Source organism: Lynx rufus, unplaced genomic scaffold (genome assembly GCF_022079265.1).
Source record: "Lynx rufus isolate CCGP_SWC_20201006 ecotype Redwood Valley unplaced genomic scaffold, mLynRuf1.p SCAF_9, whole genome shotgun sequence".
Classification (NCBI taxonomy): domain Eukaryota; kingdom Metazoa; phylum Chordata; class Mammalia; order Carnivora; family Felidae; genus Lynx; species Lynx rufus.
The window spans coordinates 5,164,515-5,236,603 of NW_025814897.1; positions in this window are offsets into that span (position 1 = coordinate 5,164,515).

Consider the following 72,089-nt stretch of genomic DNA (forward strand, 5'->3'; position numbering starts at 1 on the left):
GGTGAAAAAAGGAAAGTGTATGAAAATTTGATAAATGAATATAATGAAATAGAATAAAATGAAATTATGGAAGGAAAATAGAATTGGAAAAATTTACAAAAAAGTAAAAAATATAGTAGAAAAAATTAAAAAAATTTTTAATAAAAATTTAAAATAAACATAAGTTTTTTCTCTTTCTGTATTCAAGAAAAAGGAAAGGAAAAAGAACAAAAAGAAAAGAAAATTGAATACATGGATCAGTGAACAGACTGCAATACATTTGAAATTACATCACTTTCCCCTAGGAGTCAAACTCTGAAGCACTTTATAGTCTGTAAACTAAGCAGGTGCAGGGACTTGTGGTGTTCCTGAAGGGGGGGTTGGTTTACTTGGTTGGGGCTTAGTGTAACGGCTCCATTCTCCACTAGATGGCGGTGCTTAGCTTACTGGGGTGGATTGTTGTGGCATGTGTGGGCGTGTATGCACATGTGTGGGAAGTGTGAAAATGGCGTCACCCAACTACCCAGTCTCAGTATTGGAACTCTATTCTCCCTGATCCGCAATGGAGCACCAGTCTTTTGTCTCTGGCTTCTGTCCACTCCCTGCTTTTACACTGTCCATGACCAAGCCGTCAGATTGCTAGGCTGTACCTCCCTCCTGCGTTTTATCTCAGATGTGGCTGTTTTCCCCAACCCCTTACTTCTGAGGAACTGTGGCTTGGACCCATTGTGCCCTTCTGCAAGAGTGTCTTACCAAGCAGTGGCCATGTGTCAGCTGCTCTTAGCAGCGTTCTCTGGACCCTGCTGCTGATGCCCAGAGACTGCAGCTGTGTGCCAGCCTGCCCCAGAAGAATTTCGCATGATTGTGTAGCAGCAGTGTTGCAGGGATTATGGAAAAAAAAACAACACACTTCTGGCACCAGGCTTCACCTTAATGACCTTGTTTCCATATCAGCAAATGTGGTTGTTCTCCATGTTCAACTGGGCCTTTGCCTGTGGCAGGGCCGCACAACCTCTACCAAATGTCCTTCCAGCAGCAGGGCAACCACCTCTCCCTATGTGACCCAAGGACCCCCAGACTTCACTCTGCTCCTGGGGATTCACCCTTGCCACCAGAGCACTGCCAGGTATTAAGTTGCAGAGTTTCAGACTCTGTGCTCCCCCTGTTGATAGGGTCTTAATGGAATTTGAACTCTCTCCTTTCTCCTTTCTCCCTTTTTAGTTCAGTCCCTGCGACTGTTTCCACTTTACTGCTTTCTCTCCAGCTACTTTTCTATACTCTCCCCCGTCTCCATCCTCTCTCTGCAAACAAAAACAGCTCCCTGCCCTCCATGGCTTCCCTCTCCCCCAGTTCAATGCTCTGCACAGTGTACCTGCTGAGTTCTGTGGTTTAGGTTGTGCACATTGTTGTGTTAATCCTGAAATCATTTTCTAGGTGTGCAGGTTGGTTTAGTGTAGACCTGCCTGTATTTCATGGACACAAGACACACACACAAAAAAAACTTCCATGCTATTGTGACATCTTGGCTCCTCCAGCAAAGCTAAGATTCTGGTGTGACATCAGTCACTAGGGCAGGTGATTGTGTTGTGAGCTGGCCACATGATTCATGTACAGGGACAATGGGAGAGTGAGGGATGAGACATTGGAACAGAACCATCTTCACAGAGAAAAGATCACATGAAAATGCAAGCCCTTAATGACAGCAGGCCAGAGTTCATTCTCATTGTAGCAGTTTAATTTCCAGGCAGTGTTTTTAAAGCTATTAGTCCTATTATGGCCTTTTAGTGAGGGTCTGGCACTCATGCCTTAAAAAACTGCAGAATAATTTGCCAACTTTCCTTTATTTCTAGATGACTCTCTTCCTTTTTTTCACCTGGTGTTGGTATGTTAATTTCTTTTTCAAATGATTCAGGAAAGATGAAAATATTAAGTTTGTTCAAAAGACTTATTGATGTAGCTGTGAAGAAAAGTACCTGTATTCTGAGTCAGTACAGAAACTTGCAAAAAAGGTCACTGCTTTTATTCACCCTGATGAGGGGAAGCTATAAGGATATTCTAACAATGGAACAGGAAAATACACTGAATATGGTACAGTCATATAGTTATCCATTGCCATATCTACTCAATCATCCCACAGGGTACTCAGAATTGGTTTTTATTCAGGGATGGAGAAACAAGCGGGACCCACAAGGCAGGTTTGCTCCTGACCTATTTTTCTGGTGGGGAGGAAACTGGCACTTATTTGGGCCCCATTTGTCTCTATCTTACCTCCATTATGTTACCTTCTAACAGTTAAAAAAAAGGAAGTATTCCAATACCCTAATTTAGCTGCTGATTATAATTCAGGTTGGATATTGTCATAAAATTACATTTTAAATTTAAACCTCAGGCTAATTTCCAAATAAGTTTGTCCACATATAAACTATTTACTTACAAAATTCACAAAGGATGAAAAGCCTGAAATGAATAAAAATCAGAAAGGGAAAAATCACACAGGGTTAAAAATTAATTAGGTTTTACTAATGGTTGTCTTGTTTCTGTGTCAACCTATTTTCAGGCAATTTTCACAATAAAATTGTCTATCACAATATCAATTTTAGAAGACTTTTTACAATAGAATTCATTAAGTCTACTATTCTGCCTCCAAATAGATTTCCATATTTACTCAGAAGAGTTTTGAAGGCTCTGTCATATAGCTGATTTTTTTCCCTTTACAGTTGTACTTGCTAACATCGAATAAGTAAGGTTTATTTTCTCACCTTCAAATTGATTTTTTCTTCCTTTTAAAGGGTGCTGCATGCAATATGGCAAAATATGTTAAAAGAGTTTCCAGGTTTTGACATAAATTAGAAAAAATAAAATCCAACGCTGCTGTTCAGCTACCCCCATTGTCCTTCTAGCCTCCCATGCTCCTTCTGAGATGGCCTTCTGGCATGTGCATCCTAGGCTTCCAGAATATTCCTACAGTTATTTTCTTTTTTTTAAATTAGTCTGTCTCCTAGAAAATAGTCTGCTCCTTGCCTTTTGAGAAGCTGAAGGTCTCTGTGCTGCTCTGGATTCCCTCCAGAGGGCTCTGCACTGGAACAGTGGCATAGCTTGGGAATAGAATAGGCTGTTATTGAGTTGCACTCTGCCAGAAGTAGAGTGAATGTGACACCATTGTCTTGTGGAAGGGTACGTGTGCATGTTGCCCACACATCATCCCTGCTGGGGCACTGATCTCCCTTCCTTACCTGACAGCCTCTGATAGGATTCCTGCCTCTCCCCATTGGTGAATCCCCAGCACCTGGTATAGGATAAAGACAGTTACTTCCTGTTTGTGTGTGACTGGTTTTTCCATTTGAGAGCTAGACACACTCATTTTGTATTCTGTAACAGAGTAATAAATACTAAATTTCACAGAAGCATTCAGATACAAAGATGCAGAATTACAAGATGACGTATGCCAGGCCAGAATACAGATTTTCAAAGAAATAGTTGACAATTGGCTTTATAACTTTAGATATGATCATCCAGAAGGTGGAGATACAAAGGTTTAGAGAGTGAAGATTAAAAGAGCATGTTGGAAGGTGATTTACTAGGTGAGGGAACCGGGGCATACAAGGGGCTCCACCACTTAGGTCTAGCCTGCTGGGTCAGCAGACATGTCACCAGGGACCTTTGAAAAGCTTGACAAGTGTTCCCTGTGGTTGGCAGGAATAGGGATTGGTGTGTGTCTCATGGCTACTGACAGCAACAGAGAAAAGGATGATGCCAGAGAAGGTCCTGCACCTGTAAAGTAGCAGGATTCTCCTGTGACAGTGGGTCAAAGGCCTATAGATCCAAGACAGCAGATGTGGAACCACCAGTGAGAAGTTAACTTTGAAGTCTGTTGAAAAGGCCTGAAAACTATGGATTTTCAATCACAGATGATGATGAGTGGATGGAGGAGGTACAAGCTGATGGAGAGGCCCTAGGTACAACAAAGATCTGCAGTATGGAGACCCCAGAACTGAAATGAGGATGTACCCATGAGAAAGGGCCAGAAGCAAGACCAAGAGTGCAAGCCACCTTGTTCCTCCCAGAAGGGTTCCTCTCTGAAAGCAGGGCAACTGTCTGAACATCAGACAGTCTGGACAGGTCTTGTCTTTGAATGAAGGTGAAGTGTGGGCTGTATTGAATTGAAGTCTTAATTTCTGAATTGAAAGCCCATTCTGTGATCAAGTGTTGACAGTGACTCAATGACATAAGTTACATAAAAGTGATTACAACAGCCATTGAACAGCCGAGTTTCCATCCATGGTACAGGGGAAGGGCATCACTAAGGAGGTTTAGGGGGAGAATGGGAGAAGGGGGAAGGGGCGTGGGCAAAACAAATTTGCCCTAATAGTTTTATGCCAGGAATCCACTGGGTCATTTCCCCCCTCCCCCACCCCCCCGCTTTGAGATACTAATTTGATTCTCTGCCTTGCGTCTTCCTGTCTCAAGAACACAGAGACATAGATTCTTAGGCTTTTTGAGACTGTGCCTTGAGCAATAGAGTTGCATGTACATAAGTCCAGGATCATAAAACCTCCTGAGTATAAGCCATGATTGATAGCGGTGACTTCTCTTAGGAACACAGGACCAGGAAGGTCTGAAAGGCAGATCCAGAATCAGTCATTGTTGGTCAGCAGGCATCTAGGAAAGAGTAAACTTTATTATTAATTTTTTTGATGTTATTTATTTCTGAGAGAGAGACAGAGAATGAGCAGAGAAGGGGCAGAGAGAGAGAGACACACAGAATCCAAAGCAGGCTCCAGACTCTGAACCTGGCGTGGGCCCTGAACTCATGAGCCATGAGATCATGATCTCAGCCTAAGTCAGATGCTTAACCAACTGAGCCACCAGGTGCCCCCAAACTTTATTATTTTTTAAAAATAAACTGTGAGAATGCATGCCTCTAGATGAAATCTAAGTACACATTGTGAATCACTGAAAAATACCTTCCCCTCTAAGAGAGGATGTTCCTTGGACAAGTTCTATTCTGCTTCCCTCCCCTTCCCTTTCTCCCCTCCACCTGCACCCCAAATTTGGTGTTCAAATGGGCGTAGCTCGGGCTAGAAGTCATCGGTGAGGTAGAAAACAGATGGTGAACCAGTTACCTTAGAAATTATTTTCTTTTCAGCATGTTTAAAGACCTTTGACATTTTGGCTATGCCTAAGACAGGAACATTATTTTCAGCTGTAATAATTAAGGAGGCCGTACCGTTGTGGTTGAAGGTTTGGGTACCAGAGTTTGAGAGCAGATGGCGAATTTTGGCTCCACAACCTGTGCCTGCGATTCACATAAACTCTGCGTGTCTGTTTCCTCATCCCCAAAATGAGTGTGTTCACAGTAACTCATGACTTTTGGGAGGTTTAAATGAAAACTGCTTAGAATGCTGTGGCACATGGCACTCCTAACATGTTCTTTTATCATGATTCTATGGCATCTTTTTTTTTTTTACAGTTTATTTTGAGAGAGAGAAAGAGCATGCATGCACAAGTGGGCGAGGGGCAGAGAGAGAGAGAGAGAGGGAGAGAGAGAATCCCAAGCAGGCTCTGCGCTGTCAGCACAGAGCCTGATGCAGGGCTGCATCTCACAAGCCATGAGATCATGACCTGAGCTGAAACCAAGAGCAGGATGCTTAACCAACTGAGCCACTCTGGCACCCCTGGCATCTTCTCTTTCAACCAAATGAGGTAATGAAAGGAGGAGTGGCTTGCCTGATTTTGACAAGATGGAACCTGGGGAAGAACAAGGTAGGAATTCTAGGATTCTGTATAGTCAAGTGGACTTCTGGGCTTGAAATTTCCCTGTGAAGGGAGATGTGGAGCCACGAATGCCTGCAGTAGGGTTTAGGGATTTCTGAGAAAAAACAGTGTTGTGTCAACCCAGTGAAGATGGAATGCCTGGCCTTGCCTGGGGTCTTCCAAGACACCAACACAGGAGAATTCTAGGACCTGTCTAATCCTTTTAAATCTCCTTACATCTTACACCCTCCACCTTACATCTCCTTTGTATCTTAAACTCAGCTTCAGAGTAATGTGTGTGTTTTCATTTTGCAATAAGTCTCATCTGCTACTCTCATTATTACTTCCATGGGACGGTAAGGAGGCTTTCTCCAAAGTACCATTTAAAGCTCCAGGTGCCTTTAAAAAAATTAAAAAAAAAAAAAGGGGGGGGGGGGCGCCTGGGTGGCTCAGTCGGTTGAGCTTCCGACTTCGGCTCAGGTCACGATCTCACGGGCCGTGAGTTCGAGCCCCGCGTCGGGCTCTGTGCTGACAGCTCAGAGCCTGGAGCCTGCTTCCGATCCTGTGTCTCCCGCTCTCTCTGACCCTCCCCCGTTCATGCTCTGTCTCTCTCTGTCTCAAAAATAAATAAACATTAAAAAAAATAAAAAAAAAAATAAAGCTCCAGGTGCCTTTGGTTTGATTTGTAACTAGTGTGGGGCTCACACTGACTGATGTCCACAAGGTAGCTGGGGTGAAAACAGCTGAATCTCCTGCAAAGTTTTGGCAAGAAGAAAGAAGTGAAATTTGCATCTGGTTACAGCTGTTTGAATTCATTTGGAGAAGCCAGATTGGAGATGCTCAAGGGGAGACATTTATAATTTCATCTTCCTCTTGCAGTGCCTGGCATGTGTCTGCTCAATAAATATTTGTGGTATGTTTGTGGAATTTGAGTAATGGAGAAAAGAATGAAGTGTGGAGGGGTGAGTTCAGGGTGTGGGGATATAAGGAAAGGGAAGCCATACTGCTTGAGAAAGATGTTCACATCAGAGAGTAGGACTTGGAGTATTCCTGCTGAGTGTAATGTGAAGGGCAGAGCCCCTTCTCAGGAGTCTGTCAAGGAAGAGTGCCAAGGGAAGTGAGAAGAAGACAAGGAGGGAAACCACAACTCCATTTTGGAAAGAACTCTGGAAGTTCTGTCTGAATTTGGAATCTGAGAAGAATAGTATAGAAGTTGTAACAAAGGACAGAAATGAGGTGGTCAGTGGAGGTGAGACCAAGAGCCTTTCCTTGGGGTAAGAAGGGTAGTGAGATTCACACAAAGATTGCATGGACCTGTTCTGGAAGGGGGAGCGCATCCCAGGCACACTGCTCCCTCTAGGAGGCTACCCGTGGGAGACATTCAGAGAACCATGAGAAGAAAAGAATTAGAGAAACAAGAAGGGAAGGAAGCAGCATAGTGCTTGATTATGTTTGTTTTGTACTGTTGGCAAGGGTCAGTGGATAACGTATTTCCTTCCCCCCTTCCTCTATCCCTCCCTTTCTTTTAGGAAACATTGGTATGTTTCATTCTAAATATAGCATGGAAATTTAGCTCCTTAGAATAACCTATGTGCTCATGATGCCATGTGTGCAAAATGACTTTATTGGGTATAAATGCAAATGTGCAGGGTGGTTATTAAGCCAGGTCCAAGGTCTACAGACCTTCTCCTCTTTATCTAGCTCCCAGAGAAGGGATTTCTTGGGTTAAGTCCACAATGACCTAAGGAGAATCAAATGTAAAGTACTGTTGTTTTATTATTTTCACTGCAAAAATTACTTCAGACTGAAATTGTAAAACAAAACTCTGAGCTCCAAAAAGGCCTCTGGGTGTAATATTAGCAGTATGATGGTTTATGAAAATACTTGGGGACAGCTGCTTTCTGGCCAGCTGCCTGAATACACATGTCTCCCCCTTGGGTCTTTGACTTGGACCTGACTAAACTAATTTACTCTGAGCATGAGACACACTATTCACATCAGAAGAATAAACTTAAGTAGATATAATGCAGCCTTCCCCTGGGGCTAGTTTTGCTTTGCTCTAGGCAGGAGCTTGGCTGCCATCTGGAAAGATATCCCAACTTTACTGTTGAGCCAATAAAGCCCCAAATAATGTGAAACAGCATAAGCTTTTAAGTCAGTCCACTGGAGAGGAAATTCTGCAGCGGGGGGGGGGGGGGGGGTTGGTTATCAGAAGGTAAGTGGCAGGAGAACACTATGAGTGCTGTTCCCAGCCAGGCCAGAACCTAATTGAATTGCACAAATAGAATCATTCCTGAATAGTAGAATAAATAGTGTATACAGGTTATGGCAACAGACTTTTAAGTCTTTTAAGATGTGTGTTCAAATCCTCAGCTTAGCCCCTTTCTCGCTTGGCCAAGTTACCCTCTCTGACTAGTTTTCTCATAAAGTGAGGGAAATAACAGCAACCTCACTGAGTTTTTTTAAGGTTTAAAGGAAAACTGTAAAATTTTGAGTGCATCATGGTTTTCAACTCTGGCCTTATGCTGCAATCACCTGAGGAAGGTTTAAAGTGATTGCATTGCCCTACCTCAGTGCAGACATACTCAGAATTCCTGGAGCTGGGACCTGGGATTGTTTGTGCTTACGGGTCACAGGTGAGTGTTATGCGCTAAAAGGTGGGTGTGAGAACCATCGCGTCCATCCCATAAACAGGCAAGAAAGGATAGCCACAGGGCAAAGTCTTCAGTGACAAAATGTTGGAAAAGAACTTCACACATTGCTTGGCTGATAGTAAGTGCTCAGAAAATATTAGCTATACTCTACTTGTCCTAATTTTATTAAGCTCTATAAATGAGTCACAGTTGCTTCTTAGAATGGAGTAATTAAGCTTATCTCTGGGCAGTAGAGGATACTGAATGTAAATTTAACTCTGGGGAGTGTCAAAAATGGTGTAAGGAAAAGCACACCAAACCTTTAAGATCTGGGCTACAGGGGTATGCTATTTCTTTTTCTTTCTTTTTAAGTTTTATTTATTTATTTTGAAAGAGAGAGAGAGTGGGTGATCTGGGCAGGGGCAGAGAGGAGGAGGAAGAGAAAGAGGAGGAGGAGAAGTAGGAGGAGGAGGAGGAGGAGGAGGAGAGATAGTAAGAGAGAGAGAGAGAATATGAATCCCAAGCAGGCTTCACACTCACAGCATGGAGCCTGATGCATGGCTTGAATTCACAAACTGTGAGAATATGACCTGAGCCAAAGTTTGGAGTTGGATGCTTAACTTACTGAGCCACCCAGGTACCCCCGGGGGTATGTTATTTCCAACTGGAGAGCGAAATTATTGTCTTAATAAGTCAATATTCATAGTTTCTTATGAAGTTAACTCTTGTTTTTAATTTTCTTTTCTTCCTTCCTTCCTTCCTTCCTTCCTTCCTTCCTTCCTTCCTTGCAATATTTTTATTTATTTTTGAGAGAGAAAGAGAGTGAGTAAGGGAGGGGCATAGAGACAGGGAGAGAGACACAGAATCCAAAACAAGCTCCAGGCTCTGAGCTGTCAGCACAGCGCTGGATATGGGGCCCCAACTCACAAACGGTGAGATCATGAGCTGAGCCAAAGTTGGATGCTTAACCGACTGAGCCACTCAGGCTCCCCTAATTTTCTTTTACTGAGAGTGTGCAAGTGGGGGGGGGCAGGGGATGGGTAGAGGGGGAGAGAAAGAGTCTTCAGTAGGCTCCAAACTCAGTGTGGAGCCCGATGTGGGGCTTGATCCTACAACCCTGTGATCACGACCTGAGCCAAAATCAAGAGTCAACCAAATGAGCTACCCAGGCACCCCTGAAGTCAATTCTTAATGGAGAGGAGAACAGAGTGGCTATAATGGTGTGATCTTCTGAGGCTGGCTGTCCATGTTCCAACCTCAACTAAATCACCTATTAGCTGTGTGAGCCTGGGCATTGTATTTAACTTTCTTGTATTTCAGTCACTGCATTGATAAAATGGAGATGATAATGGTACCGGTATCAGGAATGTTTTGACAAGCAAATAAGTTAATAGCAATAAACCACTCTCAACAGAGTCTGGCATTTAGTGAGTACAAAACATTATCTGGCAGTAGTAGAAAGATGATTTTAAGTATTCTTGAGTTTTCCAAGATCTCTGTGTCAGAAGGTGGTTGAAGTATGAAATGATACACTATTGGTCTCATGCTTCAAAACTGCCTGGGAGTCTTGTTAAAAAAAAAAGCCAACAACAGAATTTTGGGTGAAGATGATTCACAAAAAAATTCTAGAATCTTTGCTACTAATGAAATACTATATATTTTAGTGTGGGTTCCCTAGAGGAACAGAGCCAATAAGAGAAAGCTTTGGTGGGGGCACACATAGATGTCTCACTCAGTTGAGCATCTGACTCGATTTCAGCTCAGGTCATGATCTCACAGTCTGGAGTTTAAGCCCCACATCAGGCTCTGTACTGGCAGTGTGGACCTTGCTTGGGATTCTCTCTCCTCTCTCAATGCATTCTCTCTCTCTCTCTCTCTCAAATTAAAAAAAAAAAACACTTCTAAAAACAATAGGTTGGTTGTTCTGTGTCCATCCACTCTATCTATCTATTTATATATCACTGAAAGAGATATTTACTATAAGAAATAGGCTTGCATGATTATGGGGACTGAGAATTCCAAGATTGCAGCTGGAAACCTGGAGACCCAGGAGAACCGATGGTATAGTTCCAGTCTCATCACAGACTGCACAACCGGGAGAGCTGATGATAAAACTTTAAATTTCAGTTTGAACCCAAAGGCAGGAGAAGACAAATGCCCCAGCTCAAATACAGACAGAAAAAATAATTATTTCTTATTCAGCTGCTTATTCTATTCAGGCATTTGGTGGATTGGATCAGGCCAGCTTACACTGGGGAGGGCAACTTACTTTACTCAGTCTACTGATGAAATATTAATCTTCTCCAGAAACAGCCTTAGAGACACACCCAGAAATAATCCCTAACCAATATCTGGGCACCTTGTGGACCAGTCAAGTTGACACATAAAATTAGTCATCATATTACATTAGGAATCACAGTATGGTTTAGGAGCCCAATGTCGCCAGCTAGTGTCTACTCTTAAGTATTGGAGGAAATTATAATCTCTTGTGCCCCAATTTCTCTTTCATGAAGTAGAGATGACATTCTTCTCTAACTCTGGTTCTTGTGAGGAGTAATGAGATAATCATGACTTATGAAAAAAAATGAATTTGTATTTTCTAAATTACCTATGCAAGTTAATAGGCATGATGTTAGTGTTGGCATATTGATAAATTTCTTTGTTACAATTATTTGTAATCTTCCTTGTTTCAGTAGAGTGTAAAGTGAAGTAACCACATGGGGTCCCAGTAGAATAAGGTTTCCAACAGCACATACACACTTGATTATTTGGGTCTGATAGTCAGAAATAAACACAACTCTGAGGACAGAGAAAGTCAGACAAATATGAAAGTTTGGAAGGTGAAGATTGACTCATACCTTTTATTGAAATGTGAAAACTTGTTGCAACCTCAAGGAAAAATATTTTTAAACTCTTCCTCATGGTTTATACATGGAAGTAGTGACTGCTGTTGAGAATAATAACAATTATGGAATTAAAATATAATTACAAGTACACTGGGAGGATTTTTAACCTTGACTATATCATCTGCCTAATTCACGGCCGGAGATGGATGTCTTAAAGCAGAATAATTTGAATAGTTATGCCATCCTATAGTTAGTTCCCTTTTAGAATATGCCTAGGGATTCACAGCCTCATTTTTTGTTTGTTTGTTTGTTTGTTTGTTTGTTTGTTTTTGTCTGCATGCATTCATGTGTGTATACATGAAATGCATGTGCATGCATGTGTGTGTATACATACGTGTGTGATAGAACCCAGCCTCCTAGATAGGACATATTTAGCTGACTTTCTTCTTCAAAGATCAATGTTAAACTAATCATGCCTGTGGTATAAAAAGAGCCAGGACTCCAGAAACAGGAGCATTAGGTACTTTTTTACCTCCTCCCCTCAAAGAGAGAGAGTTACATAGGGGAAAGTCATGGTAATTTGGGGCTTATAAGTCTTTCAGAAATCTTTCTCTGAGCAAAGTATATGACCCCACAGTATAGAGAAAGTCTTGAGGCACCAAAAGCTCCTGAGAAAGTTTACCAAAAGCTTTTTTTCTTCTTTCTGTATCTTTTCAAATTACTTCTGGGTCCTAGAGCTATTTATCTATAGATGACTAGTCCCTGGCAGGCATAATAAATACTTTATTCTGCTTCAAGGTCTTCCCTCAGAAGGTGACTTGTGAGTCCCCTTTTGCTCAGTAGTAATTAGGATGATAGTCAGATGGCTGGATCCTAACTGCTGTGTCAGATGGTGTGCCTCACTGAGTGGTGCTGAGCAGCACCATGGGACATGATTATTGTATCACAAAAGTGGAATTGAGGGAGGTCATCTTACCCCCACCCTCCAAACTTCACAAAGGTAGAAAACATGATTTAAAAACTAATAAAGAACAATCCAAATTATATAAAACCTCCTATGAAAATTGTGAAGCATAAGCTACCAATACAATCTGGAGAAGTATATGAATCATAAGTGTTTCAAGACAGAAAAAAATTGGTAAGAATAACTTAGTAAAAATTCACTGAAATGATATTTCAATCCTACTGTCTGTAGAGAGGCCCACCTTACCTGGTCCATGTTCTGTGTCTTGTCACAGGCACATCCGTCCTTGCCAAAAAGTAGTCATGCTGCCCCTATAGAATGTAGAAATGACTCTTTCTTCTAGAGATGGTGCCACCAATATTTATTGATCTGAAATTTAATTCATTACAGGAGGTTAATTTAATCAGTTTTATCAAAATTCTTGATAAATTATTTTTATTTCAATGCTATCTCATCTCTGTCAAAACTATAGTTTTAAATTTATAATATTATAGAGGATTGTCAAATATTCATCATTTTACTCATCTTGAATCGTATGTTCTGTTTTATCATTAGATGTGATTCTTTTTTCTTTTTCCCCAAGTCCTGAAGGTCACAGGCTTTTTATTGAACTCATTGGAAAAGTTAAACACCGCTATTTATTCTGCTTATTGCTGAGATTCTTTGTTCTCTTTCTCTCGAACCTTAAAAGATGGTGCCCCCTCTGTTTTCACCTTTGATTTAAAAATTACTAACCTTGTTTTGATAGAATCTTGTGATTCCTGAAAAGGTAGTCAATGAACATTTGAATTTTCCTCGCAGCCAGCTCAGGGAAGGCTATGGAAAGAAGAGAGGTTGATGAATCTCAAAACTTAATGTAAAATCTCTGATACATCTGTAAAATCAGCAAAGAGAAAATGGTTAGGATTCTAAGTAGGGCCAAAATACCAACACAGAAAGAAGGCAGGGCCTGAGCATGGTTAATTGTTTGGGGAAAGCTGTCTTTGTCTCACTTTTTCCTTTCTGACATTGCCCTGGACAGAACAGCACCTGCTCTATGGTACAGAAAACAGTGTCTCCAGCCTACACCTGAAGTCTGGCTGGCCTGGAAGTTGGTTAACAGTGTGTAGTGAAGCCCACTGCTTTGTCTGGGTCACCCCACTAGCCCTGATGTGCTCATCCACAGGTGTTGGGTAAGTTAGGGGTTGACATTTCACATTTCCTTCTGTTAGGACTTCCTTCAGTGGAATGTTGACCTCTGTCTTAGAATCTACTTTCTTGGGAGCCCAGCTTGGATGCTACCTCTTGAACAAACCCCTCCATCATTTCTATTTTCCTGGGCCTAGGAATTACAAATCAAGGAGTTAGTTTATTGGAAAAAAGAAATCCATGGCGTAGGGGGTTCCTCGGACTGGGTTAAGGTTTCCTGATGATTTAGGCACAAAACACAAAGTTAAGCCTACACTAACATGAGAGGCTGAATAGGAGCACATCTTCGACACTCATGCTCCATACTTCCGGGAAACACAGGCCAGGAGCAGGGCCTCCCTCCAGTGAACCAATGATGATCCAATAAACTCACCATGATTATCTCAACTCTCTGAACCTGAGGTTAAAAAAAAATGATGTCTAACTCAATTACTCATGTTGATCTCTTTTTACCTTCAGTTCAGTTGTTTGGTTTGAACTGTGGATCTGAGAGTGGCTCTCAAATACCCAAATTCATAATTAGTCATTTCATTACGTAAAAGTCTTTTTTCCAACTCCCTGCAACTCTGAATAATAGCTATTGTTTTCAGAGAAAAAGTAACATTTTAATCCCAAAAGACAAGTCTGAGTACAGTTTACTAAACATTGTTTTTCACAGAAACAGTTGTAGATTCCAGATGATCCTGTGGTTTCTAAATCTAAAAGCCATCAGAATGGAGGCATTTCCCACATCAAGTAAACATTCATACAAATGAACTTCATCCTTTTAGTTCATGCCCCATCATTTGGAATGTTAGGTCTTATTGCCTCTCACCTGAATTTTTGAAGGTGTTAGTGTCAGAAATGAGATGGAGAATTTCATACCAAAGCCTTTTGCTTGCAGGAGCATAGCTGAAGCAACATGTGTTATATAATTGCCAACTGGAATAACCACACCAAGTCCCTGTATCATGAGTGGTGTGTAGAAAATCTAATAGTTGGTTTTCCATGGCTATGGCTGCAGTATCTATTCTAAACAATACATAAAAATATGCTTATCACAAAACTAGAATATTCAGGAAAGTATACTAGGAGTATGACTAAACTTGTATTGTGCAAATGGTTGTGTGCTAAATGGTAAATTTTTAAAACATACAAATAAATGAATAAAACCATACTATATTTTGGGGGTCAACAGCTGATTGTTTTTGTTTTCCTTTTGATATAATAGGATTAAATTTGTTAGGTATAAGTTTTTATGTGGACATATTTTAAAATTATTTTAAAGATTTATTTTGGAATAGTTTTATATTTAAAGCAAAGTTATGACAGTACAAAGTGTTCCTGTGCAGACTTATCCCACCTTAGATATAAGATGTTAACATCTTAAATAACCATGATGCATTTATGAAAACTAAGAAATTATCTTTGGTGTATACTATGAACTAGTCTGTAGACTTTATTCACATTTCACCAGTTTTTCCAGTGATGTCCTTTTTCTGTTCCAGGCTCCCATCCAGGGTACCACAATGCATGTAGTAATGATGTCTTCCTAGTCTCCTGCAATCTATTATGGTTTCTCCATCTTGCTTTTCTTTTGTAGTCTTGACAGTTTTGGATACTACTGGTCAGATACTTTATAAACTGTCTCTCAGGTAAGGGACATGGTCTGATGTTTACTCCTTATTGGACTGTAGTTACAGGTTTTTGTGAAAAATTCCAGAGAGGCAAAGTGCCCTTTTTACAGCATTATATTGAGGACTATACAATATCAACCCAACTTCTTATTGGTGATGTTAATCTTGATCTCTTAGATCACTAGATCTAGATCACTTGATCACTTAGAAATCACTTCAGATTTCTCCACTGAAAAGTTTTTATTTTCCCCTTTCCATACCTTCAAGTCCAAGCTACACTCAAGGGTCCAGGAGTTAAACTCCAGCTCCCTGAGGGACAAAATATCTGTACAGGTTACTTAGAATTCTTCTGTAAGAAAGATTTTTCCTTTTTCTCTTTTATCCTTTATTTTATAACTTATATCAGTATGGACTCAATATTTTTTCTACAGGTTTGCATTAGTTTCTTTTGCTGCTGTAACAAATTACCACAAGCTTAATAGCTTAAAACAACACAAATTTACTATTTTAGGATTATGGAGTTCAGAAGTCTGAAATGGGTCTCACTGGGTTCAAATCAAAGGGTTTGCAGGGCTGTAGACCTCTCTGGAAGTGCTAGTGAAGAATCCATTTTCTTACATTTGTAACTTCTAGAGGCCACCTGCATTTCTGGGTTCCTGGACCACTTTCATCTTCAAGGCAACAATGTCCAGTTGAGTGTTTATAATACTATAACGTTGAGACACTGAGCATTCCTTTTTCACTCAAAAAACTTTTGTGATTACATTGGGCCTACCCATAAGCTACATGATAAATTCTCCGACAGCTGATCAGCTGATTAGCAACCTTAATTCCCCCTGTCATGTAATGTAACATATTCAAAGGTTCTGAGGGTTAGGAAATGATCGTCTTCAGGATATCATTATTTTGCCTCTCACAGGGTTATCTAATACAACATTTATTTTGTTTCTGAAATTGTTCCAGCGTTGGTCTTCTGGGTTAGTTCCTTTGTTTTAACAACATATCTCCATCACTTTTTAAAAAGTCATTTCTGGGGCGCCTGGGTGGCGCAGTCGGTTAAGCATCCGACTTCAGCCAGGTCACGATCTCGCGGTCCGTGAGTTCGAGCCCCGCGTCGGGCTCTGGGCTGATGGCTCGGAGCCTGGAGCCTGTTTCCGATTCTGTGTCTCCCTCTCTCTCTGCCCCTCGCCCATTCATGCTCTGTCTCTCTCTGTCCCAAAAATAAATAAACGTTGAAAAAAAAAAATTTAGAAAAAAAAAAAAAATAAAAAGTCATTTCTTACTTTCTGACATGACAAGATGCTGCAGGTATATCATGTATTTTCTCTATCCCAGCCTTAGAATCGGCCATTTCTCTAAGATGTCTTGGTTCCTTTTATTGGAGAATGGTATTTAGAAGCCAAGATCTAGAAACTGGACATGCTTGTTGCTCTGGAGTGTCACTGCTTCTAAGCCCTCTATGGACAGATCTGTAATATATATGTATATGTAGTAATACATGTGTGTACCCACATCTATAAATATTTCTGCATCTGGATATCTGTACACAGGTTAAAATAAACATGCATTCATTATTTATTTTTCCAACTCTGATTCAGCACTACAAGGCTTGCTCTAGACTTTTCACCACACTTACTTGGACCTTCTTTCTCTGACAGTGAGAAATCTGGCTCCTATTAACTGCAATTTATTTATTTACTTCTTCAGTTTTAGTATGCATGTAAAGTAATTTCATAATTACAAACCCAGACCTCTGTAAGAAACAAATTTGTCAAATATAGTACAGTGTTTATAGTACAGTTGTTTTGTCTTTCACCTATCCCATTTCTGGCCAAAATACCACTGCCAACCCTTCTTAGGTCAGATCATTTTTTCTTTAATAATTTCAGTGACATGTGTTTGTATTGCCGTTAGATTTATTTCTCATTGTTCGCATTCTACCTTAGGATCCCCTCATTTCCTGGCTAATTTTTTAAAATAAGCTAATAACAATGTTCATTCTTTTTTGATGTATAATTCTGTCAGCTACACAAATTCATAAAGTCCTGTATCTATCACCCCAGAACCACACAGAGCTGTTCCATCATTGTAAAGACTGACCCATAGAAGTTAATTTCTCCTTCCGTACTCCAACCCCTAACAGCCACAAGAGTGATTTTCTATCCCTATAGTTTGCCTTTTTATTAATGTCATAAAAATGGAAGCATACAAGATAGAGCCTTTGAATCTAACTTCTTTCACTCAGCAGAGTACATTTAAGATCTTTCCATCTTTTTGTTTGAATCAATACCTTATTCCTTTTTACTGGTGACTAATACTCCATTGTATAGTTTACCATAGTTTGTCTATCATTTTTACCTAATGGAAGAATTTCTAGATTGTTTCCTGTTTGGAGTTATTCAAAAAGGCTGCTATTAACATGTGAATGCAAGTTGTATTATTATTGTTATTATTGTTATTTGTGTGTGAACATGGGTTTTCAGTTCATTTGGATGAATACCTAGATGCGTGATTGCTAGGTCATATGGCAAGTATATGTTTAACATTATACCTAACCTGTTTTCCTGAGTGGCTGTACCATTTTGCTTTCCCACCATCAATGAATGAGCATATTTGTTGCTTCACATCTTTGGCAGTATTTGGTGGTGTTTTTAAATTTATGTAGGTAGGTAGCAGTATCTCATTTTGATTTTAATCTGCTTTTGCCTAATGATCACTGATCATGACCAGCCCTTCATGAGCTTATTTTCCATTTTCATACAGTTTTTAGTGACACTTCTGTTTACATTTTTTTTTACCACTTTTTCAATTGGGATTTTTGTTTGCTTATTGTTGAGTTCTAAGTGCTCTTCATATATTCTGGATATGACTCCTTACTCAGCTGTGGTTGGCAAATACTCTCTCCTACTCTGTGGCTTGTCTCAATTTATTAACTGTGCATTTTGCAGAACAAAATTTTTTAATTCTAATAAGAGTTAATTGATGATTTTTTTCTTTTGTGTGTATACTTATGTCTAAATTCTTTTGAGTTAATTTTTTGTATGAAATGTGAGATATGTGTCAAGCTTATTTATTTTTGTATGAGGATGACCAGTTATTCCAACACCATTATTTGAAATGACTGTTGTTTTTCCATTATACTGCCTTCGCACCTTTGTCAAAAAAATCACTTGACCTTGTTTATGTAAATCTATTTCTGGGTTGTCTGTTCTGTTTTATTGATCGATATTTGTTAGAATCACATTGTCTTGGTTAAAGTAGCTTTGCATTAAGTCTCGAATTTGGACAGTGAAATTTCTCCAAATGTGTTCTTTTTCAGAATTTTTTGGCTATTAAAGTTCTTTGCCTTGCTGTGTAATTTTTAGAATCAGCTTGTCATGATCTATAAATGCCTGTTGGGAATCTTACTGTAATTGTATTAAATTTCTGATTCAAATTAGGGTCTTAATAATATTCAATCTTCCAATCCAAAACCAAAGTACATCTCTCCATTTAGATCTTTTTTTTAATTTCTTTGATTAGCATTTTATAGTTTTCAGCATACAGATCATCATTATATTTTGCTAATACCCTTGAAATCTTGAATGGCAGAGTTATCCAAGTGAAATTAGGGTACATGACTACAGAAAAATTAACTATAAGGATCTTGGCTACAATACAGTCCCTTGCCTTCAAGTGTTCAATAGTTCTCCATTATACGGTAGGAAGACTTGAAACGCTTCAGCATGAAATTTACATTATGACCTCTAATTAACTTTTCATTCTTAAATTCTATTATGTTTTATTATTAATTATTAATATTATTAATTATTAATAAAAACATGGCCATTTATTTACTGAGAAGCTACAGTGTAAATTCACAACCTAATTCTCAACATAATCCTGCAGAATAATTTTTGGATTTTTTTTTTTTTTTTTGGTGAGAAAACAAGGTTCAGCGAGTTAGGTAACTTGTCTCAGGACACATGCTAAATGATGGATTTAGTATTCCAATTTATATCTAACTGAAGCCTGTATTCTCTGCAGGCCACACTACCACTCAGTACCTGTAAGAATAGAAAAATACACTTGGGTTGACTTGGGAGATTCTAAGATATTATAGAAAGTTAATATTTGAGTCTCTGTTTGAAAGGGATGAAAATTTTGGAAGACAGTCAAAAGCGATGAGGACAAAACCATGTCAGGAAGTGAGCACTGCATGTGTTTACATTCAGAGGCCTTGAATAGCATGAAACAGGGAGAGAAGAACTTATAGCAAGAGTGTCCTACTGTACAATGAGGGGAGTCACTTAACCTGAGTCCAGGAACAGTTATGGATCAAATGGAGAGAGGCATTGTGTGTCACACAGAGCTATTGGAACTTGATCCTGTAGTTACCACACAACCATGGAAGAGTTCCAAGTGGAGGAACTACTTGAACAGATACCTAGTTTGGAAGGATATCCTGGTAGCAATATGGAGGGAAAGAATAAGAAGTGAGGCAGAAGTCAGCAGATGATATAGGAGACGATGAAAATATTGCAGTTGGGACATAATGATCTGTACTTGTAGGGATGGACAAGAGAGGACGGATTAGGGAGGTGAATAAGAATTAGTATTACTAGGAATTAAAAGCAATTTGATGATGAATGCTTGGTTGAGGGAGAAAGCTTGAGTGATCCCAGGGTTTTGGTCTGAGTAACTGAAGTAGGGGACAAGAGGTAGGTTAGAGGAATACAGAGGAATGAGATACCTTATTCCCATTAAGCTAGTGGCCATTCTAGTGTATACAGGGAGAAAGATGTACAGAAGAAAGTGAAATATGTGATAACATTTCATCCAGCCTTCCCTTTTTAACTTAAAATAATCCCCTCTCCACCAATGAAAGGCATATTCATATTCTATTCAGAATAGAAAGCATATTTTGGATTTGGAAATGTAGTCATAGAAGGTATAATAACACAGGGGCTTAAGCATGCATTGCAGTAGGTAATTTCTCTCCCAGAAATTTCCCGATAATACTTTCTTTATCGCCAATGGAGTCTATCTTTTTCCTTCAGTCTGTGCCCAGTTATTTATGCCTCTCTGGAAGTGGTCTTTCTCATTCCTAATACTTCCTTATCAACCATCCCTGTGCCTACACCATGGGAGATCCATAAGTAAGGTCTTGACCTTATCTGAGCCCATATCTCAGACCATCCTTGGGCAGCTTGCCCCTCCATTCTTATCTCACTTACCCTAGTTGAGATACATTTTACTTTATTTACCTACTTTTTCTAGGATGAATTTTTTTAAAAGGCATTTTATCTCCAAAGACTGAGTGTATTGACATCCTATTTAATGGAGCTGGGATGACTTCGTAAAGATGCAAAAGTATTTATGTCACTTTTCTGATTAGAAACCTTTTTTTTTTTGTCTTTTTTTTTTAACTTTATATTTTTTTAAATTTATATACAAATTAGCATATAGTGAAACAATGATTTCAGGAGTAGATTCCTTAATGCCCCTTACCAATTTAGCACATCCCCACTCCCACAAACCCTCCAGCAACCCTCAGTTCTCCATATTTATGAGTCTCTTATGTTTTGTCCCCCTCCCTGTTTTTATGTTATTTTTGTTTCCCTTCTCTTATGTTATTCTGTTTTGTCTCTTAACAGACATGAGTGAAGTCATATGAGTGAAGTCATATGATTTTTGTCTTTCTCTGACTAATTTCACTTAGCATAATACCCTCCAGTTCCATCCACATAGTTGCAAATGGCAAAATTTCATTCTTTTTGATTGCCAAGTAATACTCTATTATATATATATATATATATATATATATATATATATATATATATACTACTATATATACTATATATACTATATTATATAAATATATATATACTACTTCTTCTTTATCCATTCATCTGTCAAGGGACATTTGGGTTCTTTCCATACTTTGGCTACTGTTGATAGTGCTGCTATAAACATGGGGTGCATGTGTCCCTTCGAAACAGCACACCTGTATCCCTTGGATAAACACCTAGTAGTGCAATTGCTGGGTTGTAAGGTAATTCTATTTTTAATTTTTTGAGGAACCTCCATACCGTTTTCCAGAGTGGCTATACCAGCTTGCATTCCCACCAGCAGTGCAAAAGAGATCCTCTTTCTCTGCATCCTCGCCAACATCTCTTCTTGCCTGAGTTGTTAATGTTAGCCATTCTGACAGGTGTGAGGTGGTACCTCATCATGGTTTTGGTTTGTATTTCCCTGATGATGAGTGATGTGGAGCATTTTTTCCTGTGTCGGTTGGCCATCTGGATGTCTGCTTTAGAGAAGTGTCTATTCATGTCTTTTGCCCATTTCTTCACTGGATGATTTGTTTTTGGGTGTTGAGTTTGATAAGTTCTTTATAGATTTTGGATACTAACCCTTTATCTGATATGTCACTTGCAAATATCTTCTCACATTCTGTCGGTTGCCTTTTAGTTTTACTGATTGCTTCCTTCCCTGTGCAGAAGTTTTTATTTTGATGAGGTCCCAGTAGTTCATTTTTGCTTTTGTTTCCCTTGCCTCCAGAGACGTGTTGAGTAAGAAGTTGCTGTGGGCAAGATCAAAGAGGTTTTTGCCTGCTTTCTCCTCAAGGATTTTGATGGCTTCCTGTCTTACATTGAGGTCTTTCATCCACTTTGAGTTTATTTTTGTGTATGGCATAAGAAAGTGGTCCAGGTTCATTCTTCTGCATGTTGCTGTCCAGTTTTCCCAGCACCACTTGCTGAAGAGATTGTCTTCATTCCATTGGATATTCTTTTCTGCTTTGTCAAAGATTAGTTGGCCATACATTTGTGGGTCCCTTTCTGGGTTCTCTATTCTGTTCCATTGATCTGAGTGTCTGTTCTTGTGCCAGTACCATACTATCTTGATGATTACAGCTTTGTAGTATAGCTTGAAGTCTGGGATTGTGATGCCTCCTGATTTGGTTTTCTTTTTCAAGATTTCTTGGGCTATTCGGGGTCTTTTCTGGTTCCATACAAATTTTAGGATTATTTGTTCTAGCTCTGTGAAGAATGCTGGTGTTAATTTGATAGGGATTACATTAAATATGTAGAATGCTTTGGGTAGTATCGGCATTTTAACAATATTTTTTCTTCCCATCTGGAGTATGGAATCTTTTTCCATTTCTTTGTGTCTTCTTCAATTTCTTTCATAAGTTTTCTGTAGTTTTCAGTGTATAGATTTTTCACCTCTTTGGTTGGATTTATTCCTAGGTATTTTATGGTTTTTGGTGCAACTGTAAATGGGATCAATTCCTTGATTTCTCTTTCTGTTACTTCATTGTTGGCGTATAGGAATACAACCGATTTCTGTGCATTGATTTTATATCCTGCCAGTTTGCTGAATTCATGAATCAATTCTAGCAGCTTTTTGGTGGAATTTTCTGGGTTTTCCATATAGAGTATCATGTCATCTGCGAGAGTGAAAGTTTGACCTCCTTCTGGCCGATTTGGATGCCTTTTATTTCTTTGTGTTGTCTGATTGCACAGACTAAGACTTCCAGTATTATGTTGAATAACAATGGCGAGAGTGGACATCCCTGTCTTGTCCCTGACCTTAGGGGGGAAGCTCTCCGTTTTTCCCCATTGAGGAAGATATTAGCATTGGGTCATTCATATGTGGCTTTTATGATCTCGAGGTATGCTCCTTCTATCCCTGCTTTCTTGAGGGTTTTTATCAAGAAAGGATACTGTATTTTGTCAAATGCTTTCTCTGAATCTATTGAGAGGATCATATGGTTCTTGTCCTTTCTTTTATTGATGTGATGAATCACGTTAATTGTTTTGCAGATATTTAACCAGCCCTGCATCCCAGGTATAAATCCCACTTGGTCGTGGTGAATAATTTTTTTAATGTATTGTTGGATCCAGTTGGCTGATAGCTTGTTGAGTTTTGCATCCATGTTCATCAGGAAAATTGGTGTATAGTTCTCCTTTTTAGTGGGGTCTCTGTGTGGTTTTGGAATCAAGGTAATGCTGGCTTCATAGAAAGAGTGTGGAAGTTTTCCTTCCATTTCTATTTTTTGGAACAGCTTCAAGAGAATAGGTGTTAACTCTTCCTTAAATGTTTGGTAGAATTCCCCTGGAAAGCCATCTGGCCCTGGACTCTTGTTTTTTGGCAGATTTTTGATTACTAACTCGATTTCCTTACTGGTTATGGGTCTGTTCAAATTTTCTATTTCTTCCTGTTTCAGTTTTGGTAGTGTATATGTTTCTAGGAATTTGTCCATTTTTTCCAGATTTCCCATTTTATTGGCATATAATTGCTCATAATATTCTCTTATTATTGTTTTCATTTCTGCTGTTTGGTTGTGATTTCTTCTCTTTCATTCTTGATTTTACTCATTTGGGTCTTTTCCTTTTTCTTCTTGATCAAACTGGCTAGTGATTTATCACTTTTGTTAATTCTTTCAAAGAACCAGTTTCTGGTTTCATTGATCTGTTCTACTGTGCGTGTGCGTGTGTGTGTGTTTTGATTTTTTTTTTTGTATCAATAGCATTAATTTCTGCTCTAATCTTTATTATTTCCTGTCTTCTGCTGGTTTGGGGTTTTATTTGCTGTTATTTTTCTAGCTCCTTAAGGCGTAAGTTTAGGTTTTGTATCTGAGACCTTTTTTCCTTCTTTACAAAGGCCTGGATTGCTATACCTTCCTCTTATGACCACCTTTGCTGCATCCCAGAGGTTTTGGGTTGTGGTGCTATCATTTTGATTGACTTCTATATACTCTTTAATTTCCTCTTTAACTTCTTGGTCAGCCCATTCATTCTTTAGTAAGATGTTCTTCAGTCTCAAAGTATTTGTTAACTTTCCAAATTTTTTCTTGTGGTTGATTTCAAGTTTCATAGCTTCATGGTCTGAAAATATGCATGGTATGATCGTGATCTTTTTGTACTTACTTAGGGCTGATTTGTGTCCCACTATATGGTCTATTCTGGAGAACGTTCCCTGTGCACTGGAGAAGAATGTATAGTCTGCTGCTTTAGGATGAAATGTTCTGAATATAAGTGTTAAGTCCATCTGGTCCAGTGTGTCATTCAAAGCCACTGTTTCCTTGTTGATTTTTTTGATTAGATGATCTGTTCTTTGCAGTGAGTGGGGTGTTGAAGTCTCCTACTATTAAGGTATTACTATCGATGAGTTTCTTGATGTTTGTGATTAATTGATTGATATATTTGGGTGCTCTCCCATTTGGCACATAATGTTTACGATTGTTAGGTCTTCTTGGTCTATAGACCCCTTGATTATGATTTAATGCCCTTCTGCATCTCTTGATACAGTCTTTATTTTAATGTCTAGATTGTCTGATATAAGTATGGCTACTGTGGCTTTCTTTTGTTGACCATTAGCAAGATAGATGGTTCTCCATCCTCTTACTTTCAATCTGAAGGTGTCTTTAGGTATAAAGTGGGTCTCTTGTGAACAGCATATAGATGGATCTTGTTTTCTTATCCATTCTGTTACCCTATGTCTTTTGGTTGGAGCATTGAGTCCATTGATGTTTAGAGTGAGTACTGAAAGATATGAATTTATTGCCATTATGATGCTTGTGGAGTTGGAGTTTCTTTTGTTGCTTTGGGTATTTATTTATTTATATGTATATTTTCACCTTTTCTTCCCTCAGAGAGTCCTTTAAAATTTCTTGCAGGGCTGGTTTAGTGGTCACAAAATCCTTTAATTTTTGTTTGTCTGGGAGGCTTTTTATCTCTCCTTCTATTTTGAATGACAGCCTTGCTGGTTAAAGAATTCTTGGCTGCATATGTTTTCTGATTCAGCACAATAAATATATCCTGCCACTCCTTACTGGCCTGCCAAGTTTCTGTGGATAGGTCTGCTGCGAACCTGATCTGTTTTCCCTTGTAGGTTAGGGATTTTTTCCCCTAGCTGCTTTCATGATTCTCTCCTTGCCTGAGTATTTTGTGAATTTGACTATGATATGCCTTGTTGATGGTCAGTTTTTGTTGAATCTAATGGGAGTCCTGTGTGCTTCCTGGAGTTTGATGTTGGTGTCTTTCCCCAGGTTAGGAAAGTTATCTGCTATGATTTGCTCACATAACCCTTCTACCCCTTTTTCTCTGTCTTCATCATTTGTGACACCTGTGATTCTGATGTTGTTCCTTTTTAATGCGTCACTGATTTCTCTAATTCTTAAATTGTGCTCTTTTGCCTTAATCTCCCTCTTTTTCTCTGCTTCGTTATTCTCTATAAGTTTGCCCTGTATATCGCTGATTCTCTGTTCTGCCTCATCCATCTTTACTGCCACTGCATCCATTCGTGATTGCAGCTCAGTTATAACATTTTTAATTTCATTCTGGCTATTTTTTACATATTTTATCTCTGCAGAAAGGGATTCTAATCTATTTTTGACTCCAGCAAGTATTCTTATCATCGTGATTCTAAATTCTGGTTCAGACATCTTGCTTGTATCTGTGTTGGTTAAATCCCTGGCTGTCATTTCTTCATGCTCTTTCTTTTGGGGTGAATTCCTTCATTTTGTCATTTTGAAGGAGAAAAGGAATTAATGAGGTAGAATAATTGAAGTTAAAAAATATTAAAATTTTAAAAAATTAAAATTAAAAATTAAAAACACACACACAAAAATCGAATAGATGATGCTATCCTAAGTGTGTTTTGGTCTTGGTGTTGAAAGTGGTTTGACAGATTAGAGAATTGATAAAAAAGGGCGGGGGGAGGAAATCATTTAAGAATTTGAAAAAATGAGTACACTGTAGTAGACTAAAATGAGATGATGTGGGTAAAATAGAATTTGAAAAAGTATACACAAAAGTAGAGAATATAGTAGAAAAAAATAAAAAATATTTTAATAAAAATTAAAAAGAAATATGAACTTTTTTGTTTTCTTTATTACAAAAGAGAAAAGAAACAAAAGAGAGAAAAAAGATAAAAAAATAAAAAATAAAAGAAAAAAGAAATTGTTTGAAAATTTGAAAAAGTGAAATTTGAAAAGTGAAATAAAATGATGAGAGTAAGACAGAATTTGAAAAAAATTTACATAAAAGCAAAAAATATAGTGATAAAAATGAAATAAAAATATTTAAAAAGAAATTGAAAGTAAAAATGAAGATTTTTTCTTTTGCATTCAAAAAAAAAGAAAAAGAAAAGAAATGAAAAAGGGAAAAAAGAAAAAGAGAAAAAGAAATTTTTTGAAAATTTGAAAAGGTGAGTAAACGACGTAGACAAATAAAATGATGGAAGTAAAGTAGATTTTGAAAAAATTCACACAAAAGTAAAAATATATAGTAATAAAAATTAAAAGATATTTTTAATAATAATTGAAAATAAAAATGATTTTTTTCTTTCTGTATTCAAGAAAAAGAATTGTAAAAGAGTAAAAGGAAAAAAAGAGAGAGAGAAAAAAGAAAAAAATTGAATAGATGAACCTACTAACAGATTGAAGTAGGATTGAAATTGTTTCATTTTACCCTAGAGGTCAGTCCATGTAGCTCTTTATAGTGCATAAATTAAGCTGGTGGTGAGGTTTGTGTTCTTGAAAAGTGAAGTTGGCCCAGTTCAGCAGGGCTTGGTGTAACAGCTCCGCTCTCCACTAGATGGCGCTGCTAGCCTACTGGGGTGGATTGTTTTGGTGCTGGTAAGTGTGCATGTGCATGCACAGGAGTGGTGAAAATGGCGCCACCAGCTACCCAGTCTGTTCTGGATCAGCAATCGTGCCCCAATCCCCCGTCTTCAGCTCTTTTCCACTCCCTGCTTTTCCACTCTGTGTGACCAGGCCCAGGCAGTACCTCTCTCCCACGTTTTGTCTCAGATGCGGCTGTTTTCCCTGGCCCCTTACTTCTGAAGGACTGTGGCTTTGACCCTTTTCGCCCCTTTGCAGGAGGGTCTCACTGAGCACTGGCTGAATGAGCAATGGCCAAATGTCGGCTGCACCCAGGAACGCCTACTGGACCCTGCTGTTGCTGGTGCCCCAAGACTGCGCCAGGAGCCAGCCTGCCCCCCCCCCCAAAAGATTGTGAGACAGTGTAGCATCAGTGTTTCAGGGATTATGGAAAATCGCAACACACATCTGGCACCAGGCTTCACCCTCAACAACCTTGCCCCAGCACCAGCAAATGTGGCTGTCTTCCAGGGTCTGCTGGAACCAGGCATCCTCAACAGTCTCTACCAAATGTCCTTCCAGCAGTGGAACCACTTTTCCCCATGTGGCCCAAGAACCTCCCAGACGCCACCCTGTTCCTGGGGGTTCACCCTTCCCACCAGAGCACTGCCAGGTATCGAGCTGCAGAGTTGCAACCTTTGCACTCCCCTTATTTACAGTCTTAATGGAATTTAAACCCTCTCCTTTCTCCTTTCTCCCTTTTTAGTTTAGTTGCTGCAGGTGTTTCCAATTTTCCACTTTCTCTCCAGTTGCTTTTGGGGAGGGGTGCTTTTCCTGTATGCTCCCCCCCTCCCCAGTCTCATCCTCTCTCTGTCCACAAAAGGGGTTTCCTACCTTTCGGGGCTTCTTGCTCCCCAAATTCAGCTCTTCATGTAGCATACCTGCTGAATTCTGTAGTTCAGGTTGTGCAGATTGTCGTGTTAATCTTCCAATCAGTTTTCTAAGTGTGTAGGATGGTTTAGTGTTGGTCTGACTGTATTTCATGGATGCGAGACACACTAAAAGCTTCCATGCTGTTCCGCCATCTTGACTCCTCCCCTGATTAGAAACCTTTTAATGGCTCCCCATTTCTCACTGGAGAAAGTCCAAATTCATCAACACAATTTGCAAAACTCTGCAAGAGTCCCCAGCTTTCTCCAGGCTCCTCTCTTATTAATAATATGCTGTGATCCATTCAAATGAATTCTCCCATAACTATAAAAGATTGTGTTAATTGCTTGTCCTAAGGGTCCCCATAGTCTCCGTGCACACTCCTATTTTAGCACATTTCTGAATTGTGATTTTTAAAATTTGTATCACCTTGTACATTGTATGTTCCTTATGGGCAGAGGCAGTGTCTTGTTCTCTGATATATCATCAGGAGCTGTCACAGTGCCTGGTAGATAAATACGTGTTCAATTTTTAAAAATGAATGAATGAATGAAGACATCATTGTCTTTATTTTCACAAGGTTGTATAACCCAATATTTTTAAAGATTTTAATTGCAGTTCCAGCCTTCAGATTTTTCAGTATGCCACCAATTCAATGCAGGAGGTCACACACATAGAGAAATGAAAAGTTTAAAAGCATTTTTATAAAACAAGACAACATTTTCAGTGCTCTCATTGTATTTCATGACACAAATAAGAGCAATAATAGCTTAAATGGCCACCCACGTAATGAACCTGCTTCCTTCTTGTCAGGGTGACCTTGTAGGACTAGGTGGAGTGATATTGCAATCATAATAGCAATTGAAGAAAGATCGAAGGCCCAGAACTCGTAAAGAATAGATGAGGCATAAATTGAAAGCAGGCATGTGTGGCACCAATATTTTAAAGGAGCACAGAAATGAATTAAATATGTAAAAATGAGATCTGCTAAACTGTCTGTCATAAAGCTGAGATGACTGCAGCAAGAGGCACCTTAGAGTTGCCATGACAATGCTGCCTGGAGACTGGTCGAAAAACAATATGAGTAATGGCTCCTGATAATTAACTAGGATTAGTCTCAGTTGAACTGAAATTTTATAGTTGTTTTAGGTTTCAAGGTCCAAATGTTCCTAGATGCCAGTTTCCCAAGGGCATCTTTGGATTCTCTATCCTTATATGTATAATCAGATAAGCCCATATATGTCACCTTTTGAAAGTATTTGGCCAAATAATTGCAAAATTCTATCTAGCTCAGTGAAGAGTGTAGCTTTGAAGCTTTTTAAAGCTGGTTTTAAGTTGTGTCTCCAGTTACTAGCAAATTACGCAACTACTTGGTTTTCTCATCTATAAAATGGGACACAGTGCACCCTCCTTAATGGTTTTATGCAGTAATGCTGGGAAGAAAGTACCGAACACATGTTTTTACTCAGAGCAGACACACCACAGAAGCATCATGGCAGCTGCAACTATGTCTTATAACTTAGCTGTTTCTGGTATCTTTCTTTTCTCCACCCCTTAGAAGATAATTGTTTTCCAACAAAAAAGATTTCCCTTGAATTTATTTGCATGGATAATAACAAAATAACATCAAATGGAAAAATTAGGTATTACTTAAGTTTAATGCCTACTAACTGTTGGATCCTCATGTATTGTCCTTTCTTTCTGTTTTCTGGTCTGTCATATCCCCTGGGCATGTAGACTAGTTCTTTCCAGAACTCCCTAGGGCATTTACATCGTAGAATGAGGACTGAAGTAAACCCTTACTAGGTTAACCTTCCTTGAAAAAAAGAAGTGCTATATGTTTCTGATTCCTGATATTAATAACCTTTAACCTTCATGCTCTGAGCTCTAGAAAATGTAATATCGGTTGAAGCTCTTGTTAGTTATTGACTTTTTAGTACAGATCAGTTTCTGATAATTTCTTGAGGCCTGCTTTTAATAGATAAAATAGAGGGCACTAGTAGAGAAAGGAGCCACTTTCTTGGATATGGAAGCCCATAGTCACTCAGGATCCAAGCTGGCGCCACCTAGAGATGTCATATGGCACTGATGTAAGTTTCTTCATTCACTGCTATATTTTGATCCCATTTCAATGTTCAGTAAAACCCTGGTTGCAAGTAAGTTGTTGTGCAAGTTTTCGAAAGATGGGAAAATATTTATAATAAAATTTAACTTGATAAATGAGAGATGTCTGGCAATAAGAGTAGTACTTGATGCCGAACATCACATGATCACAACTGAGCCAATGGCTTCTCTCTCTCTCTCTCTCTCTATCTCTCTCTGTGGGATTGTGGATGATTGTCTCCCATGATCAGATACTCGGTCTCAGACCACAGTGTTTGTCACAAATCAGTGATTTTTCAGAACACTGGAAGGAGCCACAACTTGCACCTGTTTTTTTTTTTGGTTTTTTTTTTTTTTCACTTCAAAGCACCTGTGGATGGTCCTTTGCTTTTTCCATATAAAAGTAAGCTTAGGAATGCTTTGCTTCATTCTAGGTCAGGCTGCCTGCAGATAGAGACCCTTTCCTCTTTGGCCTTACTGCCAGTTAAATTAAATACAGTACATGACAAGAGTTTATGAATAGTGTATTGTAGTCAACATCTGTGTGAGCATATACCATGGCCTCCGGGCAGAAAAAGATTCCATTGAGCCAGTAGATAGCAGTGATACCGTTAGTGATAGTGAAAGTTGTCCTACACAATAACCCTCCTCTCTCTCATCTCCCTCACACCAGCCACGAAGGTTTTTAAAGATAAGTGCAGGTTAATTTGTTTATTTTTCTTTATATTTTGTATTTTCTTTATTATTTTATATTACATTACAGTATTGTAATCATTTTTATATGACTATTTTTGGGTTGTGGAATGAACGATCTAAGCTTCCATTATTTCTTATGGGTAAATTCACTTTGATATACAAGTGCTTTGGGTTACAAGCATGTTTCTGGAATGAATTATGCTCTCAAACCAAGGTTTTACTGTATGGGCAAAAATTGGTAAACGATTTATGGAACTGTGAATAAATTCTGTTAGTATTTTATTGAAAAAAACTTAAAGCTGCAGACTTTCAGTTTACCAGCAGATTCTCTATATTAGTATACTTTGATCTATTTTTAAATTTGGGGGTTTAAAAAAACATTTTTCTTAATATTTATTTTTGAGAGAGAGAGAGAGAGAGCGCATGTAAGCACAAAAGGGTATGGGCAGTGGGAGAGGTGGACAGAGGATCTGAAGCAGGTTCTGTGCAGACAAGAGCGAGCCCGATGGAGGGCTTGAACCTAGGAACTGTGAGATCATGACCTGAACAGAAGTTGTTGGCTTAAATGACTGAGCCATCCAGGCGCCCTTGGGTTGTTTGTTTGTTTGTTTGTTTGTTTGTTTTGGAATGTCAGCTGTTGTATATTTCCTTATATTGCCTTTGCCTGACCCGTTATTCCGGTAAATCCACATCTAGGTAATTACTATCCATGAATTACCATGTAAACTTCAGAGCATGGCATGTGTTGAGAATTCAGACTTCAGCTTAACTCTCCAGAATTTGGGCTTTATCCTTTGGTGATATGTTCCATTTCCTTTTTCTTTTTCTTTTGTTTTTATTTGAGAGAGAGTGCAAGCAGGGGTGGAAGAATGTGGAAAGAATTCAAGCAGGCTCCACACTCAGCGTGGAACCTGACATGGGGCTTGATCCCATGACTGTGAGATCATGATCCTGGGCTGAAATCAATAGTAGGACACTTACCCCACTGATATGGCACCGCGATATGCTCCATTTTCTAATAGTACTTTACTGTCCCCTTGTGTTGTTTATCTGTCAGAGATGTCCTCTACCTTTTCAAATATTCAAATCTTGAACCCATGTTGGAATTGGGTGCAATCATATAGTGCATGACTAATGCTAGTGGTTGTATTACTGTATAGGAAATAAAGGATCATATTTTATATATATTGTGACTCTCTTAACACTTAACCATATATAAGTGATTTATCACACACACAACTTTTAAATAATTTTTATCATTATATGTGTTGAGGACAAGATTGTGAATCCTGGGGGAAATGAAGTTCTTATACCAAGCCAATTACCAGTGTTACTGATTTTTAATTGACTCCATGTCTGAGGACAGGATAAATGTAATAAATACCATGACCAATTTTTTTTAATGAAGGTATTTCAAATCAGGGTATACAAGTAATTGACCATGGAATTATTTACAACTTCCTAGTGCCTGATTTGCTCTTACACTTGAATTCAGTCATTTTTTGCATAAAACTTAGATACTAATATCAGTTCAGTTCTTCAGAGGAATCAGTGACCCATAAACACTGATCAGTATTTCCTGTATTATAATTATAGAAGAGTAAGAAGTTTGTCATTTTCAAGCTTATGGATAGTTTTCTAGTCTTCCTCATCTTTCTTCCCCTGCCATGCATATGCACATTCCATCCACCATATCTCTCTATATCCACCCCCTCTCACCCACCACCCACCCTTAGGCTGGAGTCTCAGGTGCCTTCTCAGCATGTGTCTGGAAATTTTGACAAACACAAGTGTCTCTGGAGTTCCATATGGACTTCAGAAATCAGTAGGGGCTATAATCTCACTTTTCTGACAGAATTTTCTGATCAGTTTGGGAGAGACTAAATGACATTTCCAGGACACATTTTTTTTTGAGAGACAGAGAGAGTGGGGAAGGGGCAGAGAGAGAGAGAGAGAGGGAAAGAGAGAATCCCAGGCAGGTTCAACTCCTACTTGGAAGCCAGCATGGGGCTTGATCTCACAAACTGTGAGATCATGACCTGAGCTGAAATCAAGAGTCAGACTCTTAACTGACTGAACCACTCAGGTGCCACTTCAGGACACATTTTATGAGAGCGTGTCATATCCTAAAGGGTGAACAACAGCATTCCAGGAAATCCCTCAGTCCCTAGCAAACCTGGACAGTTGCTCACTCTATCTACTAGGTATCATGATATGATTTAATGAAAAGAAACAGATTAAGAAAAATTAATGTATCCAAAGTTACCACTTATCCTTCGCTAACCAACATATTTATTAGGTATTCACAACATTTATCAAGGCAGGTGGTGACAGAGCTGAGATTCAAACACAGTTTAAAAACTCTTTCCAATATATTTTCTATTGGCTGATCAAATGTAGTCACACTTCTTTCGAAGTTCTATTATTTACTTGATTATGGAATGTATCACAAGCTATCATTTCTCACATACTTGCATTTTGTCCTCTTCTAGATAACATGCTCGTTTCCTTCTATCCTCATACATAACACCTTCCATCCACCCACACTAAATCGTTCCCTTTCCTTTAATGTGCCTTGTTTCTTCTTTCTCTGTATGCTCTTATTCTTTGATTTTCCAGTAAAGCTCTTTGTCTTTCCTCCCCCCGCCCCTGCCACCCGCACCAGCCTTGGGCCTAGAGAGTATTCTTTTTCTTCATGTCTCCTGTCAAATGTCATTGTTCCATAGAATCTCTCCCTAATGCCCTAGTCAGTGCCTGAAATGCTTTCCTCTTTTTTCATGCTTCCATGGCAATTTGGATGTATTTTATTTAGGTATTAATATTTTTGAATATTTTTTCTTGCCTCTTGGTATCACTAAAACATGAATACTTAAAGCACAGAGGCCTTGTTTGGTCATCTTTGCCCTTTTCCTTGAGGAAACTGGCACACACAGGGTGAACAAGGCGTGTCATAATGTTCCTAGTGAGGCCAGGAACTGGAATGGCACACAATTTCTATTATGTATTTATTTCTTCCCAAGCTACCATTCCTCTAGTGCACTGTGTTTTTTCCTCATCAGTCTGAAGAATTAAAAGAATAAAAGGATCAACATACTCATTAATGAAAAGTAACATTAGAATGATACCAAATTTCAGCTTCCTACAGAGGATGTGATGCTCCAGAGATTAAGGTCATCTGAAATGTGATTGTCAATTTTCAATTACTATATTTTTAAAAGAATAGCCTTGTTGGATTTTATTAAAAGTAATGAGCACCTAGTAACATTGAAAAATCCATATTGTTACCCCCATTTTTTTTATCTGTATGAATTACATTATTTTGCCTGACATATAATTTACAGCATAGACTTAATTTTTGGTGAAGTTAAAACATACTCCTAATTGGAAGATTTACTCAAGATATATATTTGAACATAACAGTGAATTGAAGCCTTGAAGAACTTCCAATAGTCTAGGGTTGATTGCGTTTTAATTTTGTAAACATTTGCCAGTTGTCAAATTCTCTCCTTCATTTCGTGTAGCGCTTAATATTCATTCTGAGTTCGTAAAGCTAGAAAAAGAAAAAAATACCATAAGCAACTCCATCCTTGTGTAAAATTACTGTTGTTGATCACGTAATCCTGTAACACACCAGGGACCCCTGGCTAACAGGATTTTGTTAGACCACTGTGCCCACTTCACAAAACAACCCATTTCATTCAGGATCACTGAGAGTTTGGGTGACACATGAGGGGGTAGGAAGGGGACACAAAGACAAAGAAGCCCAGGAATTTCCATAAGGAGTCCGGTACCTAATGTGGGAAACAGATAGGTAAACAAATCAAAGTGAAACCATATGAAGTTCTCTTGTTCTGCCTAAAAGCAGGTCAGTAGCTCATGAGAAGACAGAAGTAAACTTTAACTAGAAAGGAGAGAGAAGTATCTTATTTGGTAAAAGGCAAAGAAATGTGATTCAGGACTGGCAAGAGAAAGTAAAAACTGAGAATCTCCTGAGAGCAGATTGTCAAAAGAAAAACATGTCTTGGCCAGGTTAAGTAGGAGAAGAGAAAGCATAAAGGAATCTGCAGAGATAAGGAACAACAGCGAAGCATAATTATGTAAAAGGACCTGAGGGAGATGGCATTGAAATGAGGACTTAGGTTTTGGGGGACAAATAGATATTCTGGAAAAGAGGACACTGTGGCACTACTTTCTGTTCTGAATGAAGAGTAGCTGACAGTACTGCCTCAGCAGACATGGACTGAAGACCAAGTAGTTGAGTGAGTTGGAGAGCCCAAGGCTCATATTGAGTAGAAAATGTTTAACAGAAAGTGTTTTTCATGAACTAAAAAATGTAATCATAAGCCTAGATATAACAAAAGCAGAAAATTATTGTTTCCTTTACACCTTGTGTAAGTGGACAAGAACTTTCCCTCCTACCTAATCCAGGACATACTAGCCCACCGTGTTGCCCAGAAGGCCCTCAATCCTTTCATTTGTAGTTTAAAAAGAATTTTGATTGAGGCAGGTGGAGCTGAGATTGTGATTCTTCCCTAAATTATAGAACTTTGCCTTTCAGGCCCTTCTGTGTAAGCTCATTGCCATCCGTAGCCCTTAGAAATCCTTTCACAATTATACTTGACCTGGTTGGGACTAGGAGAGTTATACTAGCTACCAGATTTTAAAATTAACCTTTTATCGAACTTTGAACAGGGAAGCTTTAGACATAGAATGCTTTTAATTTTAAAAAATTTTTAATGTATTTATTTATTTATTTATTTATTTATTTATTTATTTAGAGACAGAGAGAGACAGAGCATGAGCAGGGGAGGAGTAGAGAGAGAGGAGGACACAGAATCCGAAGCAGGCTCCAGGCTGTGAGCTGTCAGCACAGAGCCCAACGCAGGGCCTGAACTCACTGACTGTGAGATCATGACCTGAGCCAAAGTCAGACACCCAACCGACTGAGCCACCCAGGCGCCCGAGAGTGATTTTTATTTTTAACAAAGCTATTCTTATCTTCTAAGTCAGAAAGATGTGATCAAGCCAGTTATTGTAGACTGGGAATAATAAAGCCAGTTCTTCCTTACACTATGAACTAGAGTTGGATATAACAGGGCACCTGGTATCCTGCTCTCAAAGCTGGTAGAAACTAACAGGGCTGCAGCCAGCGCTGAGTGAGTCACAGGTTGTGTGCGAGGTGGGGACAGCATCGCGATAGGCTGACAGGTCCAGAAAGCCAGCCAATCACCATTCACCAGAGCAACGCGATGGCGTATTGTCCCTTTGTGAACTTAAAACAGTATCCCAGAGGGATTTCTGAAGCAGAACTCAGGAGTACAAAACAAATAAAAGAAACAAATTCTATTTCTGGTCAGGAGTTAGTCTCATAATGAAATAAAATACTGCATAGCTTCTTTGTGCCAGGCACTATTAGGCACTGAAAAGAAAGCAATACATAGGGCAGAATTTCTGCCGACAAAGATCTTCAGTGTAGTGAACTATTTAAGTGAGAAACCAAGAAATTTACATTGCAGCCTACAAGGCAAAAGAGAAGGTGCTAAGATGTCAGCTAGGTGAGACTCTTAATTGAGTCTTTGTGTAATGAGGAGAGCCCTCCTAAAGATAGTGATATCTAACACAAGAGTGAAGAATAAGGTGTAGTTAGTTGGGGAGAGGTTGGAAGAGGGTGCTACACAGTCAAAGATGAAGAAAGGAGGGAAATCATGGTACATATCAAGGGACCTAGTATAAGTAGAACATTGTGGCTAAACTCAGAGTAGATCTGAAGGTCTAGCATGTGTCACTTTTCTTCTTAAAAGAAACCAAGAGGTCCTGGCTTTGAGTCCTGGGGCCTGACCATGAGCTCAGGGTTGGATCCAGTGTATATGAATTGTATATACATCAGAGGGGGTTAGTCTGATACAGAGAAGAGCAGCATACTAAGCCAAAGTCTTTGGAGGAAGATAAGCTTCAAAATTCAGGAAGTAAAAACAAACAAACAAACAAACAAACAAACAAAAAAACAACAAAAAACCCAGCCAACTCTAAAGATCATGACAGTGAATGGGAAATGGAAGAAAGAGGCAAAATCAGGGATCCTAATGTTAGGACAGGTTAAGTATACTCGTGGAGGGTTTCATATGATTCTTAAAACCACTGTCTTCATGTTCTTGGCTTGTAGGATGGCAAGAGCAGACTCTGTACATGTGCTGAGTTGGCTAACAATTGAGGTGGACACTATTTGTATTTAGTATTGGATACTGTGTTTATTTCATTGTCTTGTTTTTATTAGTTTGCCTTTTTATTAAAATATGTCCTCTTGCTTACTAGTTAAGCATCATCAATGGTGGATTGGAGCTGGCTCATAGAGGCTAACGAGAGGAATTGGTTAAATATTCAAGAATTTTAAAAGCCACTGGTTCAAACACTGATAGCTTAAAATCAGCCATGGCATTTATACCATGGAAATTGGTAAACACTATGAAATCAGGTTTTTTGTTTGTTTGTTTGTTTGTGTATTCATTTGTTTTCTGCAAAGCTGGTTTATCAGTATATTGCTAATACTGCATCATGCATGAATTTGTTTTTTACAGAAATCCTGTGAGGTCCTTACTCTTGGGATCCACATTTTTTAGGCAAAGACATTGAGCCAGAGAGAGATGATGTAATGCTTCCAAGGTCACAGCTTTTGAGTGGAAGAGTCAGGCAAGCATTATACCCAGTGGATCTGATGCCAGAACCTGCAGTTAGAACTACAGAGCTAAGGGATCTCTACATTTCATGTTCACACTTTCTGCATTATTATCTCATGGAGAAAGGATTTTATGAACAGGGTTTTCTTCTGTATACTCTGTTTTCTTGTTAGGAGGAATGTTTATCTATTCATTTATTTATTTTTATTTGAGAGAGAGAGAGAGAGAAAGAGAGAATGAGCAGGGGAGAGGGGAAGAGGGAGACAGAGAGAGAATCTTAAACAGGCCCCATGTTAAGAGCAGAGTCCTAAAAAGGGCTCAGTCCCACAGCCCTGGAATCATAACCTGAGACAAAATCAAGTCATAGGCTAAACTGACTGAGCCCCCCCCCCAAGCACTCCAGGAGGAATGTATTTTAAAGGACTCATTTGATGTACTTTGTGTGTGTATGTTTAACCTTTAATGAGGTGATGAGTTAAATAGGAGAAGCAATGGATGCACGGATGATCTTCAACTTACTTTCTGCATTCCTAGATGAAATATTCCCTTTAGAAAACAATTTCACTTAGCATTTTCTTTGCACTAGATACTATTCTAAGTGATGGAGCTAGAGTCAGAGCTTATATTGTAGTACAACAAAAAAATTAATGACACAATGTATCAAACTGTGTTATAAAAAATAATGTAGGCAATTGGGTCAAGACTGAAGGGGACACGGAAGTGAAGCGATTCAGACAGCCACATGAATATTGAGGGAAAATGTTCCAGGCACCGAAATCGTGACTAGAAGTAGCCAAGACCAAGTACAAGGTTAAGAGGTGTGAGTGCTTTAAAAAAGGCCAGTGTTGTGAGGAAGATTCCTATAGAAGAGGCAGAGTCAGGGAGTGATGGGGTTCCCCACAGGCCATGGAAAATGACTTTGGGTTGTATTCTGTGGTTAGTGGGAAACCACTGAAAATTGTTATTCACGGTATGATACCATATCACTTGCGCTTTCAGAAGATCACTCTTGCTACAATGCAGAGGATGAACTTTGGGGGGGTAAAGTGGAGGTAGGCTTGAACATAGTGGCTCAGTTGAGAGATGATAATGGGTTTAATGAGGTAGGGTTTTGCAGTGGGGATGACAAACCTGACTATATTCTTGAAGAGATGTCAGACCCTGGGAAAAGTACCCACTTTCTCTGAGTTTCCAATTCTGTACCTATGACATAGGATGCAACGTGGTGCCTCCCTCACAGAGATGTGGTGATGGTTTAAATGATGTGTAAGGTATATGAAAGGTGTGGAACAGTGTCTGACAGATGACGGTCTTCAGTCTATGGTCATTCTACCCTCTAAATGTGCATCTCATTTAACTTCTCATCAGAACTTAGGTTTATCATGGAGAAAATGTCTCCTGAAGTTGAGTGCTAATCAATAGGATACAATAAATAATTATGTCTGATAATTACGGATATTGTTCTCAAGATTTCCAAAAATAAGGCCCACCCAGAAACTTTCTTCAGTCATTTTCCACGAATGAATAAAACAGGAAACTGTGATCCAAGAATGAATCAGAGATTCTGAGAGTATGAACGGGGTACATTCTCTCTTAAACAGCAAATATGAGAGATGAAAAAACTGTGGCCCAGATTATTTTTGAAAGCATATCAGAGAATAAACAAACATACACAAAACAACTGGTTAATCCAGATCTATATGAAAGGGCACAGTGTTATACTAGTATGTCAGTCAATTTTGATTAAACATCTACATGTGCTTAGCACTGAGCTACTTTTCAAATAATAATTCAAAAAATAAGAAAATTAGAGCTTAGAGTTTTACCATTTCCCTGTAGCCATATACCAAGTTGTTCTGTTGTTCTTATTTAAGTCATTGCTTGATAGATCCCTAAATCCATTGCAGTGTTTCTAGAGCATAATACTTCTCTGCTGATTGCCACTCATCACTTCTGGACCACCTGGCCAGGAGGGTGGGTGCAGTCATATGATTTACTTTGTTCCATCTGGTATCAGCTAGAATAAGTAAGGCAAAAATACAAAATGATGGGCAGTATCTACCTTGTCTTGGAAGGAATATAATCTCCAGGAGATATTCTTGGCTTGAGCCAGAATCAGTTTGGAATTTGACCTCCAATGAACGTGGTGGTCTGAGAAGTGTAGTCACTCCTAGGGAAGCATTTCATAAAATAGCCTCTTTATTCACTTAAAAAGTGCTGTGATTTGGAAGCTAATGTTCTGGTCCTCTAGGAGGAACCCAATTTGATAGGAAGGGGATTAGCTGCCCTTTGATTCTTGCTCTGTCAGTCCAGGTTAGGAACCCATTGGGGCTGGGAGGTGCTTACGTGGATGGGCAACCTGGTGGAGATTTTCTCCATGTTCTCATTCCAGAAAATATCAAATAAATAAAATGTCCATTAGAAAGAAGGTAGGCAGACATATACATTAGACTGGACATTAGACCCAGATACCAACTCACAAGTTCAAAGTAAGGCATATATCATACAGTTTTTGCTGATAACAAACCACCTTAAAACTTCATGCCTTAAAACAAGTACTTAATATGTGCCATACCCCTAAAGTCTCCCAGCAGAGATGGGTGGAATGGCTGGAATGGCTGGGGCCTCTTTTCACATGGTCCTTTATCCACCAGCAGGTTACCCTGGTGTTGTTCAAAGAGTGGTACAACAGTTCCAGGTATAAGAGAAGAAACAGGGGCGCCTGGGTGGCGCAGTCGGTTAAGCGTCCGACTTCAGCCAGGTCACGATCCCGCGGTCTGTGAGTTCGAGCCCCGCGTCAGGCTCTGGGCTGATGGCTCAGAGCCTGGAGCCTGTTTCCGATTCTGTGTCTCCCTCTCTCTCTGCCCCTCCCCCGTTCATGCTCTGTCTCTCTCTGTCCCAAAAATAAATAAACGTTGAAAAAAAAAATTAAAAAAAAAAAAAAAAAAAAAAGAGAAGAAACAGTGAAATCTCTTGAGCTCCAAGCTTAGAAGTCATACAATGGTTGTTTCTGATGCATTCTATTGGTAAAAGAAAGTCACAAGACCCCCCAGATTTAAGAAGCAGGAATGAGACTCCACTTAGTGTTAAAAGGGGCTATAGGGAATCTAGGACCCTTTTTCAATCTACAACAGCATCCATGATTTTTGCCCTTAATACAGATGCTCCAGTCCAGAGAAAATCATGTTATTTTCATAAATAATTTACACACAAATGGTTTATCATAAAGTATGTCAGCAGAGGTTAGTATGTATATCTGTAAATATGGGAGCATAACTCTAGCATAGCTGGTGTAAATCTTGCCACTGCCATAGTTTTGCACCTCATCAGATTCTGAAGTTGAAGCAAACATACTTTTGAAGCACAGCGTGGATCCATTCCTCCTTTGACAGGCCCTTGATGATGGCCACCCTATTAATAAATGAAAAAGTAGATCCAGAAATGAAATTCTGCCAAAGCAAAACAAAAGAAAACAACCTGCCTCCCCCCAAAATAACCTCTTGGAGGAATTCTGTTTTTTCCCTTAGTGAAAAGCAGAGAAAGAGAAGAAAACTGTGGGCTTTATTCTTTGTAAACTGGTCAAACCAACAGCAAGATTAAAAAGTATAACATCAGCACATTTGTAGCTTCAGGCATTATATCCCGACTTCCCTGGTGCTCACTGACCAAAGAACAAGTTTTCTCACTTGTTGAAATTCTTCTTTATGATTCCTGGGCTTGGCCAGCATTTCTGGCATCTTATTGCCTTCAAATTTTTGAGGCTAACCACTAACCTCTTCAGAAGTTATTCTTAGGTCTCTTTTGATTGAAGATCTCCTTTGGCATTTCATGATATTTTCACAAGTCACTTTGTCTTCTTTTCAAAATCTGTTCTTCCCACGATATTTAACTTCTCTACTGAGGCACAAATGTCTTTGACATCCATCTTCTTTAAGAGCTAAGTAAACAAAGAATGGTATTAGGTATAAACTAGGAACTTGCCTATATTGTGTGATTTTTGAGGGGCATCATGTATCTATCAGTCTATATGTTGTCATGATTCCTGATATTTCCACTATTAGAGATGCATTATTTCTTTTGGAGCAGTCCAGCTCATTGCATGGATTACACCATTATATATTACTTCAGCCAGTCTTGAGAAACGGGACACAGAAAAAACAATGTGGAGAGTATGAAGAGTTTGGAATTAAACATGGTAGAATCTATATTAAGTAGGGGATTCTATATTAAGTAGGATCAGTAACTAGCAGTGTAACCTGTGAGTCCCCTATCTCTGGGTCATCTGAAAAATCAGGGCTGTGAACAAGGACAACGTTAGGTTTCTTAACTTTACAATGATGAAAATGAGCTCAAGAATATGAGCTAGAAGTAGGAATTAGTGCCAGGGCTATGACCGCTTGAGGTCTTGATGGGTGCCCTGGCCATCAGGGGCCACACTCAATTCAAGGACCCTAAATACAGGGACTCTAATGAGGAGAAAAGTAGTGGGGGGGGGTGGGAAGGTTGTGAAGGTAAATGGGAAAGTTCATATGATCCTGTTGAGCAGTAACTGAGAACCTACTACGTGCCAGGCACTGTGCTGGGTAATTAATCAGAAAGAATCCCTGACTCAACAATATCATAGGGAAACAAAAAAAAATAGATAATAGCAAAATACTATTGCTTCACAGTGATTCAGCTATTGATTGATTCTGAGTAGGGGAAGAGCCTGGGGGAGGAACCAGAGAAAGATGACTTTGGCAGACTTGAAGGCTTAGTAGGAGTTGTGCAGGGAACAAAGGAGGAAGCAACATTCCTGGAGAGCACTTCCACAGAGAAGAAAGTGGGGAAGCCAAGGTGCTAAGGAATGAACAGCACAGTGCATGCATGTGTAAGACTCTGGCAATCAGCTTGCCTTGCAGCAGGTCAGGTTCAGGGCAAAGGACACCATGGCTGTGAGTGTGGGAGGGACAAGAAAAACCATCCTTTCTCAAAGTTTCCTCAATCCTGGAGGGTGACACCATGTGTTTCTGCCATATTCTTCCCCAGCTATCAAAACTCCAGATCCTTATTTCTAATATATGGGTGGAAGACTTAGCCAGATCTTAACCCCAAATCCTTCTATTCACCTGATAGGATAGGAAAGTTTGCTTAGAGAATGGGGACCCCTTGTAAGATCCTGGGTTGCTGTCTGAGCTCCCATACAGGGAAGCCAGGGACAAAATTGAGCTGAGATAGAAACCAGGGCTCATTTCCCCAGTTTCAACAGTCTGCTTATTACTACATAAATATCAATTTAATTCAGACTTAAATGTTTAAGATCCTCTATCATATTAAGGACATTTAAATTTGCATCTGAACTTTCATTTCACCTCTACTGCACAGAGAAATTAAAAACTCCATTTCCAGATGGCCATATCATTCAGGGTATACCCTCAGAGGTAGGCTGGCAGTCTGGAATTCAAAGTCTGTTAATGTTGAGAAAAATCAGATTCCAAGTGTTCCAGGTATTCCTGATTCCCATAGCTCTGCAGTTCAAGGATTAGTTAGCTACTCTATTTTGTAGCTTAGCCTGGACCCAGCTCTGTGCTAGACACATGTGGGACCAAACAAAAATAACATCTAGTCCCTGGTATGGAGTATGTACTTGACTACAGGAGAGGTAAGCCTTGCCCATGTGAAGCAATTAGACAAAGAATTGAAAAAAAAAAGTTATAGTGAATTATTATATATTATAACTTATGCCTTTAATTTAAGGTAATCTCTCACTGGTTGGTGAGATGCCCACAAGAGAAACAAAAAGCAAACAAAAATAGGTCAGCTATCCACTGTTTCACACACTAAATCTGAGCCAGGTGAGGTGTTTACAGAATGGGAAGTAAGGTGAGTTTTCTTGGTTGAGAGTTAAACTCAGTCTTTAGATGTTGGTGGAAGGGAGGGGGAATAAAAGGCAACTTTGGTGTTACCTGACACCACTACTTCCCAAATTCTGTTAAATGTCCACCCTAATTATTACTTGGGACTACTCATGTAGTCATTAATTCAGTAAATGCTTGTGTAGCACACTTAATGCTGCCAAGTCCTAGAAAGACCAAAATAATAAAACACAATTTTACACAAGATCTTACATTCTGCTAGGGGTAAAGGATGAACAGATGGTAAATACAATGCAGTATGCATAGATTGTTTGCATACAATACAATAAGCATAGAGTAGCAGGTATGGTGTTGCATGTGTGAATGTCTGCTAAGCCCACTTAGTCATTTGCAGGGGATACATTGCTTGAGCTGAGCATAATTAAGCAGAGAAAGCTGTTCTAGGCTGAGAGGTGAGACCAGACAATACTCTAAAATTCCACATAGTTCAGGATGGGCAGGGTGGAGGTATTTGGGGGTTTGGCCAGAGAGGAGGTTGGAAATCAAGGTGGCAGGGCTCAAGTTAGGATTAAGGCATTGAAACCACCTCTAAAATGGCAAAGTTGGGGAGAGCAATAAACATGAATTAATTACCATCCACTTATACTTTACATCAAATCAGCAGATATTTTAATTTGTGTTAAATAAATGTCAAACAGAAATGTTTCTGTGCCTTGAAAGGGGCAAAAGGCTCCTAGGACCTTCTATACCCAGGAAGTCATTTGAAGACACTGAACCCCTGGGGTCTGAGATGTAATGGACTCCAAGGAAAGGAAGCAACGCAACTGTGCTCACCTTACTAGTGGAACCAACCTATTGATTGCTGAAGCATTTCAGAAAATAGACATGTCAGTTCCTATAAGAAGAAAGTTTCTATTGGCAAACCACTCCTTTTCTGATTTATTAGTTTAGCACAATTTCTTTTCATATCCAAGATGGGCTTCAAGATTCAGATGTAAATTTCAGGGAAACTCTTCCCTGCCTCCCCCCCACCCCCCTCCAATAGTGCAGACCTGTGCTGGAGTGCCTGACTCCCTCTTGCCTCTGGCTCTGTCCTTCCCAGATGGCCTGTCCCACCTCTCAGATGTTTGTCTAGGTCTTAACTCCCCAGCTACTGCCAGAAGCTTCCAGGGGCTCTGCCTCATTGTGCATTGGACATTATGGTATAGGGACGCAAAAGTATGTGATGTGTACTTCCTTCACTCAAGAAATAATTTCCCAGTAAATAAATAACAGTGCAAACAGGAAATTCTAGTACAAAGAAATTAGGGCTATGAAAATGTCCAGGATGAGTTGGTAGGTAGGGTGGAGACAGGAAGGCCAGCCAGCAGGCTGCTAAACCAGACACGATGTAAAGGCGTGAAAGGGGTGAAGGTGTAGAGAAGCGGGGTTCATCTCAGACCCTGAGAGTTGTCATCTTTTAGAATAAAGCCCAAACTCAGTGCTTACTAGTAGCTGAGTCACACCTCCTCTTGCTAACTTCTTTGGTCAGGTGCCAAAAGATGAAATCACAGAGAGTAGAAACCAGCGCAAATTCATCAATGTTTCCCTCTAAACATTATCATGCTAGGAGGCCAAGTGGATGTTCTTGGAACTGATGGATGAAGAACACAAAAGGCAGGATCCAAATGTCCTGGAGTCCCACTTCTACATTACTGTACCTCTCATGGCCATGCAGTTGTGATTTTTATAGCACAGCATTGACCAATTCCATCTCTACTATTCTGCTGGGGGTTGATAATCTCCCGAGGGGGTGGAATTTAACCCCTTATATCTTACCTTCCTCAATTTAAATTTTTGGTAGAGTATTACTGAGAGGGAATTCATGTAACACAAGGCAACATACTGTGTGCTAGACATTTTCTGCCTGGTGTCACCTAAGTCCCCACCTACCAGTGTTATATGGTATTGCCTTTAATTTCTGTCTTGACTGTGGGGCAGTGTGTGTGTGTGTGTGTGTGTGTGTGTGTGTGTGTGTGTAACCGTGCTGTGAGTGTACTGTTCACAGTGGCAGGATAAATCTCTGAATTCCAGCAGTCTATACCTCATACATTTAGATTCATTTCAGATTGATCAGAACAACTGCTTTGTCATCAGCACAGGCTGTGACAGGAATATAATCTACATGTTTACACAACTGCATATTGTTGCTTTCATCAGTGGATTATCGTTTTTAAAGTTAAATGCAAGACAATACAGTATTATGTCCTTTCCTCTCTGCCCATCTTCTCTTTTGGATTGTTCACATGGTTTAATATAATAGAATAGGGAACATGCTGAAATCCATGACTATGTTGTAGCCACCAGTATCTTTGGGCTTGACATAAAATGTCATAGGTGACACAGGAACGATCAAGCAGCATTTAAATGCCTTTACATAGGGCGAAAAGTTTTTTGTTTTTTGTGTTTGGTTTTTGGTTTTCCCACAAAGCATGCCTCCTCATTTAAGCTGCCCTCGAATCTATCAGAAGTATAAGCTTAGGCATCATGACATCACTACTCGCTTGTGACAGGACAGCTAGCAGCAATATTGCAGTGGATCATAAATTTTGTTTTTCTTCCCTTTTGTCCTAGTGCTTTTATCAATAAATCATTGTTATTAAATTTATAGTTTTTATATATCTCTTAATGCTCTAGGGTCACTGAAAGTTACTTTTTTGGTTCAATGGTCATGTCAAGTATTCTTGGAATACTTTTTATGCAATTTCATAAAACCTTGTTGTTTATTGTTTTCAGCATGTATAAATTTAAAATAATTATGAATATTGCTCCCATAAAAAATAAATTTGAGGAAAGCACAGAAATGGTAAATAGTGTTTAGCAATGGGAAGAGCTCTTATGGCAACCTGAAGAACTAAAGGAAAGAATGTAGAAAATAAGGAAATAATTCATGTTTCAAGTCCCCTCACATTTCCATGATAGCTTTACTTTTAGTAGAATAGTTTTCCTGATGCATTTCCTTGGTGTTAGGGGTGTGTGTGTGTGTGTGTTCTTGTGCATGAAGAAACTGCTAGCATCATTGTAAATGTTGGAATATCTGGAGTGAAATTCAATATTGCTATTACAGTTTTTCAAAATCTGAGTAGATGTCACTCCATTTGTTTGATGGTGTGTGTGTGTGTGTGTGTGTGTGTGTATTTGACCATTGGACATGTCTGAGGCTTGTGCTTATTCAGTATGAGTCATGAGTTGGGAATTAAAATACCATTCAAAATAAAGAAACAAGATACAAAAGTACTCAGAGATACAGGAAGCAAACTGTCAGTTACCACAGTGGGCAGTGTTTGGGGGCAGATGAAATAAGTGAAGGGGATTAAGAGGTACACGCTTTCAGTTATGAAATAAATAAACCATAAGGGTGTAATTTACAGCATAGGGAATATAAACAATAATATTGTAATAACTTTGGTGGCAGATAGTGACTAGAATTATTGTGGGGATCATTCAATAATGTAAACATTTAAATCACTGTCATGTACACCTGAAAATAATAGATATTTGTGTGTCAATTATAATTTAATAAAAAAATGCATGAAAATCCCCCTAGTAAACATTTACAGAATGATCTCTTTCTGGTACTTATCTTAATATTATTGACTTTGTATATTGGAAAGCAATTTAAAAATTGTATTGTCTCCTGGGTTGCAAAGATGGTTCAATATTCACAAATCAATCAATGTGATAACACCATATAAATAAAAAAAAAGAAAAGAACCATATTATCCTGTCAGATTCAGAAAGAGCATTTGACAAAGTACAGCATCCATTCTTGACAAAAACCCTCAAGAAAGTAGGAATAGATGGAACATACCACAACATCATAAAGGCCATATATGAAAGACCCACAGCTAATATCATCCTCACTGGGGAAAAACTGAGAGCCTTTTCCCCTATGGTCAGGAACATGACAAGTATGTCCCTTCTCACCATTACTATTCCTCATAGTACTGGAAGTCATAGCCTCAGCAATCAGACAGCAAAAAGAAATGAAATGCATCCAAGGAGTAAGGAAGCAAGAAGAAGTCAAATTTCCATTATTTGCAAACATGATACTGTATGTAGAAAACCCAAAGACTCCACCAGAAAATTGGTAGAACTAATTCATGGATTCAACAAAGTCCTAGGATATAAAACCAGTGTGCAGAAATCCATTGCATTTCTATACACCAATAATGAAGCAGTAGAAAAAGAAATCAAGGAGTTGATCCCATTTGCAATTGCACCAAAAACAGTAAGATAACTAGGAATAAACCTAACTAAAGACATAAAAGATATGTGCCCTGAAAACTATAGAACACTTATGAAAGAAACTGAAGAGGACACAAAGAAATGAAAAGGCATTCTATGCTCATGGATTAGAACAAACATTGTTAAAATGTCTATACTACCCAAAACAATCTACACATTTGATGCAATCCCTATCAAAATACCACCAGCATTTTTCTCAGAACTAGAACAAACAATCTTAGAATTGGTATGGAATCACAAAAGACCCAGAATAGCCAAGCAATCCTGAAAAAAAAAACCTGGAGGCATCACAGTTCCAGACCTCAGACTCTATTACAAAGCTGTAGTCATCCAGCCTGTATGCTACTGGCATAAAAACAGAGACATAACATAAGAGACTCTTAAATATGGAGAACAAAAAGAAGGTTACTGGAGGTGGGAGGGGGGGTTGTGGGAGGGAGGATGGGCTAAATGGGTAAGAGGCATTAAGGAATCTACTCCTGAAATCATTGTTGCACTGTATGCTAACTAACTTGGATGTAAATTAAAAACAAATGAACAAACAAAAAACAGACACATAGATCAGTGGAACAAAAGGGAAAACCCAGAAACGGACCCACAACTGTATGGTGAAGTCATCAACAAAGCAGGAAATAATATACAATGGGGGGGAAAAAAGTCTCTTCAAAAAATGGTGCTGGGAAAACTGGATGGCAACATGCAGAATGAAACTGGACCACTTCCTTTTACCATACACAAAAATAAACTCCGAATGGGTGAAAGCCCTAAATGTGAGATAGGAAACAATCAAAATCCTAGAGGAGAACACAGGCTGCACCCTCTTTGACCTAAGCCAGAGCAACTTTTTACTGGACACGTCACCAAAGGCAAGGGAAACAAAAGCAAACATGAACTATTGGGACTTCATCAAGATAAAAAGTTTCTGTACAGTGAAGGAAACAATCAACAAAACTAAAAGGCAGCCTTATGGAATGGGAGAAGGTATTTTTAGTATATGTGCTGCCGAAGCGAGCACTAGGAGAAGGTATTTTTAAAAGACATTGCTGATAAATGGTTAGTGTACAAAATCTATAAAGAGCTTTTCAATCTCAACACCTAAAAAACACATAATCCATTGAAGAAATGGGAAGACATGAATAGACACTTTCCAAACAAGACATCCAGATGGTTAACAGACACATGAAAAAATGCTCAACATCAGTCATTATCAGAGAAATACAAATCAAAACCACAACAGGATACCACCTCACACCAGTCAGAATGGCTAAAATTAACAACTCAAGAAATAACAGGTGTTGGCTAGGATGCAGTAAAAGGGGAATCCTCTTGCACTGTTGGTGGGAATGAAAACTGGTGCAGCTACACTGGAAAACAGTAGGGAGGTTCCTCAAGGAACTAAAAATAGACCTACCCTATGATCCAGCAATTGTACTGTTAGGTATTTACCCAAAGGATACAAAAATACAAGATTCGAAAGGGTACCAGCACCCCAATGTGTATAATAGCATTATCAACAATAGCCAAACCATGGAGAAAGCCTATATGGCCATTGGCTGATGAACAGGTAAAGAAGATGTGGTATGTGTACACACACACACACACACACACAGACACACACACACACAATGTAAAATTAGTTGACTATCAAAATGAATGAAATCTTGCCATTTTGCAATGACATGGATGGAGCTAGAATGTATTATGCTAAGTGAAATAAGCCAGTCAGAGAAAGACAAGTACCATACAATTTCACTCATACATGAGATTTAAGAAACAAAACAGATGGACATATGGGAAGTGGGGAGAAAAGAAATGAGAGGGAAATAAACCACAAGAAACTCTTAATGATAGAGAACAAACAGGGTTGACAGAGGGAGATGGGCTAGATGGGTGATGGGTACCAAGGACAACACTTGTTGTGATTAGTATTGGGTGTTGTATATAAGTGATGAATCACTGAATTCTTGTTTTTTAATTTTTAATATTTGTTTTTAAGACATGGAGAAACAGATTATGAGTGGGGAAGGGACAGAGATAGAGAGGGAGATACAGAATCTGAAGCATACTCCAGGCTCTGAGCTGCCAGCACAGAGCCTGACATGGGGCTTGGACCCACTAGCCATGAGATCATGATCTGAGCCAAAGTCGGACGCTTAACCAAGTGAGCCACCCATGTGCCTCTGAATCACTGAATTCTACTCCTGAAACCAATATGGCACTTACGTTAACTACCTAAAATTTAAATAAAAAATAAAAAGATTATTGTCTAAAGTACATTTATGATTATTTGTTTAATCCAATTTTCCCTGTTGTCTTCATCTGGGTTTCCTGGAAAAAGACTTGATACTTTAACGTGCAAGCAAGTGGTGTATTGGAACACACTACAAAAGATTGGGGGAAGTCAGAGGGGTATTAGGATAAGCTGAATTCTGGTACGACAACTACAGGGCCTAATCTCACAAAGAGTTTTGGATCCGGATGGACCTTCAGAGTTTTATTAGTTGGGGATTGGTACTTTCGTGTCCAGCAGTAGTTGAATATAGACTGCCCCTTGGGATGAAGTGTGATCATGTACTGGGCAGCTCCCTTTGGTTGATGACAATTCCTGGGGTGGTGGTGGAGGAGATGTGATTGTGAACTGCCAGAAGCCAATACTCATGGCAGCTGGGGGAATTCACACCTTTGTTCTACAGAGAGAATCTGGATAGCCTGTCACAACATTCAATACCTCCAATGAAGACCTCAGACATGTTATTGTTCCTTTTGGAGGACTTCTATTAAAGCTTGTGGACATTAGAGGCTGAAAACATTTAACTGAAAAATTCTATGCATTGCATATTCCAAATGAGTTCTTTTAGAAATATGGTCTGAGACTCCCATAGAATTAGTGGTGACTATAAATTCTGGTTGTTATTTTCCTGTTGACTGACCTCATTGCATTGGTCATGGATCCTTGAGAAATGCTTGAGGTGCTGAAAATATGTCTACAGTTAGTTTTGATTAAATGGAGTCTAATGATATTTTCTGAAAAATGCCATGGCATAGACATTTAGTAGAATAAAATAATTTAATAATAATCCTGGTAAATCTAGGAGTGCATTTAAGAAATCAATTTTGAACTAATTTGTGGCACCTGGGTGTCTGAGTTAAGCATCTGACTCTTGATTTTGGTTCAGGTCATGATCCTCAGGGTCACAAGATCAAGCCCTGGTTAGGCTCTGTGCCAAGTATGGAGCCTGCTTAAGGTTATCTCTCTCCTTCTGCCCCTTCACTACTCACACTGTCACTCATTCTCTCTCTCCCTCCCTACACCCCCAAAAAAAGAGAAAGAAAAATCAGTTTTGAACTAATTTTATTTTATTTGGTCTATAAAACAGGCCAAGTTATGGTCACTTGACAAACATACACTGGATACCTACTGCATGCCAGGAACTCTGGGGGTATCATAAATGATTTCTTATTCTTGGAGAGTATACAGCTATTTGTGATCCTGACAGATTTATGTCACCAATCTTGGTCACCCATAGAAAGATGGGATTGTCCTATATCTAGGTACAAGCCAAGTTCAGAAGAGGGATAAAGAAGCCAGTTCATTTCAAATCAGCAAGAAGATCTTTTGGAAAATAGGGCCTTTGATTAATGGAGAGGACCTGAATGTTTGGAGTTGTGAGGAGATCAGTCTTTCTAGATTTGGGAAAGAATTGGAATGCAAGTGTGGCAACGGAGATATGTGATTTTTAGATCAGCTGGACCTTAGAATATTGAATGAATAAATACTAGACAAGGGAATGAATGCCTGATCACTGAGGACCTTGAATGCTGGACTATGAATTCAGATTTTTTAACAAATAACTGGGGACTGTTGATGGCTTATAACCTGAGGAGTGAATATAATTATCTTGCATTAATTCCACATAGCTGTGTTTATTTTTCCCCATAATGCTTAGCCATTTGAGACCCAGAACTCTTAATTTCAACCACCCAGCTAGCATTCACTTACTATGTGCTAAGTTTATTCACTTACTATGTACTTTGTGTCTTCAGATCAATTTCTAACATAGTTTATGGGGCTATTTAAAAAATAAGAACTCTTACATTTCCAATTTAAATACCTTCTGAATAATTTTGTAAAGCAGTACTAGTAGCTCTTGAAACTCCATGTGTCCCAAACTACCCATAATTCTCACATATATAGCAAACACACACACACACACACACACACACACACGCACGCACGCACGCACACACACACCACTTCCATGTGTTGGTTCTCAACACAAGAAATAGTGTAATGGAAAACAATGTAACATTAAGAAAGCCTACCAGTAAGGGGGGTGCCTGGGTGGTTTAGTTGGTTAAGCGTCCGACTTTGGCTCAGGTCATGATCTCGCAGTTCATGAGTTTGAGCCCTGCATTGGGCTCTGTGCTGACAGCACAGAGCCTGGAGCCTGCTTCAGATTCTGTGTCTTCTTCTCTCTCTGCCCGTTCCCTGCTCACACTCAGTCTCTCTGTCTCTCTCCCTCTCTCAAGAATATATAAACATTAAAACAAAAAGCCTACCATTAAGCATTTCCATAGTCTAGAAGTTATGAGATGTTTGTGTATGTTTCTGTGTGCGTGTACATTGGGGGTGGGAGGGAGGAAGGGAGGAGAGAAGTTGTGGAGGTGTCTGTTTTGTTTTGTTTCTTTCCTAAGAAAACACCGATTTTAATCATTTTATGATTATGATTAAATTTAATGATTTTAATCATTCTCCTCCCAGGAGACAGGGTATTTGTGAATTTGATGCAATGAGCCCTTGTGGGTGATGGATAAATGGCTGTGGATGAACTGGATGAACACTCTAGTAAAGCAAGCACAATTAGGTGTCACTATCTCTTAATTGAGGAGGGTAAGACACAGATTAAAAAACTTTGCAAGAGCATTCATTTAGTGGCAGATCCAGTACTTAAATTAGTTGGTCCGAGCCCCCAACCCATGCTCATAACTACACCGCTATCCCGCCTCAGGTCAGTTGAGCTGTCGTAAGCAGTGGTCCTCTTGCTGATGTTACAAGTGACAGAGGACTGGACTTTCTGTAGTTAGGTACAATGGGAGCTTCAGACGTTGTATTTGACTATTAAATGAAAGAATGATCCTGGAAGAATGGGAGACTTGGCACCCTGGGATTACCCAGGACAGAGGACCAATGTTATATTTAACATGTTGTTCAACTCGCATGTGCAGTCATGAATGAAGCACATCCATTCTTATTCCCTGTCTTCCCCAGCTTGCTCCTATTCTGCAGCCACAACTGTAAACTTGATACACTAGGATGGTTTTGATGACATACTGCATGTCCGTCTCCAGACTCATCTAAAGTGTGAACGCTGGACAGAGCAAGCTTCTTTTCTGACTGTGCTCAAGTTCATGCCACACACACTCCTACCCCTGAATCTTCTCCTTTGTGAAGTTTGTTCAGTCTTTTCAAATTTTTCAATCGTGCTTTCCTTCCTGGCTCTTTAGAGGAACAGGAGTTCTTTCTAAATATTTCTTTTACCTATCATTTTATCATCATCATTGTCAACTGTCTTAAACTACGGTATACACAAATCCTTAATTAGAAAGGTTGCTGCCAAACCGCATGTCTATGTTTTTTCAGTTTTATAATTGTTTTTTTTAACTAAAGTTCTGTCTTTTATCATATTATGCTTAGCCTATTACTTCAGCCTGTTAAAATATTTGATAGTAATCTTGATTGTGTTATTCAATAAACTTACTGCCCCAATCATATCTGAGTTATTTGATAAGAATCCTATTTGAACATCCATTCAAATTATGTAACAAGAATGGCAAGATTCTGAGGAGATGGAGTAGGAACGGGAGGTCAAATCAATGTGTACAGTATGGTAGTGAGGTTGCCTAGCAAAATACTTTTAGGAGCAACTTCTTTCCTTTTTTTTTTTTTAACACTTGTCATTTCTGCCATTAACATTCTCTGAACCTCTTTTCTCATAAGTAGACAAGAGAGTTTGACAATACCTACTTCATAGGTATTGTGGACATTAAATGAAATAATATTGGTAAATAATGCATGTTAACTATTTTTATCGTCATTGATCTTACTTTCACAAGTCTAATCTTGCTATTTAATACAAACAACATAGAAAGTCTGGCACACGTGAACACCATGATTATGGCAGGAAAGATTTGTTTAAACAGTTTATGTGAGTCTAATTTGGTTTTATTATAAAGTGTTTTTATAGCACTTGCACAGCCAACAGAAATCACTTCCCTGCAGTCCTGCTATCTTGCTAGACATGCAAAGTCAAGGAAGACAAAAAAGAAAGATTTTTGTAAAGCCTCTCTGTTACCTGAATTTATAGTCTTCCCTTTGACAAACCTAGCTAATTTGTCACATAATCTGAATCACATTTCTCTGAGGTCAGTGTTACATTTCCTTCACAACAATAGCCTACTCCATGGACTATTTCTGTCGGTATTGTCATTTTGAATTTTGATTAAGCCTGCAACAGAAAACATGACTGCAATATGAATACCTTGAGTTCATAACCACATTCAGTCTCTTTCCTTTATTAATCAGGCAGAGGAAAATTACTTTGTTACTTGAATACTAATATGAGCACTTAGTTATCTGTTACTCAAATTACTATAGAAGAAAAAAACCTACAAGGAAGGCTAACATAACAGGCATCTTGGAGATTGTTTTAGAGATTTTCATATTACTATCATTTTAAACTAATATACAAGTCCTATATTTATGATGTATATAGATATGCAGAATTAGAGTGGAAATTAATCTCTCTCTCATTCAACATAGCAGGCAAAGAAAAACACTGTTTTTTGCATACTATATGCTAATTTACTCTAACAACATTCCAACAAACTAAAAAGTTAGATAACCCAATCATATACAACATGCAGGGGAAAATATGTACCATGAATAAAAGTATCTACCATTTATTGTCTATATGTCAGATGCACATGTTCTTTCTCTCTCTTTCTCCCTCTCCCCCTCCCTCCCTCTCTCACTCACTCTCTTTCTCTCTCACACACACACACTGTATGTGTGTGTGTATATATATATATATATATATATATATATATATATTCAATGATTCAATGATTCAATGAATATATATATATATATATTCAAATGATCATAACACAAGATATCTTTTATTATTTCTATTTATAGTGAGAAAATTATGGCTTGTGGACTACTAGTAATTGGCCCAAGTCACAACTCAAAGATATAGGATGTTTATCTGACTTTAAATCTCACTTATTATCCATTAAAACATGATACTTCTAATTTCTTTTTCAGCCTTCTCAGAGTTTGTTAGGATCTAGCTAAAACCTTCCTAAATTGACATTTTTCTGACTTTTACCAGTGGTAATAGGAACCAGATGAAGTATAAAAATGGGGGGTACAATGAATGACAAATTGGATTTGCCAAGAACCCACTTGCTACAAAACACCTACATGTAGCATAAAATATATTTTATTGTTTTGCTGGCCTACAGATATAAGTGACATTGCAAAGGAGCTAACAAACAAAACAGGGGGTTGATGCCTAATGAGCAGTAAGCTCTGAATCAGGTTTTCCCTGAAGGCAAGTAGCTGATAGCTCATAACCAAAAGACTAAGCATTGGATTAGCTACAAAGAGGGTACTGAACCTGAGTCTTCAGAAATGGAATCAGAAGGGTAATAAAATAATCCCAGTATAGCAAGACCAGACTCCAAAAGGAAACAAAAGTAAATCTCCGCTGGAAGAAAAGATCATAACTTTAATCTTGTAGATTTTCCATGGATTAAGATCTGTGGCTTCCAAATAATCATCACACACACGAGGAAATAAACTACCATGAACAAAAGCCAGCAGAAAAAACAATGTTACATCTCCAAAGAATTTAATATTTTTCAGATAAAAACACAGGATTTGTAGAAAAGAGTATGTGAAAAGAGTGAGAAGAAATGATTGAAACTTACAGTTGACATATTGGAAAAATGCAACATAGAAATTTTATTATAAAAATGTTATAAACTAAATGAGTTAGGTAAGATATAGCTGGGGAGAAAATTAGTAAACTGAGAAATAGATGTGCAGAAAGTAGTACAAAATACAACACAGAAGTATGAGATGAAAACAAGGACAAAGAATTTAAGATATGTGGAGGATAGAAGAGGAGATTAAAAAAAAATTTAATGCTTTATTTTTGAGAGAGAAAGAGACAGAGTGTGGGTGGGAGAGGGGTAGAGAGAAAGGGAGACACAGAATCTGAAACAGGGTCCAGGCTCTGAGCTGTCAGCACAGCTGACACTAAACTGGGCTGGATATAAATGAATGAATGATTGAAAGATTGAAAGAATGAATGAATGAAAGTTATGTTTTTCATGAATTATATACATGTGTTATTATGACCCATTCTGAGTAGCCATTCACTGCCTGGTCCTGTGCTGGGAATTTTACATAAATCACCTTGTTTTGTCACATCATTACAAAACAGCCTTTACTTATTTCTCTTCCTTTTCCTTTTAAAAACAGAGCTATTTCAAAAAGAAACAGTGATGAAATTAATGTTGAAAGGCTCTCTCACCATGCCTAAGGATAACCATTAAACATTTGATATGACTCCTTCTTGAGCTTTTACATGGATAAATAAAGAAAATTAGAAAAAAGAGAGAGTGGATGTGAATAAAAGTTTTATTTTATTTTATTTAAAAAATTTAATGTTTATTTTTGAGAGACAGAACATGAGTGTGGGAGGGGCAGAGAGAGAGGGAGACACAGAATCCTAAGCAGGCTCCAGGCTCTGAGCTGTCAACACAGAGCCTGACGTGGGACTCGAACTCACAAACCACGAGATCATGACCTGAGCTGAAGTTGGATGCTCTACTGAGCTACCCAGGCACCCCTAGAAAAGGAGTTTTAATGTTTGTTTTACTGAATTCCCAGAAGTACAGTGTGGAGAGAATAGAAGAAAGACCACATATTCACAGATACTGTGTGTTAGTTTCTCCTGTGCTGTAGTGAAGCAAGCCCCACATCTTAGTGACTTAACACGACAAAAGTTGGCTATTAGTCAGGAGGATGATTGTCTTCTGTTCTCCATCCAGTGAATCCACAACCTAAATTATTTTGATCTTGACACACACTGTGCCATCTCAACCCAAAGTCTCTATGTTTGCTTTGGAAGGGGAAGAAAGGAATGGACAACAACTCCAAGGCCTTTTTCACTCTAGTAATTTAGAATGATACCCATCTCTTTCACTCATCTATCCTGACCAAAACAGTCCCAACGTCCCTACAAAAGTTTAACAATTAGAGTGAAAACAGATTTCTCAGAGGCAACAATAAAAGTGAGAAGGAAATGATACATTTGCAGGGTTAGGAGAAAATAACTTTCAGTTTAGAATTGTGTTCCTAGAAAAAAATCAAGAGGGAAGACAGGCTAAATATATTTACAGCTGAAATACATACGTGTGTGTGGTGTGTGTGTGTGTGTGTACACACACACATATATACATATACATATATAAAGAGGCTACCGTAAATACCTCTACATCAAGGGACCTGCCAAAGAATTTGTCAGAGAATAAATGATCTCAGAAGGAAGGTCTAGTGAAGTGGAGGAATAGTGAAAAAAGAAATCGATGAATATGTAGTTAAATCCAAAAAAAAATTTTTAAGTTTATATATTTATTTTGAGAGAGACAGAGACAGCACAAGTGTTGGGGGGTACGTGTGTAGAGAGAGAGAGGGAGAAAGAATCCCAAACAGTTTCCACAATATAAGTGCAACGTCTAATTCAGGGCTTGAATCCACGAAACCTGAGATCATGAACTGAGCAGAAACCAAGAGTCAGATGCTTAACTGACTGAGCCATCCAGGCACCACCAAGTAAATAATTTTAAATAAACTAATATTAATATATGACTTGTGGAATTTGGAAAAAGAAAAGAACAAAATCATTGGACCAAACACGCATGTGAAATGTAAGAAGATTGATTTGAATGTAGTGTTAAATATTGTCTTACATTGTTTTAGGGTGGGAATTAAGATGTTAACTCCAGACATTAAATTGGAATGTATGATGACCGTCTGTGATAAGTAAAAAATATAGACAGTATGTAGTTTTCAAATCAGTAGAAAAAAAGAATGTATTAAGAAGAATAAAGAAAACCACCAAAAAACTAAAAGAGAAAAAGGAGAACAAATAGAAAGCTCCAGACAAAATATGAGACGTTGGTTTCATAATCCTTCCTACCCCCATAATCTAACTTATATGCTATTTATAAATACCCAGGAAGACATACAGATAGTAAAGGGATGGGAATATTACATCAGTCTTAAATACTAAAAGAAGTTTGAGGAGGAATATGAACTTCTGATATAACTGATTTTAAGATAAAAGGCAATTTTAGGTATCGTAAATGTTATTGCATAATGCTAAAAATTTCAACTCAGTCAGGAAAGTTAAATAATATAAATGCACGTGCATCTAAAATAACAAAAAATGTAAAACCAAAAGTGCTTTGCAAACACTAATAAAATAGTTTAACCCCTGTTGAGATTGAGTGGAAGGTACAGATATTATAACAGAAAATGAGTCAGTATAAAAAAAAAAGGATATAATACAAACAACTTTTTACCAAAAGAATCTATTGAGATGAATTACTAGGAAAAGTCTAATTTAGAAGTGGTTCAAGAAGAAATAGGCTAATAAGATAGATAACAAGGACTGGTGAAGATGTGCAGAAGAAGAGACCACGGTGCATTGCTGTTGGAAATGTAAACTGGTACAGCCACTGTGGAAAACATGGTGGAGGTTTCTCACTAAATTAAAAATAGAAATATCACATGATCCACCAATTCTACTTCTGCATTTATCTGAAAGAAAATAAATTACTTTTTTGAAAAGATATCTGTACCCCCTTATTCATTATAGCATTATTACAATAGCTAAGATATGGAAACAGCCTAAGTGTCCGTTAACAGATGAATAGAGCAAATCACACACACACACTCACACACGAATATTATTTATTTAGCCATAAAAAAGAAGGAAGTGCTGCCATTTGCAGCAATATGGATGGAACTTGGCATTATGCTGAGATAAATAAGTCAGATATAGAAACACAAGTACTGTATGATCTCAATTGTATGTAGAATTAAAAAAAAAAAAAGAAACAGAACGTAGATTGGTGACTGCCAGGACTGGGGTGGGAGATATGGGTGAAGGTGGTCAAAGGGTACAAACTTGGAGCTATAACATGTGTTAGTTCTGGGGTTCTTATATGTGACATGATGATTTTAGTTAACAGTACTGTATTGTATACTTGGAAGTTGCTTAAAGTAAATCCTAAAAGTTCTCAATTCCCCTCCCACCCCAAATGATAAGTATATGAAGTGATGGATATGTTAACTAACCTTATCATGGTAATGATTTGGCAATCTACACATATATCAAATCATCATGTTGTACATTTAAAGCTTACACAGTGTTCTGTGTTGATTCAGTAAAGCTAAAAAGAAATTCTTTTTAAAAAGAAATAGGCTAATAGCCAAAGGATAAATTGAATAAGTAGTATAAAATCCTCTTACAAAGAACCAGTTAGCCCAAATGGTTTTACAGGCAAGTTCTAGCAAATTTTCAGGAAACAGATGAATCTAATCCTTTGTAAAACATTTCACAGTAAAGAAAAAAGTTTATATAGTTCCCTATTCATTTAATAGATAAATTTAACATTTATAACAACACATAAAAAGTGTGACAAATGGAAATCACAGGCTAATCTTACTCATTAATATAGATCTACATTCTAAATAGAGTATTAGCAAATTCAACCATTTAAGCATTATTCATTATGGGTAAGTTGGGCTTATACCAGGAATAATTTGATTCAACACTAAAAGTGTTTAAAGAAAAAAAAATGATATGATTATCTCAAGGCATGCAGCAAAATGTTTTATAAAATCTGTTTATGACCAAAAAACCTTATGGCAAGTATCCATTCTTAATATATGAAATGTCAGAAGCATTTTTGCTATCACTGATTCTGGTCTACATTGTATTGGAAGTATTAGAGGTACTACACCAGCTTACTCACCTTACCAGGTGAGGTAAAAATAATAAAAACAAAGTAAAGATGTAAGTAAGAATTGGAGACAATTGAGCAATTATCTTGTAAATCAAAATATGATCACCCTGGGGCAACTGGCTGGCTCAGTTGGTAGAGCATGTGACTCTTGATCTCATGGTCATGTGTTCAAGAGCCATATTGGGCATGTACATACATATACATATACATATACATATACACTATAATATATATGCTAATATATATATGTTAAAATTTAAAAAATAATATATATGCTAATATATATATTAGCTATATATATGCTATATAATATATAATAATTATATATATAATATATATGTTAATATATATATGTTAAAATTAAAAAAATAAAAAATAATCTCATCCACATAGAGATCTCCCAAACTTCTATAAACAACTCATTAGGAATTTAAAAATAGGTTGACAAATTAGTTGCCTGTGAGATCAATATACTTATATCGTTCTTATTTCTATATATCACAAATAAAGAGGTATAAAAAGTAATTTTATTTTATTTTTGGGGAGGAGAGAGCATGAGTTGGGGAGAGGGGCAGAGGTAGAGAGAGAAAGAGAGAGAGAGAGAGAGAAAGAGAGAGAGAGAGAGAGAGAGAGAGAGAGAGAATCTTAAGCAGGCACCCTGCCCAGTACATAGCCCGATGCAGGGCTTGATCCCAGGACCTTGGAATCATGACCTGAGCTGAAAGCAAGACTGGGATGCTGAGCCCTTATTTACCCTGAACTATGAGAAGTAGCATCTTGATTTTTTTCAATTTCCTCTATTTTGGTTATTTTTACACTATTCATTTCATACCTTATGTTTTGAAAATACATTAAAAAATGACATGAATTATCTATATTATCACTGAAAAATAATCAATATTCATATTTTAGTATATTTCTGATCTATTTTGAAGCATCCCTTGCAATCATAATTTAGGGTGTTTTATCCTGGTGGGAAATTGCCTTGCAGGGTCCATAAAGGAGTTCAGCTGTGCCATGGAGATCACAGTCCCCTTGCCACTGCAATCTTCTATGTGCATCCTACTCTTTGGTTATATTCAGATAACTGGAAAATAGTTTCTGAAAATTAGTGATATCTTGGTAAAATCTTTAAAAGTTCACTTTTTCCATCCAGTGAAATACTGAAAATTCACCTTTCACTAAACCAACAGTTGGCAGAGTTTGCTCTAGTCTTTAGATTATGATTTCACTAAATTTTCCCCACACTGGCAACTGAAACGATAATGGAAAAGAAATAGTGAGCCAATTTAAATTAATGTAGAATAGTTATCTTTTCCTGATTAAAAAAAAGTATTTTTCTTAAAATGAAGTGAAACTTAAGTTAGGCTGACTTCTTTTGAGAAAATATGGAAGGAGCCCTTTATGTTATGGTTACAATGAACGGATTTGATTTTTTCCTACTGAAGGGGAAATACCTCAAAGTTAGGCTGTGCAAATCGATGAGGATGTAGAATGGTAAATTTGCCAAAACAAAACTACTCTGCCCTGCATTATACACATTCAATGCTTATGGAAGAAATACCTCCCCAATGCAAGTATAGCTTTTACGCTAAAAAAAAAAAAAGCTTTATAATCTTTCTTTTATGAGTTTTAATAAATTTAAATTGAACAAAATGATTATTCACAACCATCATCCTTTATTGTTACTACTGAAAATGCCCTATTTTAAAGCACTGCTGCCAGAGGAGAAGGTGGACACAGGTGAGCATTGTCACCCGTTGGTAATGAGAATATCCAGCACGGCTGCATGGGTGCTTCTGTCTGGCTGCTACACTACAAAGCATGTCCCTGGTGTCCAGAGCTCTGATGCATCATAACAGCAATACTTTCGCTTTAATGTCTAAACATCAGTCAATGGGCTTAGTGATGCCTAACACAGACCACGAGGGTGATCAAGAATATGTATATAGAAGTCAGGCAATAACAACAGTAGTAATCGTACTGATAATGATATCTATTGAATGACAGTTTTCTATATGCCAGGTACTCTACTACACGTTTTGATTATACAATCCCATTTAATCTTTGTGAACCCTTTAGGAAGTAGGCATGATGATCCCTATTCTACGTGTGACAAAAACTGAAGCTTCCGGTGACAGAATAACCGGCCCTGGGTCATACAACTAGTCGCTGGCAGGGGATTCAAAAGCATCTCTGTCTGACTCTGAAGCCTGTGCTCCAACCACTATGCAGCCCTGATGCTTAAAATACACACATAGACAAACAGAAAAATATGACAGAAAAACAGCGTGGAACACTATCAAAGATAAATATTTCTCATAGGCTTATAATTAATCTATAATCTATCCATCTTTTTATATGGATCAGTCATTTCAACCCCTCTGTCATCTACCAATCACCTCCCTCCCAGCAATATACAAATATATATATAGCACAGTGATTGGACCATGACGCAAGCAGAGCCAATCAGAGTCCTTTTGGTAGGAATGATGTGGACACAGAGGGAAAAAACATCCTGATCCTTCCCATAATGTAAGTGCTAATAGCTGTATGATCTGGAGCTGTCCTTAATCATCTTCGCTGCTCAGATAGAAGGCTTGCTTACACGTGAGACCAACAGAGACCAGATAATGGGCTAAAGAAATAGGTCTTACAGGATCATTTGAATCCTGAGAACCGGATGTTGAGGAACCCATGATGTCTCTTAGATATTTCAGTGAGATGAGCTGAAAATAACTTTCCATCCTTAAAATGTAGTTTGAATTGAGTTTCTGTTCTCTCAAAACAAACAGAAAAGTGCTGACTCATTTCCATTTAAACCGTGGACTTTTACATTTTGCTGAAGATTTCATACTCTTTTCTAGCTCTCGTTTTGTGTGCCGTGACCTCTTTCTGCATTGCCAGTTCCCCATATTCCTTCTGGCAAAGATGAATAATGTGGAGTATCCATGGATAAACAATTCCGGAGCCTCTTGATGTAAATTAATATATATGCTGAGCTAATAGGTGATAGGCTGTATGTGTGCTGGAGAACACAGAAGAAATACTGTAACATTAACTATTGCTTTAATGTTTATTTATTTTGAGACAGAGTTTGTGTGAATGGGGTAAGGACAGAGAGAGAGAGAGAGAGAGAGAAACAGAGAGAGAGAGAGAGAGAAACAGAGAGAGAGAGAGACAGAGAGAGAGAGAGAGAGAGAGAGAGAGAGAGTCCTAAGCAGGCTCTGCGCTGTCAATGCAGAGCCCAATGCAGGGCTTGAACTCACCAACCATAAGATCGTGACCTGAGCCAAAATCAAGAATTGGACACTCAACTGACTGAGCCACTGGATAGCCCCAGATTAACCACTTACTACCCCCAATGTCATGCCACCGGGATTTCAAGGGTTAAACTGCAATACAAATGCATTCTAGAGGATTCAGTCAAAACATGTTTGAGCCTGCACTAGCTACCTGTCACCATAGAAGTCTGGTTAAATTCCTTCAGGCTGCTGTAATAGTATTTTACAAATACCTATTCTAGAATTCTCTAGGCTTATACTGTTCTATTTTTGATATGCAAGAAATCTGACTCTGATATACAATAAAAATCTTTCATAAATTAACAGATAGCTTAGCTTCATAAATGTCTCTATCAGTAGGATTTAAATAAATTTTAAGTTTAGTGGCCAATACAGTATAGTTTTGGCTGCTTTATTAATATTTTTCTAATGATATGCATATACTTGTGGAATTAAATATATGTCCCTTCTATAGTATATACCTCTTGTAGCATATAATACTTGTTATCACTGAAAATAGGGAATATTCATCTACTCTAGATGTCAATTCTACAGAATTATGAGGTGTGTCATGTAAATCTCTCAAGGAAATATGTAAAGAAGATGCCTGTTGAGTATTGTTTTCTAGTTAGATAAATATTAATCAACTATTAAAAATAAGAGAACTGAAAATATCATATGTTGTATTTGACACTGAAAGTTTTTCTTGGATGGAAGTACAGTGAATTAAGAAAGCAGTTAAGATGTTTCAGAGGTGGTAAATTTTTTGTAAATCAGATTAGGAAATACAAGTTTATGGTCTTGAAGAAATGTTGGCTCAATTTACTTTAAAAACAGGAAAGGGTTTCTATGTAAGAAAGGGATACTTTCTTCATGGAAACAGTCAAAGAGGATTAATCTTTGGTGAAATTTAGGAATCAAAGTCTCAAACCCTCAATTTTTGGTTACTTATGAAAATTATTTATTTAAAGATTGTATCTGAAGGGCTTCCAGATTGTTGGAGCAAGTTGCAAATAATTTCAGTAAAATTTGTTTTGTGAATCATTTCTGAAGAATTAGTTTGAGAACAATAAAGATAAGATGAAAATACAAGTCAAGCAGAAGGGCATGTGGAATTCAGGGAAGATAGCTTGTTCTGGGAAAATCCTTCAGCTTTTAATCTTACTGGGTTTCAATTCACAGAAATGTGTAGAAGCTTCCTTCCTTAGAGTAGATGAATGAATTTCTTTCTCTCAAGTGAAGGAAAAGATACCAGAGACTTCAAATTCAAAGCACATGGAAGGAATACTGTTTGACTTAAGATGGTGTAGTTTCATTTATGGTTTTTATATTACATAGCTGTTAGCTTCTAGAATATAAGAATTAAGACAACTTTTATAACAAGCCATACATATATGTCCCTGTATTGTTTATTTGTTTTCTCAGACTTTGCTGTCTGTGTTTGAGACAACTAAATAAATCAAGGGCCAAAGCTTGTATGAAATAGCCTAGTCAGGTATGCCCTACCACCTAGGTTCCCACTGACATTTCCATTACCTGAAATGTATAAAGAGATTTTAAGCTTTTCAAAGATTAGGCAGTATATAAATAGCAATGCTTTAGAAGGGAAATTGGAAAGTTGAAGGGAATTAATGTAAAATATGTATTGTTGGCTTGATCTATGAGCACAGTGTAAAATTATAAATATCCCCGTGATGACCAGCAGCCTTATGCAGATTGCACCAGAAAGGAAAACAGTCATTCAGAAGAGCCAAGGAGAAAGTAGATCCTAAGTCAGAAAAATGGAACTTTAAAATTAGAAATGTAAATATCTCACCAAAAAGTCAAAGTGGGAATGGTCTTGTCAGTGGCCTTTGATTTTAGCCACATAGACACCCATCTAAAACATCACATTAAATTTAGACATTAGATTGACTGAACATGAACACCACTGACTGACATCAGCACTAGGGAATACTGCCTTCACAATTTCTGTAGAGTTTGGAAAAATGTGTTTTCTTCCCCCACCTTCCTGTTTCCACCAACCCTTCAATTCTGATTTGGAGTAGAGATAAAGAAAAACAGTTTGCCTTAATGAAATTGACTAAGAATAGATTCATTTTGCAAGAATAATCTGGGTGAAAACAAAAATATTAAAGAAGTAATTTGTGATGAGATCTTTAATAATAGAATCAATTCCACTGAGTATATTAGACAACATCTCCCCAAAGCATTCTTTAGAATACATACAGATTTGTTTGGTATATCCCTTATTTTATCCCTAGCTCTGTTAAATCACTCTTCAAAGGGTACTAAAAGAACTCATTATCTAAAGCAACAGTTCATCAAATGTTTTTGTAAAGTGAGGAATTATTTTCCTATTCCTATGTTTCATAATTTTTTAACTTTTATAACAGTTAATATTATAGGACAGTTCTATAACATACTGTCTCTTTTTTTGTTAAGTTTATTTATTTTGAGAGGTACAGAGAGTTCACATGTGAGTGGGAAAGGGGCAGAGAGAGAGGGATAGAGATAATCTCAAGCAGGCTCCACACTCAACATGTAGCCTGATGTGTGGGGCTTGATCTCACGAACAGTGAGGTCATGACCTGCACCAAAATCAAGAGTCAGATGCTCAACAGACTGAGCCACCCAGACACCCCAACTATAGTATACTTCTAAGCGATCAGACATGAAGATGAACTAATATGGTGAACTTAGCAGTGTGTATTAAAGCGAGCTTTGAAATTTAGTCATAGATATCTGTTACATTTGGCCACCACAAAGCCAAATCTGGGAAGTTAATGGGTTAAGAAAATGTCAATTAGTAGTCGCCAAAAAGTTGGTTCTCCTGTGGAATTCACTGAGCAACATTTCATTTGTACTTCTAATATTTTTCATTCTATATATATATATTTTGTTTTGAAATTTTTTGAATCTAAAGATAACTTAAAATAATACAATATATGTTCATAGACCTCTCAGTTAGGTTCATTATTAACACACTTATGGCTTCTTTCTGGATTATTATTATTGTTTTTTATGCTGAGTATAAAATTAGGCCAGTGGAAGCCCATTTACATTAGCATGTATAGATACACACACTTTTTTAAAAAACTGTTTAAAGGTAAGAGTCTGACATTGCATCTTATGAAACATATTCCAAGAATACAATGGTCTTTGGCAGAACAGGCTGTCATTATCATCATGGTCACACTTAAGAAAACCACTCAACATTATCTAATATACAGTCCATGTTTAAATTATCTCAGTTGTCCACAAAAAAAGATCTGTGGTTTTAAATTTTCATGATACTAAAAAATTTTTTAGTCCAGATTAGAAGTCTTGTAGAATATTGCCTATTTCACATGTGAATTTATCAGATTGTCTCCCTCTGATTAGCTTCTAGTTAAAAGATGTTGGGGAAAATACTTATATTGATGGTGTGTCTTTTTAGTGTGGATGCAATGTGACTAACGAGACAAAGCCAGGTTATCTCATATCGGTGATGCTGAGGTTTATCATTTGGTTAGGGTGATGAGAATGACATCTCTTCATTTTAAAGATGTGTTTTTCTTTTGCAAGTAATAAGCCATCTATCTCAAAATATTTTGAGATTGTGTTAAGAACCTACTATTTCCAACAGCTTTTTACCCAGTGTTGTGTGTACACGTGTTGATTTGGATTGATGGATTCTTTTTTTATTCAAGAATAATTTTTATTATTGTTTTCTGATTATCACATTATTCTATATCAATATTTATATATATAATATATATGTATCTGTATCTATATATCTATATGTTTTATACCATAATATTTCACTTCTACATGGCAAAATTTAGTCATTTTTTTCTCGAGTTTTGAATCAAGTTAGGAAGGCTTTCTTCATAATCACACTTGCACCCAGTTTTAAAGGTGTTTTTTCTTTTCCTATTATTGATAAGGTTTCCTTTATTGCATTAAGATCTTTCATTGATTTGGAGTTTACTGGAATATGATATGAGTTATGACAATAGTTTTGTTATTTTTTAAATGGCCACCTATTTGTTCCAGCCTACTTATCAAGAAGTGATTGAGAAATCCCTTAATTATGCAGTAAATTTCTAAATACACTTGGACCAATCTTGGGGACTTCTATTATGTTCCAGTGGTTTGTCTGTCTGTTCATGTGCCAGTTAGGTGCCCTTTTAAAAGAAGAGGCTTTATAGTGTGTTAGCTCTACCAAGTGTATATCGCTACCAAGCTAGCCTCTCTACATTGCTTTTTTTTTAATTACACAGTTTATCTCCTTTGTTATTCTTGCATTATACACACACACAGTTGTGAAGAGATGTGTCTAGCTCCAGAAAATAAGCACTAACAGGCTATTTTCTTTTATAGAAACAACATTAAATGTCTTCCCCAGCTTGGGGAGAATTGATATCTTGACAACATCAAGTCATTCTACCTAAGAGCAAGGGTGATTTGTTGTTCAAGTCTCACTTTGTGTCTTTCAGGAGTGTTTTAAAGTTTTCCTCCTTGTGTTCCAAATTTTTTTTAAAGTTTATTTGTTAGCGTATTTCTTTTCTATTATTAGTTTTTCACCACACTTGTTACTATGGGGTTTTCCTCTTTTGCTGAGTTTCTAAACTGGTTATTAAATGTATAAATTAGGGCTATTGATTTTTGTAGTTTATTTTATATCATGCTTCTTTAATACCTTGCTTTTATTAGCATCATCATTGGTCCTCTTCGGTATTTCAAAGTACACTCTTATGTACAAACAAATATGGCTGTACTTCTTTTCACCTATCCTATACCTCCAATAGTTTTTGTCTCATCTCTTCTCTTTGACTGTGCCTCTAGGGTTTCTATATGATAACATAGTTTACAGATTTCTTTCAATTAAGAATAAGTGTTTAATCTTAAATCTTTTAAAGTCTCTATCATGTGGTTTTTCTCCTTATATATATATTAAGATGTTGAATTATAATTATTTAAATATCAAACTATTCTAACATTTCAGGAATAAATCCCATTTGGTCATGGGGAGTTATTATTTGTGTGGCATTAGCTCATATTTGCTAATGTTTAGGAATTCTTCATTGATATTCATAAGTGACATGTAGAATAAAAGTGTGAAGTAAAACTTCATTGAATTTATCTTACTCTTTGCTCTTGGAAGGTTAATCATTATTAGGATTAACTCATCTTCAAATGCTTTATAGACATCTTCCATAAAACCTTGAGTCCTTATTTGTTGTCCTGAGTTGTTTGATAACTTTTTTATTAAATGAAAATTATTCTGCTTCAAACTTCGATTCATGTTCACCTGATTTTTAATGATGAGCCTCAACATTTTGTTTTATTATTAATGAGTAAAGCATGGATATTGAGAGCGTACACTCTGGTACTAGACTTGGCCTAGGTTAAAATTCCAATTTCAACCATTACCACATGATCTTGAGAAATAAATTTACTCTTTTTTTTTTGAAAGAGAGAGAGAGAAGCAGGGGAGAGGCAGAGAGAGAGAGGGAGGGAGGGGGTCTTATGTAGGCTTCGTGTCCAACCTGACACAGAGCTCGATCTCACCACTCTAGGATCATGACCTGAGCCAAATAAAGAGTTGGAAGCTCATCCAACTGAGCTACCCAGGTGCCCTGAGCCTCACTTACTTGATCTGTGTATAATCTACCTCATAAACTTGTTGTTAGGAAATGACTTGACAATATGTATACACCTAGCCCATCCTAAGTTCTCAGTAAGTATTAGCTATTGTTGTTCTTCTCATTCTTTCATTTATTCAAACATTCACCAAACATATCTAAACAACGTTAAAAACTAAAAATGCCAGGCATTGTGATTGATGCTTAGGGTACATACAAATGGGGATGACATGGATCTTATCCTAAAGATAAGATCACATCCTAAAGAGGAGACTAGATAGATATGGTGGTCAGGAAAGGTACCATAGAGGACTCTGAAAGAAAAATAAAACTCACTGAGCAAATAATATATTCAAAGGCATGGAAGTATAAAAATCACATTTCGGGAAATCACAAATCTCTACACAGCTTGAACTTAAGCCAATGAAGTGGTGATAGTAGTGCTAAAGAGTGGGAAATGGCTAGATCTGGAAGGGCCTTAAGTCATGTTAGTGACTTTGAACTCTCCTCAGTGATGGATGGTGATTGAGGGTTTTCAGTAGTATGGAGTTAGGTCTGGCTTGTGTTTATTAGAGACCATTCTGATAACCAGATGGATAATGGAAGATTGGCAACATGACCAGTGGAAAGAGCAGTTGTCTAACCTATGTATAGTCTCTAAGAATTATCTTGGGACCTTGTGTACAAATATAAATTTTTAAGTCCTATTTTCAAAGATTTTTGAGTTAGTGGGACTGAGGTAGGGCCTCGAATAAGTGTTTTCAGGGAATTTTAGTATTCATGATTGGTAGTCACACAATGAAATAGAAGGCCATTGTAACTGTCCAAGTGAAAGGTGTTGACGCTGCTGTGTTGCAGAGGTGGTAGGAATAGAAAGCAGAAATAATAATATACATGCTTGTGTGTGTGGGCATCAAAAAAGTCATAGTGAATATTTATGTTTTCATGGATGCCACAGCCTTAAAACATTCTTTCACAGTTTATTTCTATGTCTTCTACACTAATTTAGTTTGGAAATTTTAATAATACATGCTTCATTTTAATTTTTGTTTTAGTCCTAGGACAAAATATCAACAGCACAGATGAACTGCTAGAGGTAATGTTAAAAGAGAAGGATGAAGTGAATACACTTCAAGTGAGTGCCATTGTCACCAGAGAAGGGAATGTAAAAGAAAAGTAAGATTTGCAGATGAGTTATCTTCTGGTCATAGTGAGTTCAAAGTTCAAAGTTCGTAGTAGTATTCTTTATAGGCATCCAGGAAGCTCTGAGAAGAGGTTCAGGCTGGGGAAACAGCTCGGAACCATCAGCTTATTATTGGTGTGAGCTGAAGCTGGGAGAGTGGAAAATACTACATAGGATGAGGAGAATACAAGACTCAGGAGAGAAGTTTGGGAACCATTAGGGGCTGGAAGGAGGAAGGAGTGTGCAAGGAAGAGGAAAGCCAGCTAAGGCATAAAACCAACGTGAGTGTTAAGAATGTCAAGGGAGGGGCGCCTGGGTGGCGCAGTCGGTTAAGCGTCCGACTTCAGCCAGGTCACGATCTCACGGTCCGTGAGTTCGAGCCCCGCGTCAGGCTCTGGGCTGATGGCTCGGAGCCTGGAGCCTGTTTCCGATTCTGTGTCTCCCTCTCTCTCTGCCCCTCCCCCGTTCATGCTCTGTCTCTCTCTGTCCCAAAAATAAATAAACGTTGAAAAAAAAAATTTAAAAAAAAAAAAAAAAAAAAAAAAAAGAATGTCAAGGGAGCAACAGATGTCAAGAGAAAAAGCATGGCTGGAGGGGATCAGATGTCCCAAGGGAGTCCATGAGAGCCCCACAAGTTACAGGATGTGGACCAGGTAGCTGCTACTGAGTTTCCAAGAGCAGTTTCAGTGAGATACTGAGAGCAACAAGTCTGCCTCTCCTAGTTGTCATGAGAAAGAAGAAAGGGAAGCAAGAGAAGGCAACATGTAAAAGTAACAGGATGGTTTTATTTTTATTTATTTTTTATTTCTTAAAGCAGTGAGTATAGCTTAGGCACAATGTAAAGCATGTTGATTTATCTTTTTTAAATTTTTTAAAATTTATTTTTGAGAGAGAGAGAGAGACATAGAGTGCGAGTAACTGTTTTAAATTGTTGCAAAATGGGGAGGAGACACGGTGCAGCCTCTGGAGGGATGTGGTGTGTGTTTGAAAACAGGACACATATGAGCCTATTGTAGGAGCTGAGAAGCAGCTGATGCGGAGGAGCAAGAAAGACAGAGGTCCTACAAGTGGCATTTGATAAAGCCCGGGACAGAGCATGACTTCTTTTATTCCAAAACTAGCAGGAAGGAAGGAAGCAGGTGTGCAAGCAGAAATGCATTTGAAGATTAGGGTTTTTGAAAATAGAGTGAGTTTGTGCCTGACCCTCTTCATTGTTTCTATGCAGTAAAATCAAGAGTTCTGTTTACTAAGGAGTGAATTAAACCCTTTAAGGGCACTAAGTGCTGAAAAACTCATGACACATTTCCATCACTCCACCTTGTTTAATAGGGTGGAGGAGCACATCTCAATTTTGAACATAGACTTTGTCTTGAAATGGTATCAGCCTTTAATACATTGTGATACCAAAATAGGCCTTTCTGCAGATTTTCTGTTTTTTCTTTTCCTTATTGGTGCTGCATCTCTGCTCGCAGGCTAAGTTTGTGCTTACTGCCTGTCACATCATCCTGTGGTGAAGCATTTAGGAAAAGCCATAAAGGGCTGGAGCAGCTGCATTGAGGGCTGGAAAAGGCGGGGGGGGGGGGAGGATGTGTAAAGGCAGTGCAGAAGGACTCGATAAAACTTGCAACCTGAACCTTGTTGTGATGCCTTTACATGTACATTATTATTGGAAAGAGTGGGGTGGGTGTGGGAGATGCATTGGCTCAGATCTCTTATTGAGGGATCATCTCATTCAGGTCCATTCTGAGTTCCTACAAGCCACCATGGCCTTAGTGACATCCTCAGAGGGGATGAAAATATTGTCGTGGTAAATAGTAGGTTTAATTAAGTTTTTGTGCTTATTACCAGCCCAGTTTCAAAGATTTTGCATGTATTAACTCATTCAGTATTCCTAGCAACCCTAGGAGACAGGTGCTATTATTAGCCTCATTTTAATAAAATGAAACAGAAATGAAAATCAAAAATACTTTGCCCAAGGCCAGAACCTGTTCAATGGTAGAGAAAAGACTTTTAAATCCAGAAATTCTCCTTTTCCTTGTTAAAGTGAGAAAGAAATCAGAAAATGTGGACTAATGTGGGGTGGTTTGAGATAAAAGCTGTTTTCCGTAGAGAAGTCTATGGGTAGGAGAAGCAGATAGGTGAAGGGACCTTCTACAGTAGCAAGACCCTCAGCTTTGACATTGTTCTCAAAGTGAACAAAACAAGCCATCTGATTCACAGGCAGAGGTAGGATTCAGAAGTCCAGTAATGTTCATTTCTTCCTGTAACAAAATCGATAAAGCTATATTGAGGTTCTAATAACTTTCAGTTAATGCTCTGTGACAATTTCCTTGAGTTCAATAGCCCTGTGTGTGTTTGGCTCCTTGCTGTGGAACAGTGGCTGCCTGTTGGAATCAGGGATATGTCTCACACATCCACAGAATGCCCAACAGCTCCTGAAGGCAGTCACATATAACTCGTTTCCTGCAGAAAGTTCTATTGGTTTGCCCACGCAGGTATTCATTATCCACTTGCTTATGTTTAGCAGGTTGGAAAGAGGAGAAAACCAGCTTAAGAGAAAAGAATTGAATAAAAATATGAAATCACATAGATTTCCTGTTATAGAAAAAGGAGGGTCCCAGGAGGGGATGGGAATTGTTCCCCCTTCTTTCCTTTTGCTTCTGAGAGATCACTCTTCTGAGGACACCAGATATCCTGCCTACAGACACCATGACATGTCCTTCCACAGAGTCTGTGGAATACCACAGAGTCAGAGCAAGACTTTGGCTT